General features: G+C 39.1%; 4 protein-coding genes, 1 long non-coding RNA gene and 1 pseudogene across 8 annotated transcripts; 3 read left to right on the plus strand and 3 right to left on the minus strand.

Annotated features, from left to right (window-relative positions):
* The first annotated feature begins 4,530 nt into the window (after positions 1-4,530).
* Positions 4,531-5,434, plus strand: LOC103719303 (annotated as a pseudogene).
* Positions 5,435-6,421: 987 nt separating this feature from the next.
* On the minus strand, positions 6,422-7,256 carry LOC120104074. Its single transcript, XR_005506533.1, has 2 exons — positions 6,976-7,256; positions 6,422-6,657 (listed from the first exon to the last, which is right to left on the minus strand). It is a non-coding gene; the product is annotated as an uncharacterized LOC120104074 (long non-coding RNA).
* A 10,570-nt stretch (positions 7,257-17,826) lies between these two features.
* Positions 17,827-27,558, minus strand: LOC103719290 (switch-associated protein 70-like). The gene is made up of 10 exons (XM_008808468.4): positions 27,377-27,558; positions 27,153-27,257; positions 26,447-26,508; positions 26,268-26,351; positions 26,158-26,189; positions 25,931-26,012; positions 24,978-25,206; positions 22,710-22,937; positions 21,241-21,533; positions 17,827-18,492 (listed from the first exon to the last, which is right to left on the minus strand). Exons 1-10 carry the CDS (start codon positions 27,398-27,400, stop codon positions 18,192-18,194), a joined length of 1,440 nt encoding a protein of 479 aa, XP_008806690.1. The 5' UTR covers positions 27,401-27,558; the 3' UTR covers positions 17,827-18,191.
* Positions 27,559-31,730: 4,172 nt separating this feature from the next.
* LOC103719291 (trihelix transcription factor ASR3-like) lies at positions 31,731-33,896 on the plus strand. Its single transcript, XM_039114640.1, has 2 exons — positions 31,731-32,618; positions 33,300-33,896. Exons 1-2 carry the CDS (start codon positions 31,970-31,972, stop codon positions 33,620-33,622), a joined length of 972 nt encoding a protein of 323 aa, XP_038970568.1. The 5' UTR covers positions 31,731-31,969; the 3' UTR covers positions 33,623-33,896.
* Positions 33,897-39,536: 5,640 nt separating this feature from the next.
* On the plus strand, positions 39,537-48,638 carry LOC103719292 (ras-related protein Rab5A-like). 2 transcript variants are annotated; one of them, XR_003387931.2, is made up of 8 exons: positions 39,537-39,667; positions 40,406-40,483; positions 40,577-40,744; positions 43,257-43,305; positions 43,814-43,887; positions 47,686-47,779; positions 47,884-47,980; positions 48,348-48,638. XR_003387931.2 is itself a non-coding variant. In XM_008808470.4 (7 exons), the coding sequence occupies exons 1-7, from the start codon at positions 39,629-39,631 to the stop codon at positions 48,449-48,451; spliced, it is 606 nt and encodes a 201-aa protein (XP_008806692.2). In that variant the 5' UTR covers positions 39,537-39,628; the 3' UTR covers positions 48,452-48,638. The 2 variants fall into 2 exon arrangements, 1 of the variants encoding a protein (XP_008806692.2); XM_008808470.4 differs by lacking the exon at positions 47,884-47,980.
* A 5,793-nt stretch (positions 48,639-54,431) lies between these two features.
* Positions 54,432-65,681, minus strand: LOC103719293 (TLC domain-containing protein 4). Of its 3 annotated transcripts, none has more exons than XM_026809332.2 (10): positions 65,341-65,681; positions 63,669-63,811; positions 58,629-58,760; positions 57,273-57,361; positions 57,065-57,200; positions 56,883-56,957; positions 56,555-56,676; positions 56,390-56,465; positions 55,078-55,137; positions 54,432-54,986 (listed from the first exon to the last, which is right to left on the minus strand). In XM_026809332.2, exons 3-10 carry the CDS (start codon positions 58,740-58,742, stop codon positions 54,858-54,860), a joined length of 801 nt encoding a protein of 266 aa, XP_026665133.2. In that variant the 5' UTR covers positions 58,743-58,760; positions 63,669-63,811; positions 65,341-65,681; the 3' UTR covers positions 54,432-54,857. The 3 variants fall into 3 exon arrangements, with proteins under 3 accessions (XP_026665133.2, XP_008806696.2, XP_008806695.2); XM_008808474.4 differs by lacking the exon at positions 63,669-63,811 and adding an exon at positions 64,347-64,433; XM_008808473.3 differs by lacking the exon at positions 63,669-63,811 and having other exon boundaries at positions 65,341-65,680.
* Between the last annotated feature and the right edge of the window lie 6,143 nt (positions 65,682-71,824).

Genomic DNA, 71,824 nt, shown 5'->3' on the forward strand with positions numbered 1-71,824 from the left:
GAGGTGGGGGCAGCAAGCTCTAGTAAGGAAGCCAAAGGAAGAAGACAGAATGGGGGACCTGGAGAGGGGCTGTGTAGGGGAACGACGGCGGGAACGGGATCTGTGGCTGGGTCTGCAGCAGGTGGTGGCACGGCACACCAAGTAGCACACATAGTTGGGGAAGGAGAACACCACCATATTGTGTCCCAACTGATGGCTGTTGTGAAGCAGGTGAATCCGGTGGGTTTGGTTAGTGGAGGGACCTCTGAGGAGCTGGTTTTCCATGACTGCAACCCTGGGGTAGGGGGTTGTGACAAGCCCGTTGGTGATTTATGAAGATCTTGGTATGGAATTGTCGAGGTGCGGGGAAGCCTTCTTTCGCCCCGGCCTTTCGTAGGATTGTGCAGCAGCACAATCCGGATATGTGTGTTGTCTTGGAAACCCGGTTGGCGGGACAGAGCCTACAGAAGGCTAGGAGAGCGGTACCGAGGTCATGGGGATTCTACTCCGTGGAGTCTCAAGGGCTATCTGGTGGTATTATAGTTACATGGGCGCAGGGGCCATGTAAAGTGGACGTCTTCCATGTCTGTTCCCAAGAGGTGATTTTGGTTATCTCAGAGGGCAGTAGGAGGCCTTGGGTATTTGCTGCGGTGTATGCCAGTACTGACTTCAGGATGCGGCGGATATTGTGGGAGGAGTTGTCTCAGCTGATTAGTGTGGGTTATCCTATGTTGGTAGCAGGAGATTTTAACTGTATTACAGATCCCTCTGAAAAGATGGGGGGTAGACCGTTTACTTATGAGAGGAAGATTTTGGAGTTTCAGGACTTTCTGACATCGACTGGATTGATTGACCTGGGGTTTGTGGGCCCCAGGTACACTTGGTGCAATAATCAGCAGGGTCGGGCTAGAGTGTGGGAGCGTCTTGACAGAGCATATGGGACCGTTGGATGGGTTCAGCACTATCCGGATCATCGGGTGAGCCATCTACCTAGGATAGCGTCTGATCATTGTCCTCTATTGGTTAGCACAGATGTACACATTCTAGTTCGACCCCCATTCAGATTTGAGAAGATGTGGCTCTGCTATCCGCGGTCGTGGGGGATGGTGAGGGAGGCTTGGAGAACACCAGTCAGGGGTGACGCTATGTACCGGGTGTCCCGGAGATTGGAGCTGACGAGGAGACGGTTGAGGAGGTGGAATCGTGAGGAGGTTGGAGATATTTTCAGGAGGATCGAGGAGGCAGAGGAGGCTATTACCAGGTTACAGATGCAGGAGGCTTCGGGTGGGGGTCTTACGGAGGGGGAGATGGTAGAGTTGAGATCACTTTTGTCACTGCATGACTGCCTCCTTAGACAGCAGGAGATTTTCTGGAGACAGAAATCGAGAGCCCAGTAGATTGTGGAGGGGGATAGAAATACCAGGTTCTTCCACCAGGCGACAGTTATCAGGAGGCAGCAGAATAGGATCAGAGCCATCAGGGGCGAGGATGGGCAGTTGTCAGAGGATCCGGATATGATTCAGAGGATCTTGGGTAGTTTTTTCAGGGCCAGGTGGACCGAGCAGACTACAGGGGAGAGCACTGTGGGTATCCCACTGCCTTCGATAGGGGTATCTGAGGATGAGACTGATGCACTGATTAGTCCGGTCTCGGAGAGGGAGATCAGAGAGACGATGTGGTCTCTAGAGGGGGATAAGGCCCCGGGGCCGGATGGGTTTCCTCCGGTGTTTTTTCAGAGATACTGGATGATTGTAGGACGAGATGTGACGGAGGCCATACAGCAGTTCTTCGAGACGGCAGTGATGGCGGCAGACTGGCAGAGGACCTTTATTACCTTGGTTCCGAAGCGGCAGGATGCTTCGGAGCCGAGTCATTATCGCCCGATTAGCCTTTGTACGACCTTGTACAAAGCTACGGCGAAGATCATTGCTGCTAGATTGAGAGTTGTCCTCCCTAGACTCATTGGTCCAGAGCAGGGGGCCTTCCTGGAGGGGCGGAGCATTTCTGACAATGTGCTTATTGCCCAGGAGTTTATGTATGACCTTGGCAGGGCCCCGGTTAGGGGGAGCTTGATGGGGATCAAGCTTGATATGGAGCAGGCCTATGACAGGATGAGTTGGGATTTCGTGCAGCAGTCCTTGCAGGGGTTTGGCTTTCATGAGACGTGGATTAGATGGGTGATGGGTTGCATTCGGTCCCCCTCCTTTGCCATTCTGGTGAATGGGACGCCATCACGGTTCTTTGTGTCATCTGGTGGGCTGCGACAGGGATGCCCCCTATCCCCGCTACTGTTTATTATATGTGTTGACGCCTTGTCTAGATCCCTACGCCAGGCAGTGGATACTCAGGAGTTGGAGGCTTACAGACCGGCGATTGGGGCCCCTGCGATATCTCATTTGCTATTCGCCGATGATTGTTTGCTCCTTGCCAGGGCGACGCGACAGGCGGCCCGGGTTATAGGTCAGATTCTTCAGGTCTACTGTGCAGTATCAGGTCAGAGGGTCAACTTGTCCAAGTCAGCCATCATTTTCAGCCCAAAGACTAGAGTGGCGATGAAGCATTTGATATTGGAGACTCTGGGGGTGGGTGAGCAGGTGGGCACGATGATATACTTGGGCATCCCATTATCTGGGCGGCGGTTGCGGAGTGGGGATTGCTTGCCTAGTGAGCTTTGTATTAGACGCAGATTAGCGGGTTGGCGGATGCACACACTATCTATGGCTGGGAGGATCACCTTGGTGCGTTCGGTCCTTGCTTCGGTTCCTATCTATCTGCTTTCCAATGCCATTGTTCCGGTGAGATTCCTTCGTTCCCTGGAGCGGTTGTTTAGGGACTTTATATGGGGGAGGAGTAGTGGCCGAGGTGGTGTTCATTTGTTGGCATGGGAGGTGGTGTGCCAGCCTACTAGCTGTGGTGGGCTAGGGGTTCTAGACTTGGCAGTGAGGCGGGAGGTGTTAGTAGCCAGACATGTGGCCAGATTTATGCTTGAGCCGGAGTGTCTATGGTCCTCCCTGTTGAGGGCTAAGTACGGTGCTATGGTATCGGGTGTGCATATGGGACGTCGTCACTCCCCGGTGTGGAGGGAGATGTGTGCTAGAGCTCCGGTGGTGCTTCCGGAGATTGGATGGGCTATTGGTGACGGTCAGTCTATTGATGTGATGGAGGATAGATGGGTGACCGAGGTACCGCTTAGTCGTATGCCGACCATGGTGGACTCGACGAGAGTAGTTGGGTGGAGGGTCAGTGACCTATTGGATGCTGAGGGAGGACGATGGAGGGAGGAGCTGGTGCGGGAGGTGTTTGGGGAGCAGTTGGCAGAGCTGGTCCTAGCCCGAGCGACCCCGAGGGGGGGGGAGGCGGATAGGTTAGTATGGATACCGTCAGGGCGTTCACGGGTGCGAGCTAGGGACCTTCATACAGTGATCAGCAGGGAGCCAGTACGGCAGATTGAGGGGCGGTGGATATGGAGGATGCGGGTCCACCCACGAGTGGCACTTTTCATATGGAAGGTGGCGTGGGGCTGCCTTCCGACCAGGAGTATGTTAGCTCGACGTGGCATGAGGATCTCTCAGTGTTGTGAGGTATGTGCAGATATTGAGGAGACTGTGGAGCACGTCCTGCTGCAGTGCCCTAGGGCTCGCGATATATGGAGTCGCTCTCCGATATCGTTATCGGCTTCGGTGGTGTCAGCGCAGGATCTGATCCAGTGGCTGAGAGGTTCTATGCGACGCCCTAGATCTGTTGAGGTGGGGATTTATGTGGCCTACCTGTCCTACCATATATGGTTGGACAGGAACACTGGCATTTTTGAGGGGAGGAGGGCGACTCCGAGGATGGTGGTGGATCGGGCGGCGAGGCTTGCGAGGGAGGTTATCGGGGCGACTTCGGTAGTCACCTCTGGGCTGGTCAGGGATATCTGGGGTGCTCATCACGCTGTCTCAGCGCCACGGTTTGCCTATGTCTCTTGGGCACCCCCACCCCCTGGCTATCTCAAGGTGAACTTTGATGGCAGCAGGTCGGCAGATGGTTTGTTTGGAGGGGTCGGATTTGTGATCAGGGACCATCTTGGCAGGATGATAGCAGCAGGAGGACGGAGCACGTCTGGATCTACAGTGGTTGGAGCAGAGCTGCAGGCAGCCTGGGAGGGTATATCCTATGTGAAGCAGGTATACGGGGCTGTGCGGGTGTACCTCGAGGGTGATTCTTCGGTGGTGATTGATTGGATTCGGGGTGTGGATCGGTTTGGGGATGGCCATCCCCACATCCGAGAGTCCCGTAGGATGGCTCAGTTGATGGCTGACTTTCGGGCAGCGCACGTGTTTAGGGAGGCGAACCGGGCAGCAGATTGGGTTGCCTCCTTTGTCGCTCAGCACTCAGGTGGTTTTTTGTGGACGTCTCGTGCAGATGTCCCCCCACAGTTGTACTTTTTACTTTCTTGTGACTTGGAGGGCTGTACTCAAATTCGAACTATATGAAATGAGTAGCCGTTTTCACCAAAAAAAAAAAAAAAAAGAAAAAAAAAAAAAAAAAAAAAAAAAAAAAAAAAAGATGTCTCCCATTTTTTACAAAATAATATTGCAAGGCGCTTTCGTTCTGCGCGCTTGCGCCGTTTGGAAGCACCGAACTTCCCAATGGCCGCCGCCCAAGACCCGCCCGTCCTCCCCCCCGACGGCCGCGTGGCCATCGTCACAGGCGCCTCCCGCGGCATCGGCCGCGCCATTGCCATCTACCTCGCCTCCCTCGGCGCCCGCCTAGTCCTCAACTACGCCTCCTCCTCCTCCTCCTCCTCCTCCTCCCATGCACGGAGCTTAATTCTTCCTCCTCGTCCGCTCCTCGAACCGTCACCGTCCGCGCCGACGTCTCCGACCCCGCCAACGTCAAGTCCCTCTTCAACCGGGCCGAGTCCTTCTTCGGCACCGCGCCCCACACCCTCATCGCGTGCGCCGGCGTGTTCGACTCCAAGTACCCCTCCCTCGCCGACACCGCCGTCGAGGACTGGGACGCCATCTTCTCCGTCAACGCCCGCGGCGCCTTCCTCTGCTGCCGCGAGGCAGCCAACCGATTCCAGCGGGGTGGCGGCGGGCGGATCATCACGGTGTCGTCGTCGCTGGTGGGGGCGCTGAGGCCGGAGTGCGCGGCGTACACGGCGTCGAAGGCGGCGGTGGAGGCGATGACGAGGATCTTGGCGAAGGAGCTGAAGGGAATGGAGATCACGGCCAATTGCGTGGCGCTAGGGCCGGTGGCGACGGATCTCTTCTTCGCCGGGAAGAGCGAGGAGGCGGTGAGGAAGGTGGTGGAGGAGTGCCCGCTGGGGCGGCTGGGGGAGACCAAGGACATCGCACGGGTCGTGGGATTCCTCGCTACGGACGCCGCCGAGTGGGTTAACGGCCATGTCATCCGCATAGTTTGGAGATTCCTCCGCTTAATTTCTTCTATGCGGAAACGCTCCTCTTAATTTCTTCTATGCGGAAACGCTCCGCATAGCGTTCGATGCGGAAAGTGTCCGCATAATTTCCTCTATGCGGATAGGTCCACAGGAAGTCCGCATAGTTCTTCTATGCGGCAAAATTCTGCATAGTTCCTTCGATGCGGAAGCGCTCCGCATAGTTTTCTCTATGCGTAAACCGTCCGCATATTCGGTTCTATGCGGATTCTGTCCGCATAATTTCCTCTATGCGTAACAATCCGCATATTTTCCTCTATGCGGAACATTCCGCATAGTTTCCTCTATGCGGAACATGTCCGCATAATGTATTTGTATGCAAAATATGTCAGCAGATCATATCCGCATAGTTTCCTCTATGCGGGACATGCCCGCGTAGGTTCCTCTATGCGGGACATGCCCGCGTAGGTTCCTCTATGCGGGACATGCCCGCAGAACATGTCCGGATAGTTCCCCTATGCGGAACGTGTCCGCATAATCCGTTCTATGCGGACAGTCCTTCTATGCGGAACCAGTCGACTATGCGGACGCTTTTGGCATTATCCGTTCTATGCGGTAGCTGGCTATAACCCATAGAAAAAACCAGAAGGAAAAGCATACAACTCGAGGAAGGAAGCATTCTTAAAAGCTATCATTTGTTATAATTTATTATCTATAATTCTTTACTTAAAAGCTGAAAATCTGGCATCTTTTTAAGTCCATTTTGCATCAGAGCTTTTACATAATAATTTAAGACTTCATATAATTGAGATTTGCTCAAGAAAGAATGACATCACTCTGCTACCGAGAAGAAAACCACCTCGTCTCCCTCATCTCACAACCAATTTGAGCAATTGGGTGTTGGAGAAGGAAACAAACAACTTCAGATCTTGCCACGAGAAAACCCAAGAAAAGGTACCGTTAAGGTAAATCGAATGATTTGATGTGGGAGTGGTGCTGATTTTCCTCATATTTGGCTACCAATGTTGCATTATATTCCCACATACAGAATGAAAATTAGAAAGGAAAGCTTGTTTTTTCCCAGCAAAAAAAATGAAAAGCTTGCTTGCCTTTTCTTGGCAAATTTTCCCTTAATCTAAATCAAGCCCGTAAAATACAAGAAAATTTAAAAGGGAAAACAAAGGAAAACAAACAAGCAGCAAGAACGACGATTGATTCATGGTAATATAATGGTGACCGTGACTGCATCAAGATCATCTCTTTCTCCACCATCTACTCGGATAACGCCACCAATCCTGCATAATTTCCCTTTCTGATTGTTTTCTTCATATTAAAACCCGTTGAATCAAGATGATAAGATCAAGAAATAAAATAAAAGAATAAAGAATCAGGATCCTGGAAGCTAGAACCCTCCAAGACTCCAAGAAAACCCTAGCCTGAGCAACCAACCTATAATTTCCACCGTACGAAATCAATACAACAAGTGAAACAAGAACCAAAACCCTAGGAGGACCAAGACTCAAAACCCTAGGACGACCAAGAAACGCATAGAAAAAGAAGGAAAAGAAAGAACGGAGGGAGGGAGGGAGGGAGGGAGAGGGAGGAGGAGAGACCGAGAAAAAGGTAGTTCTAGTCGGCGAACCAGTCGTAGAGCACTGCGATCTTGACTCAAGGGCGGCTATACCTCTCATCCACCGCTCCGTTAGGGCCACCTTCCTTCCTTCCTTCATCTCCCATCGCTCCCCCTTCCTCGCTCTCCCACTGAGTAATAACTTTAAAGCTGTTGTTTAAATGGTGAATAGAAAACTCTGCGTAGCCGAATCTTCATTTTAGCTATATATAATATATTTGAGCATGCCTCGGGATACTCAAATCCACATGTTACGAAATTGAATGCAGGATATACCACCATGCATTGCAAAACTAAATAAGACTCCATGAGTTTTTATACCTTGTTGCCGACCACGCCGGAAACCATCTCAGGATGAAAGAGGCGGAGTTGCTCGGTACTCTTCATTATATTTTGTTTTTTAATTTTTTAAATTATATCTGTACATGTTATGTATGATATTTTTATTTTTTAGCTAAAAAAAAGAAGACAAAAACAAAGTTTACACGGGACATACTTGAAGGATGTTCAGGTTGCTTTGCATTGGTGATATGGATGGAGCGCCATCCTCCCTTTGAGTTATGGAGACCTAATCTTCGAGAAACTCCAGGGTTCTTATTAGAACTCCGAATAAGAACTCAAAAGATCTGCAGTCTGTTTTGGGAAGCTCTTCCCATAATTTGTTTGTCATCATGAAGCTTTTTTCACTTTCATGCTGTCAGGCCGTCGGCAGCATAACCTTTAATTGTTAATCACCAAACTCAAATTAAATTGATTTGAAGATTGAGTATTCTTCTCTAAAAACAATTGGTATTAGGAGTCTAACAAGGTGCTAAGCAGCAAAGGATCAGTAAATTCACTCTTCCGATTCATGACAAAATGTGTGCAATTGACTCACGAAGATGAAGCTCCCTCTAACAACCGTCACACCTCTCATCATAGGCCCCCTTCTCCTTAAATTCTCTCCACAGGCCAAACGTAGGCATTCAGGATTTTGACTCCATATCCATTTAAAAAAATCAGAGAATTTACAAATCAAAACCCGATTCACAAGAGAAGACAAATGCTCCAACTCTTCTCACAATTTTTCTTGTACTATTGCTGTCAACCTTCAACAAGATACATAGTCAGAGAAACTTTTAATAGGATAACTACACCAAAAAGATCATGTTACATTATTCGTTACTGCAATATATTTTAATATTCGTGTTCAACTGCAGAATATATACCACAAGATAAACAAGCCTCCTCAAAATCAAAGGGAAGAAAAACAGGAAGGCAACGGCAAGCATAACCTATCATCCACCCTCACCTTCTGTCCGAAACTCTCGTTTCAACTGAGAAGGACAAGGTAACTTTTGGCGCTCCTTTATAACCATGAGACTGGAACTGCAGGAGAACAATTACTAGGGTGGCCATCTCCATGAAAACCACATATAACTTTTGGCGCTCCTTCATATATTATCCCCCCTCATGACTAATAGTATTCTCGTCCTGTAATTAAAAGGAAAATAAAATTTTACTCACTTCTGAAGGAGGCCTTCCCACTCCACCTGATGGAGTGCCTGGCATCGGTTGAAGTCGGACTTGGAAAGCTTCAGATACAGATCGCTGCTCACACGTGGCAACCTGCAACCACCAATCACACGTGTGAGCCATCAGGTTTCAAGCAGTAGTAATTGTAGCTAAGTCTATACGTCTCTTTTTTCTGCACCTCCGTAATGCTCGATGTGCGATCAGTCTTCCATTTCTGGAGGCTATATTCCGTTAGTCTTCTGTTTCCGAGAACAGTTGGATTGAAGAGGAAAAAGAGGTCTGTGAAAACTCAACCTCCATCCATTAGAGACGGAGCGTTTTAGGAGTCTTTGCTCCTCCATTAGAGGTAGAGACGAAGGACAATCAGAGTTATAAAGGATTTCTTTTCATAGGATGGAGGGAGGGGGAGAGAGAGAGAGTAGTAAGGATGACAAGGAGAAAGTGGCGAGGGAGGGAGTGGATGGGACGGCCTTTTATATGAGGCCTAAATGATCGAGAAGGGATAGCTGAGAAGGCGAGGATTAGAAGGAAGAAGAACCTCATGCAGGAAGAAGAAAAAGCTCATGAGGCCCGAGGAAGAGAGTGGTGGGCGGAGAAAGAAGACGAACAGGTCTCTTTTATAGTGGAGGGCAACTTTAATCTATGGGCATTGCAGTGGTTTCCAATCGGTGTTGATAGTTTGAAACATGCAGCGATTCCTGTGGTCGCTTGAATGCTCGAGAATTATAATTCCGGAAAACGTACATTACAAAATTTAATTGAAGTGACTAACACAACGAATTTTTTTCTCATCATTTGTAATAACAAAAAAAAAAATGGAGGTAGGGGCCAACCCGAAATGGCTAGGCCCAGCCCGATCTAATGCGCCCAACCCAACTTGTGGGCAGGCTCAAAGAGATTAGGCCTGATTGGGAGTCTATTTCCTTCCATGACTCGACGAGCTCCGAGAGTCCTAGAATAATCCAAAGACCGGCCAAAAATCCTAAAAACTTTCTCTCTTTGACGCTCCTTCCTCCTCCTCCTAGCTCCATCGACGAAGATCCGAGAATGTTGCCAATTCCAAGTCTTCCTCTTAGACTCTCCTCCTTGATTCCTCATCGGAAACCTTGTCGGATCTTCATCGAACTGAGGTGAGAGCTCTTCGCCTCCTTCTCCTTTTTTTTCTACTTTTAGAGTTGCTGCCATGTTGAATTCAGCCAACAAGTCACCGGCATCCATTTGAAGTAAGGGTATTCTATTTGAGCGACTCTTTCTTCCAAGTTTCGCCTCCATCGGCCGCCAGATTTAACAAGGTTTTGCCACCGTCTAGGACCCCTAAGTGCGTATGACTATCGGTTAGAGAGTTATCTATGGTTCATGCTGAGTTTGAAGAGTCCTTTGATGATCTTCTTTCCCTTTTCTTTCTTTCTTTGTGTCGATCGACCACCGTCGCCGATGGTGCCATGTGATTTAATGAATTGCAGTTTACATTGAATATGAGATTAGGATGTTAAGATGAATGTGAATACATTAGTAACCAATAACCAAACAAAAACATGGAGATAATGATCTCCACATTCATGCATGTAAATCTTAAAATAGATATAGCACATGCTTGCTTTAGTCGCAATATCTAAAAGGATTACATAATTGATATGTTGAGTTTGTTAAATGGCTTATTTTGTCAACAAAATCTCAAAATGATCAACACAAAAATATTCCTTATAATCCTTGAACTTGGCAAATATAGAGAAATTGAGTACTATAAAGAGATTGGAAGAGTTTCATCTAAATAAATTGTAATTATATTCGTTTAGAACAAATATGGATACTAATTTTAGTGTTCATTTAATATCTGTATTTGCATTCATATTCATTGAAAAAAATTGGATGTAAATATGGATAAACTAGTATTTGATCTATATTTAATCCAATTTCAGGTTAGGCCAGATTAGCCCATCATTTAGAAGAACTACTATATATGAAGATGCAACATATAAACATGGTGTGTGATTCAAGGAATCATAGGTAAGGGTGGCAATCGAGTCGGATCGGGTTAGATATGGGTCGAGTTGGATACGGGTTAGGTCAAAAATTCATTAACCCAAATTTGACCTGTTTATTAAACTAGTCAAAATTTCAAATTTAAATCCGACTGTTTATTAAATAGGTAACCTGATCCAAACCACACAACCTATTTATTAAACAGGTTAGACGAATTTTTAATAGGTTAAATGGATTTAAACAGATTAAGCAGATTGGTTTAAATAGGTCAAAAACATGTTAAGCAGATTTCAAACAGATTTTAAATAGGTTAAATAGATTGCGTCATAATCTGACCCAATTATTAAATGGGTTAAATGGGTCAAAGATTTAAATTCGAATCTAACCTATTTAATAAATAGGTTTAGACGGGTTGACCCATTTATGACCCAAGCCTATTTATGTCAAATCCAAACCTGCTTAAAGCAGGTCGTTCGAGGGTCAGGTTGATGGCTCGGTTCATAAATTGCCACCCCTAATCATAGGTTTCATTGAATATGATTTTAGGATATCACAAAGTATGTGAATGCATGAGTAACTAATATCTAGACAAAAGCATGAATCTATGATATCTCCATACTCATGCAAGTGTATCTTAAAAAAGATATAGCACACGCTTGCTTTATGGATAATATCTAAAAAGATTATAGAATTGATATGTTAAGTTTATTGCATGGCTGGTTTTGGTAACAAAATTACAAAGTAATCAACACAAAAATATTACCAAAAATCCTTGAACTTGCCAAATATAGTGAAAATGAGTACTATAAAGAGATCGGAAGAGTTTCATCCGAATAGATAGTTTCCATATTTATTTAGAACAAATATGGATACTAATTTTAATATTTATTTATTATCTATATTTGTATTCATATTCATTGAAAATATGGATATAGATATGAATATATTAGTATCTGATCTATATCTAATCGAATTTTCGCCTTTGGTAGATTAGGTCATCATTCCAGAAGAATTACTGCATATGGAGATACAATTATAAACATGGTTTGTGTGATTCAATGAATTGTAGGTTTCATTAAATATGACGTTAGGACGCCACAAAGTATCAAGTATGTGAATGCATCAGTAGCCAAACCTAGACAAAAGCATAAAGACATGATATCTCCACGTTCGTGTATGTATATCTTAGCAAAGATATAACACATCTTACTTTATTGACAATATCTAAAAAGATTATAGAATTGATATGTTGATTTTGTTAACTAGCTTGTTTTGGTAACAAAATCTCAAAGCGATCAACAACAAAAAGATTACAGAATCCTTGAAGTTTCCATATATACTGAAAATGAGTATTATAAAGAGATTCGAAGAGTTTCATCTAAATAGACATATGCAGGAAGGAAGCATGGGATAAGCAAATCCATAATGAGGTAAGATGATGATTGGTCTGTATGACAACAACAAGCATGGAGATCATCCAGCAGCAGAAAGTAGTGCCTCAAATATGTGGGTGCAGTGGCAAATGGTGCAGCAATAAGGTCCAGAGTTTGATCCCATCTTCTCGGTATGTGTCTCTTCCTTTTTGATCAACAAAAGTAATTGATCTAGTTGTATACCCTGCACTTTGGAAGACTTTGCAACAAAATCTTCCATCTTACATTTTAAATATTTGAGGTTTCCGAAATTTTATAGACAATATTTTGACGAAACTAAAGATGTGTGTCAAGGCTCGCCGTCTCATACCGGACCCCATACCGGTGCTATAGTAGCACAGTATCGGTATAGTATACGCCATCCGTACTGAATACAAGTAACGAACTAGTATGGTACGCCCCGTACGGTCCGGTTTGGGCGATATGTTATACCATGATGTGTGTGCTTAGAAGAGTTTGTAAAATAGGTGGGTGGGATGAAGAAACACAGTAAAATGTGGGGAAATATCATTAAATTTTGGTTTTCATGTTTTTAGTAAAATAAGTTAAATTCTTGGGTTTGTTGTAGATATTCACACATGTTTAGTTCTTTACTCCTAACCCTTTTTCAGGTGTCATGTTAGAACAATGAGCACGCTTGTGCTCTGATTTCCAACAATAAATATGATATTTAGTGAAGCATAGCATCCATCAACCTAATTTGCTATAGTAGTCCACATTTAACATATTTGGAGCCACTGCTCTTAGGAAGGCCTACATCAAATCCATAAATATGGTTTATACATATATGCAAGCTATATTTGAAACTAGGAATGGCAATTTATGATCCGACCTATTAATTCGACCCATAAACAACCGGCTTTAAGCAAGTTTAGGTTTGACATAAACGGATTTAGGTTGTAAATTGGTCAACCTATCTAAACATGTTTATTAAATGTGTTAAGTTTAAGTTTAAACTTTTGACCTGTTTAACCTGTTTGGACCCATTTAATAATTGGGCCGTATTATGACCCGACTCTTTTAACCTATTTAAAATCTATTTAACCTGTTTACCGACTCGTTTAACCCAACCCACTTAACCTGTTTCAATCCATTTAATCCATTTAACCTATTAAAAACCTATCTAACATGTTTAACCTGATTTGACTTATTTAATAAATGAGTTATGTGAGTTGGGTCATATAACTTGTTTAATAAATAGGTCGGATTCAGAATTAAAATTTTGATTTGTTTAATAAATCGATGGAGTTTGGATTGATGAATTGTTGACCCGACCTGCATCCAATTCGGTCTGCATCTGATCCAACCCGACCGGATTGCCACCCCAACTTGGAACTAAGTTGATGGAGGACCATGACTAATGAAATGTAATTTAAAAAATAAAAATAATAAAAAATATAGTTTTCAGAGGTGAAAGGAAGGAGAAGGAAAGAACTATCAGGGGAAATTCACTTTACAATAATTCCTTTTACTATCATTTTTTATATCCTAGGTGAATTTATCTTACTTCATTTTTTGTCCCTTGGGTGGTATTGGTTGTGCAAGCATGGAAAGTGGTTGTAGGAATAACCTCTGCTTGATTGTATGGGATCTTTTATTGATCTTAATATCAAATTCTTCCATATTTCATTGGATTTCCAAGATTATTTCCCAATCAACCGCAGTTGATTTACATTCAAACCTTATGTCGAACCCATTTCTCCATCGGTTAGTTTTTGACACAAATTAATTTACAGGTCCATGTTATGTGCATCATATGCAAAATCTCACAAGTTGCTATTTGGGAGCTCTTTGCTCCATTCCTTATTTTTGACCTTGAATCCATTCCTCTAGGGCTCGTTTGGTTCACAAGAAAAGAAGGGGGGAAAGTGTGGTCAACGGGAAAGTAATGAGATGCCTCTTGTTTGGTTGGAGTTTTCAAAGGAGAGAGAAGGGAAAGTTGTATCCCCATGGGAATGTAATTCCCACATTTTATGGGAAAGTCTTTCCGATGAGAAACATGGGAAAGTTACTTTCCCATGAGGCGGGAATCACTCCATTTTTACTTTTTCCCAAAAAGTCCCTTCAGCATTAAAGAAGCATTAAAGAGGCATTAAAAACCTAATTTTTATTAAGGGCATAATAGGAATTATATATAACTTTCCTAAGAAAGTGGATGGCCAACCAAACATAAGCACCTTGGAAATTTGTCACTTTCCCATGGTCAACCAAACATGCCAAAAGTACTTTCCTAGGCATCCTCTTCCTAGGAATTTGTTTTCCAGGAATCATATTCCTAGGAAGAAAAATGCTTCCCGCGAACCAAACGAGCCCCTAGATTAATTTGTGTTCTTTCTTATAGTTTGTTTCATCCCTTCATTCGAAAAAGGGAAAAAAAGAGTTCCCTACTTACCTTTCGACTAACTTGGTGGGATATATATATCAACAGCATCCTATAGACTCCAAAATCATGGCCAGAGATGGATATTTGAGGAGAGACTGCTCTCGGGACAGATTGACGGAGCTGCCTGACTCACTTCAGCTGTAAATCCTCAGCCTACAGCCTTAGAAGGATGCAGATAGAAGACTTATGCCCAGAAGGAAGAAGCCATTGCTAAATGACATTATTCAAAGGCAACTCTCTCGTTGTATCAAACTTGAAATACTGTAGAATATATAGATGGTTTGGATTTACGCACTTAGGTTCTCTCGACGTGCTACACCTTCATGGGGTTAAGATCGCTAATTTTCAATAGAGCAATGAGCACCAATTGCTCATTACTGGAAAAGTGGGCAATGGAGCAAAGTTTCAGGCCCACATCTGCAACTTAAAGAGCCAGTTAGTAGTTCCCTGTGGGCAAGTCAATGCAGTGGAGATATGAAGCTCCAAATCCTCAATGGTTCAATCTAGTTAGCAGGTTCCCAAGAATATTTCTGTTATTTGATGTCTCCTCCTTGAAGAAGGCTTACATGCATTCCTTGAATATTTCTGAACATGTCGAGGTACTTACTCTATGTAGCAGAGGAATTCTGGTATATATGATCCTGCCCACATTCTTTAATTTCCATGAAGAAGCTGATTGTAAGTTTGATAGCATGTACAATATATAGCACCTTTTTGGATATCATGTACCATACGTTTTCATCTTGTTCTTGCCATGTCTGCTTCAGTAAGTATATGTTCCTTCAAGGCCTACAATTGCTTCCCTACCATATAACAAGAGCTATATAGGCAGATTATTGGAGATATAATGTCAAACATTTACAAAATTTTGATGGAGCAGGGTTTCCTTCACTTGGAGTATGTCGTACCTCCGAATCAAGAGTGTAACCGATCGATGCTGCATACCTACAAGGTAGACCTTACAAGCATACAAGGCTACCTAATTAACCAACTTAATCAAATCTCGGTAAATTCAATATAAAAACAAGACTCACTCAATCCTCCAGAAACAAAGTAATGAAAATCTAAGTAACAATTTATCCTCCACAACAATTATCCCAAGATGTAGCCAAAATAGTCCAATACATTATTGGCAACCGAACTAAAATATAAAGCTAATAGACAGGAAATCCAACTAAACACAAATAACTAAAAACAATTAGATCTACTAGGAACTCCAAGCAAATCTATGCATGCACTCCCTAAGCTCCATGCAATTCACAATGTAGAATCTGATAATAAGGCAAATCTGAGTACATCAATATCCTCCCGGTACTCTCAATTTTGAGAAGAAGAAACTCATCACGGCCTTAGCATGCTTATCGGGAACCATCTTGGGTGATCATGATCAGAAGCAGGCAACTGCAGCAGCAGATGACGCCATCTCAGGAGTCCCATCCAGTGCTTTAGTTAGAGTTCTGCAGTGCATTGGAGATCTGGTATCATAGCACATTGGCTTAAAACATCAATACTCGATCTCTACGATCCGATACTGATCCGGGGATTGGCTTATATTGGCCTATGGTGAAGTTTGCAAATTTGGGACTTTGGAATCACACACTGAACTAAAGACATTGATACATTAATCAATAACTCCATTGCCAGAAATTTAAACTAAAGTCAGTCACAGTATAAGATATTCAGGCCTTCTCATGAGAGAAGCACAAAATTCAATGCTAAAATCTGACACAGGAAGCAGATCTGTTTGCAATTAAATAGGGTAGAGGCTTACATGAAACTGGTCACAAATTCTTCCTCTAGCAACTGGCACAGTCAGGATCCTAATTCTGTAAATCAGAAACCAATTTTGAAATTAACAATAAAACAGAGTGAGGAGACAAGGAAAGAAAACTTTGCAGCATTCATGAAGTCACTCAAAACTATGCTGGGAACCAAAGAGTAGCATCAATTTCTCAACATGAGACAATTAAAATATGAGGCCCTAAAAGCCAGGGTCCATAGCATAGAGAATCCAGCATTGAAGATGAGAAGTCTGTCAAAAATGGTCTGACAAGGAACCAAATAATTTGATCAGACAAGGAAATATACCTGGTGTACTAAAATTTGCAGCTTAAGGAGAAACAAACAGCTTGTGGTGGTCAATGGTTGAAGGTCTGGAGAGAGCAGGGAAAAAGAAAGCGAGCAACCAATAAAGAAAGCGAGCGACCAATGGAGGTGAAAGAACTAGGCTAGGAGAAAGATCTCAGGGGATGAGAATGCTTATACTTAATGCAGATGAGTATACATTGTACATGGAAAGCAAGAAAAGGACACAAGAATATGCCATCTTAGGAACTCAATCAGATACTGGTACAATAACTGTAAATACTGCACTTCAAGGCAAAATCACAGACAAATTAGGATTCTGTTCTAAATCATCCAATATTTGTCAACTATTTCGGTATCTAAATAGAGACTGGCATGTCAAGTACACCTCAGAGTTAGTCTGAATGAATGTGATATGCCAGTCTGATTGACTGACTGAATGGACTCTGACTATTGCAGGTGTATTCTCATAGTTTCCTAAACTGAGTGCTGTATATTTTTAACTGAAATGGGAGTAGCAATATTGAGATTGATGATGTAGAGCCTCATGCACAAATTATTTCTCATGTAAAATATCAGAGTTTTAGATTTTAATGTTTCCTTTCCCTTTAATTCCTGTCCGAGTCTGCCATCTCCTCCAATTTGTCTATAAGCTAGTTTTCTTGCAGAAGATCAGACTTCCCTTTTGTGAGGTTGACCGAGTTCTGCCTAGGTCAAGTACGAGGGGCAGCCCTGAGATTGCAGATCCTAGTTGTCCACACAGCACATGCAGTTGGAGAGGGGGATGGGGAGCACCAAGCAGACCTAACAAAATGATGGAAACCTGGCACCTGCGACCAAAAATTTACAAATCCAACAAGAGGTGAGTAGAAAGTGTTACGCCCCCACCTCTGCGGGGCACGTGCGGCACCCAATGCCCACGTAGGGGCCACATGAGGGAAGAACACGGAGCTCTCCTGCCAGATATTGTCCGGTTCCGAAGCCTGCACATGCGCCGCTCAGACCCCCGAGGTGCCCCCTCATGTGGCCCCCCACATCGGCACTAGGTGCCTCACGTGCCCCGTGAAGGCAGGGGCATGACAAAAAGCTTGTTCGCATCGAGCTGGATAGGAGCATGGTCAGAGCGACAACTGGCCATGGCTCTAAGAATGGACATGAGGAGGATGGAATCAACAGAGAGATGACTTCTCATTTATCTCATTCAAAGGGCTTAACATACAGACTATCAGTTGGTGATCCATAACAAGAATCAAAAAATAATCACCATATTTAGCTTTCTTTGTATTTGTATAGGATATGGCATTGATTGGATCTCCATGATCTACAATCAGAATTATGTGAAAATCAGATCTGTGTCATATCACCGAAAGCTGATGAACTCTATGTTAGCCATGAATAGCATAGCATTACAACCATATGGACAAAAAATGCCCAATCATAACAAACCAAAGACTGAAAACCTTTATTCGCCTGTATAATTTGATACAATGACCATTGATCCGAAATCAGAACATATCCTTGCAAACATACTGATCTAGCAGCTCTTTTCTTTCTTTTTTTTTGCCAAATCCTTCTAGCAGATATTTGAATCCTAGTATCTAGCAGTTTCTCGCAAAGCATCTCCACAATCAAATAAAGTTTTGGAAGAGTTCCCACAGCATGTCATATTACAAGAGCTCTATTTAGCAGTATGAAATTATATGATGCCCCGTGGTTGGCACCATCACAAAAATTCAACGAATAGCTCACATCATGGCTGGGAAGGGATCTCTCTATGCTGGTGGTTGTCAACCGGAGGGCTCACAACGGAATGTCGAAGCTTCTTTGCTCTGCTTCAGGGGCGACCTCCCTTACATCAGCTATCCTCGCATCTGTCGACTGGATATCACTCCACTCGGGATCACCAATAGAACGGATTTCAACTCCATCAACTGCCAATTGGACTATATTATTCCCAGGAACTGATCCTGAATCAAATAAGCAAGCTTTATCTACATCATCCTCTGACAAGTCTACATGTTTTGTCATTGAAAGAGTGTCATCAGCACCAGAGCATGACTCGGATCTCTCTTCAAGGACCTGCTTAGTGTTGCCTTGTTGTCTGACAAGAAAAGGAAATGTACTATTCTCAAATTTCTAACATTTGATCAAAAGATTATAAAATAAGCTCAAAATCATTGAACAACTAAAGATTAGGATTGAGTGTCAATAATTAAGCAAAAGCCTGATCGATAACCAGTGATCAAAAACTGTATTTCTAATCTCATAAAATGCCAGCTGAACTTTGGCTTGCATATTCCAATGCGCAGACAAGACAAGTTGCAATTTGATGTCTCACACAAATGTCTAGTTTGTACATGACAAAAACCATCAGTAGCTAATGATGACATGGCTAATATCCCATGATGCCATGAAGCATTGGAGCCTTTGGATATAAATCGATCCCCAAGATGGCTGTATCTCAATCAGCATCAAGTATTTTTTCAGTTAATTTTATGATACCATGCAGTGACTATTCTTTGCCAGAACGTTCTGCTCAGCTTGCAGACATGGTACTTTTAACTTTACCCACCAACCATCATTCACTCTTCTATGTGGAGATTGAGCTATAAATTGCGCATAATTTCTAGTCACAGCAGCATCTCCTTGGAACTACACAGAACATCATGACGGTAAATATGGAGTCTGTAAAGGGAAACATTTATATTTTCCTGAAGCGATCGGGCTCTATGATATTGTGTTTTTCAGCACATACAAAAGTTTATGTTTTTTTCATTATTTCTATATTTTCATTCCAACTTTCCTAAAATTTCTGAAAAACTCCACAGCTTTCCAGACGAAATAGCAGTACCAATTCCAATACAATACTTTTAAAACAAACTCATTAAACATGCAAATGCTCATCTGAATTCTCACATTTTTCTTGATTTGATTGTTGTAGAAGTTAAACAACATAGCAAATAACATTTGTGAAGGAGGTGTCTGAAATTGCACTTGACAGTAGATGTTGATCTTGATGGAAACAAATGGCAAAAACAATCTGAAGCTACACCTAGATCCGCAAGATAAAGCTAGTCAGCAATAATAAAGGTTTTAAAACTTGGTTTCAGTTTTAGTTTCAGTCCCTTAGGTAGCCCTTTGGTATCCACGGTTTTGGTAGCTTTGCTCCGACTTTTAGAGTTTCGGCTACACAAGCCAAAAAATAAAAGCATAAAATAAATCAAGTTATTTTATGCCATTTTATTGTATTTTAAGTCATATAGAGTCATAAATTACATAGTTTGGGCAGTCTTGCGATGAAATTAAATTTTATCAAAGTATAGTGCATTAATCATATCATATGAACGTGCTAATCCACTGAGCAAACTACCAAATATCACAATCATATGTAAACAAACAAAACAAGTAAACAAGAGCATAAAATTAATTACATCTCTCTCTCTCTCTCTCCAAAATAATGAAAGCTCCTAGATATGCACATACATCTTTACTTCTATATACTACATTGTTGTTTATAACTTAAAAAAAACACACAAGTCGAGCCAAAAAAGAGGGAGAACACAACAAGATTGCATTTTACCAATTATAATAACAAAGGCTAGACAAAAATAACATTGATTAGATGATTAGAGCCTTAGATAAGTGTGTTGTTGAATTATATTAATGAATTTTAGAAAGCGTTCTAATATTTACACGTGAAAAAAATATATAAAATTAAAAAGAACAGTTTCCGTCAGTTTTGGCCAAAACTGACCAAAACCGAAAATTGCGGTCAGTTTTGGATCAGTCCGGTCTAACCAATCCATTTCGACCAAAACCGATCTATTTTGGCTGAAATTTTAAACCTTGGTTCTAATGTTCTAGTACTTGATCTCTCAAGTTAATCGAGCTTGGAATATGTAATGTGAAATCTTAGCATTGGTACAAAAAGATCCAGGAGAAAAGACACTGCAACCGAAAATAAGTAAGCTCACTCCCTCTCAACCCCTCGCTAAAAGTCTTCCGCTCGTACCCTATCGGTGGAGCTCAATAGAAGGGGTAAGGTCAAGTGTTCTTAAAAGAAAACTCTCAGTGAACTTCGGAGTTTTCTTTTTATTTTTCTTCCATAGTTACTTTAGATTTTTGAGGTCTGAAAATAGTTAATTTTTTTTTGTGAAGAGACAGTGCACCAAAAACTGGCAATTATGGCAAGCACTAAAAATGAACAGAAGAACGTTACAAAATCCACTGCATTACACACAACTGTTTAGCTCATATGAGTAACATGCATGCAATGCATATGAAACAATGCAAAATCCAAAACCATCATTTAACTATAAGCATTCCATGCAGCTATACTTTCACATGTATGTATCTGAAAGTTACATGTTCAATGCACCTTGTACTATAGCTTGAATGAGCTACAAATGTTACATGTTTGACAGGCTGTCAGCATATGCTCTTTTATTCTTCCAATAAATTTGCAGATGGCAACTGATTGAAGTTCATATTTCGATTTTGTATATGAATCCCTTAGCAAGGTGCTGTACTTATAGGTGTGAATTCTCAATAATTGTGCATGTTCAGCTTTATGCTTTCATAGAACTTGTTTTGGACCCAACCCTTACCCTTAATTCTCAGTTTCTCACTAGATATCAAATTACAGATTTTAAAAAACTTATGCAAACATAAAAACCCAAACACTGGCTATATGATTCGTTTTATGAAACCTTACTTAGCCAATTTTGCCAATCCAAAAACATACTATTTAAAAAATGAAAGTATTAAAGGCCTGAATATAACTACATGAATAAAAAATGCAAACTGAACTACAAAGAATGCAGCAGAGGGAAAAGGTCAGAAACCCAACCTCTGGACCTGTGTTTTCAAGATATTCACAAGTGCTAGGAGGTCTTCTTTTTCTTTCACTGTGGCTGCTGCTTTTTCTGCAGCATCCTTTATTCGAGCCTCAGCATCTGCCTCTGCAACCCTGGCCCTTTCTTCAGCTCTAAGAACAGCTGCTTCTAATATCACGGCACGTTCTCGAGCTTTTGCAAGCTCAGAACGCCATAGTTGTGCCTCCTGAAGAGCAGAGTCCCTCTGCTTCAACAATATCTCTCGCTCTCTGCTTAGGGTCATCACCTTTTCTTCAGATTCCCTCAACTGTTAACAGACACATATTAGCATGAAGGTAAAGCCTCTTGTACAGATGTCTCATCAGACTGAATATCTGGAGCTGTAAAAACAAATTGTAAAAAACTAAGGATGGAAACTTGACAAGGATCGGAAGTTACGAAGTCAGGAATCATCTATGCTACTGTTTATCTTGAACTCCCTTACAACACCCAACTGTATAACCATCAGGGTGTCATGCCTTTTTTTCTTTTTTCTAATCCAAGCTATCCTTTTAACAAAGATTGTACTAAAGTTACTCCTATTTTATTAAATGAAATCTCATTGCTTTTTTTATTTTTGTTTCTCTCTTTAACAGTCTTGCAGAGGTTGTTCAAGGTAAAGACAAACTCAGAAGAAAAGAATTGAAAATACAAAAAAAAAGGTGTTGGAAATGTTTGTTCAGCAATTTTAGGCTGTTCAAGAAAAAACTTATGCAAGACAACTTTGGAAGACAATAAAAAGTCCCTTAATAGTTTATAAATCCTTGTCGCTTAATCCTGTTCATTGATATTTTCTTTATTTAGCACCTCAAGGGGCATGTAGTTCTTACTTGTGATTTATCAAAAAAAGCTTCTGAATTCTTGCTTTGAAGGTTTGACTTGAGTAGCTCCAATTTAAAAAATCAGTGGTTTGATAAGCAGGCAAGATCAAAAACATTTTTCAAGATGTTGGAGAGGAAATTTCTGAAAATTGGACATCAAAACAATCACATGTAGCTATCATGTTTTAGTTCGATCTAAATTCTGTTCTCACTTTTTGAAGATAGTATCATTAAACATCATTCATGCCATAGAGAAAAGGCAAGAACACTATTCTGCATGGATAAAGACATGGGAGGGAAATTCATGTGGCTACCAAATAGAAGGATTTGGCAAGCACAAGAAGAAAAAAAGATTTGGATCATCTGCAATAAAAGCAATTGAATTTATTCAAAAATATAATATACACAAAGAGATATTGTGTTTGTATAGAAAAGAGATGATTTTACCAAAGGTAGTTGAAAATATATTGCTGTGCTTTACAGGTTATTGGATTCATTCTTCAATTAATTATTGCCACATTATTGATATGCACATCTACACAGGACAGCACACATCATTGTTTTAAGCTAATGAGAACTTTCCATTAAAACCCCACCCACGATAGCTGAAAAGTATTTGTCACCTTAAGCATGGACGACTCTAGTTGCTTCTCTGCTTCCTTGTTTAGGCGCTCTATTTCTGCACATACAAGTCTTCTCTCTTCATCCATTGCATGTGCTGCCGAAGCAGCAGCTTCCGCAGCCTCAGCTGTCTCAGTTAATTTATTTGTTATTTCTTTTATTGTGGAATCTCTAGCACGAAGGTCCTTAGCTAACTGCTGTAGTTCCTCGTCTTTCACTCGAAGAGTTTCCTGTAGAATACAAATAGAATACAGCAACGTAAATATCAACTATATTTACTCACAATCTTGAAGTATCCTTAAATTTAGTCCAATTGTTACCATGGCACTAAATTGTGTCTATAGCAAAATGAACAGAACAAGATAAACAAGGAGAAAAATTCCACATAGTATATCATGAGATCTTAGTGATTATTGAGATGCAAAAAGATTTTAAAATGTAAATAAACCAGTAAATGAGTTTCTAGTTAACAACTTCCCCTTTTGAAACAGCAGCCAGAAACTGTTATAAAATTTCAGCAGAAGCCGACTTAACAGAAAGAACAACTATGACTTGACAAACAATTTTTTTAATTGGGTCAGAAACATCTCCCAGGAAGCATATTAACCTCAGATAGCTCTCTTGGCAGCAGCACAAAAAGTCCCAAGTATGTATTGGTGAAGTGCCAAGCTGTAAATTAGTAATGACAATGTTTTTAACAAATTGTGTAACTCAGCATATTAGATTCCTCTCAGGGAGAAGATCCTAACTCCATCAGACAGAATCAACTGCACCATTCAGATGATCAACCGATAATGCCACTTCAGGTGGGAATATATATAGGAAGCCGATTTATATAGAACCAGGGCTTTCATTGATTATCAAGAAACTAATAATTGTGAAGAACTGTGGATTGGGAAACAGACTAAAGAATTTGTCTTCAGTTTGTCCAAAAAGGGGGCAAGGAAAACAAAAACAAACTTCCAGGTCAACATGATAGAGTTTGAACAACTCAAGAGGGGCCACTTGTTGGTGGCAAAGGCAGAATCCCATATACCCTTATCAACTCCTCAAAGCTGACCTGAAAACAATCGCAGTTATAACTGACAAATCACATCCAAAAGATTTATAGATACTTTTTTCAATCTTTCTTGGGCAGTAATTTATCTTAAGGACTATGTCCACCATTAGAAAGCTTTTTTACCTTTTCATAGCATCCATCTGTGTTATCTTAAATATCTCCTTCCTCTTTCTAGCCCGCTTATCACAAAATCCTAGCCTTTTTGGTTGAAGGACATCTCAGATCTTCAGTAACATGTTGATACCATCCTGAATAATTTAACTATTTATCTAAAGATGGAGCAATTCATATGCTTCTGATAAAGTCTCATTTCAGGCGACTATTGCATAGAGTAATATAATTTATCGAGCTCAGCATTCTCTATGTCATTCATCATCAACATAGACCCTCTTGAATATACAATATGATCTGATCCATAAGCAATCTTGGTCCAATTACTTTTTGAAAATTTCCTTTTATCCCAAAAGCATGGAGCAATAACCCAATACCCTGATTGCACCGCTTAATCTGCTCTAGCACATCATTCTGTCGGTATTCCTTCACTTATTTACATTATATGATAAATTAAATAAATTAGAAGGCCACAGAAGGGTATCTATTGGTCATATTTATTCTTTGGAGATTCAGTTTCCTTCCTATATTCAGTAAAATTGCAGTCACTAATCTTAGTAATTCAACTCAATATTAGTCCCTTCTCTTCTGAAATCTGCCTCCATGACAACAAACCATTGAAATATACCAGCAGTCATGACATCGTATAAGTCTCTCACTTCTACAATCAGTAGTCAGTCTCATGTCAACTCGCATCTTTTCCATTTGCAAACTACAGAGGCTAACTGGACTGCAGGCACAACTGCTTATACTACCAGCTTGGCCATCGACTCATATAGTGATCACATTTATTAAATCTATCACTACGCTGTGATCCCATATGATCATTGAAAAGTCAATATGATAAAATAATAACTAGAAAAAAGTGAAAGAAAACTCTCTTGTTGGTGACGTAGGAACACCGGAAGAAGCTAGGTTGTTATGGATTATGGTCACAAGCTGATATTGCAAATTAAGGCATTCAAATTCCAGCATGCACATCAGGAATGCTGTTCATTGTTTTGATTCTTAACCAAATAAAAGAAGATTAGTGATAAACATTTATGACATCTGGTTTATAACCACCATAAAGAAAAAGATGAATCATAACATGGTGTACCTTCATAATTGTCAGATCATCCAGGTGATCTTCATTTGTTTTATTTGTCCTCAAGCCCAGAGCGGCTCTCATAGATATCTTCATTGCTGCTTCTATTTCTTTGGAGGCTTCCATTGCAGTTGAGTTGGCAGCTGCAACTACAGTGGCCACCGTACCTAATTTTGCAGAGCCATTCCCACTCAATGAATTCACTGCCTCTTTATGTGCCCGTAGAACCAACTGAGTTGCACTGATCATTTGGAGGGTGGAAGGGAGGGGGAAAAAAGAAAAAAATCACATTTTGAGAGATTACGAACAAACATAACAATTAAATGCTCAAGAAATATTTGACTAATAAAAGCTCTTAAACAATTAAATTATGTGAAAAGGTAGCTTCTTGAGCAAATAATATACCCAACCTGAGAATAACATGTTAATATTTAAATATGCACAAAAGGAGAAAAAAAAGTTATGAATAGAAGCGAGGTTTCAAATCCCACGAGATAGGGTCATCCCAGTTTTTCTGTGAAACGGGACACGTCGTCTCACACTATTGCAACACTTGGGATTGTGGATGTTCCAGGATGTGTTGATCGGGATACTAGGATGATGAGGAGGCAATCCTTTCCCGACACTTGGGAAGGTAACTTGTCCCAACATCCCACAAGACGTCCCACCAGGATTTGAAATCATGAACTGGAGAACTATGAGGTTATTGAATTATGGATGAGATACAACCAAAAAAGACCATGCACAACAGGCAATTCATAAGTGCTACTTCCACACCGCTAACTTGGCCTTTTGCATACAGATTCCTAAATCTTAAATAATGAGCACCATGTAGTGACACTAAGATAAAATGCAGTTTAGTAAACTATGAGGTATAAGGCTTTGCAAATATAAATGGTCTAAGATTTGAGCAGAGGAAATAGAGATGACTAGCATAGTGCAAAGTTGTAGCTCCACAAGCTTACTGTAAAGTGGATACCCAAGCTCTTGCAGCACCAGGGGTTTCAGCACAAAGGAAGTACTCCTTCTTCTGTGGAGTTACAATATCTAGAGGGTTAATTAAGAAACACAAAATATGTGCAAATACCTGGCATCAGTAATTGCCAGACAGTTATTGGTTAGACGCTTAAGGAACACTAGAAGCAGATAATATTTTTCTATATATTCCATCAAGATCGGACCAAATGGATACAAAAACAGCAGCCATCATATTTTGGGAGCCCACTGCAACAAGAAAAACAAGAATCATTAAGAGCTTTCACATAAATGCTTATCAAATGATGAGTTCATATATAGTCTTACTGGAAGTTTACAGGGGACACGGTAATTGTACTGTTTGAATCAAATATGATTGTTCCCTTGACAACGGTCTCATTTCTCCGAATCCTATGCCAATAGAATGATAAATTAGGGAGATATTGTGCAGACATAAATAGGGTTTTAAAATAGAAGATGTTCTGAAACATGCCAATATAACATACTTGTATTCCATTTTTCCAGTTGTTGGGTCCAGGATCACCCACCTCTCATTCCATTTCCTTAGCTGCATATATGAGAAGAAATACCGTCACCGCTTGCAACGATTCTACTTAAGACAAACCACATACAATGGAGGTCATCCATAGTGCACTTCCAAGACCACCAAAGTGATTCCTATCACAAGAATGCACTAAAGGAACAAGGAAACCCCTGTAGAATGTGTCATAAATGATATACAACAGCTTGCCTTAAGAACATAACTTCTCCATGATATACCTAAGTACTACATAGTTCCAAGTCAATTTAGTTTCAGAATCGACTCATGCTTGCACTCCTTAACATACCCTCTTGTATAGCATGTTGTAATTGTTGATGATGCACATAAAAGCCTCTTCTTATATTTTATAAGAAACAATTATCAAAACCCAACGATACCAGACAATTATCACTCCATAGATCAATTCCATGATTCTAGTTCTTGCATCACTGCCTCTTGTACTTCCTATGTGCTTGAACTGAACTGTCTAAGATTGAAACCTAGATGCATGGATGAACGCAATGCAACTATTTATTGGAATGCTATTCAAATCCCCTTAAAAGCCACAAATCAAGTAATAATTCCAGGAAAAATACAACTTTTAGCGCAAAAAAGAGCAAAACGCAGGAATTATTACTCTAAATCAAATAACAAGGGATCGGAAGCCGAACCGTTTCAGATCGCTTAAGAAGCGGCCCCTGAAGCAGATACCTCCCAGAGCCCGACGTCAGCTGCCGCTTGATCTTCTCCAAGCTGCGCTCTGTGTCTCCCACCCTCTAGAATAACCCGAAAACACCCAACAAAAATACATTTTCTCTTATCCAAACTGGATCGGACGAGCCACAAAGAAACCCTAATTGCCGATAGAAAACCATATGATCGAGAGAAAGCCTACCGCGGGGTTAACATTGGAGGCCATCGGCGCGAAGAAACAAGAAATCGTAGGGGGCGAGCGAAGAGAATTAGGGTTTTGCGTGGAATTTTCTTTCCCCCGAATGGATGGGGCGACAGTTTTGGCGCTGGAGCTGTTAGGTCGGCAGCAGGAGGAATGGCAGGTGCCGTTAATGTCAGAGAAAAATTTTAATCCGGTCCTATTGAATTATTTAATAATTGATGGCGTTTTCTAAACCCAGATGCGCAGCAATATGTATATTACGAGGATCACCTTCCAATCTACACATCACAGTTTCAGATCTATATCTGATTTATTTATTAAATAAATAATTTATTTATTAAATAGATTAAGTTAAATTAAGTAGATTAAATAAAATTTTAATGAATTAAATAGATTTAAATAAGCTAAATAGATTAAGTAGATTCGGATCAGAAACAGATTTCAAACCAATTAAATAAAATATAAAATTTAAATACGAGTCAGATTATAATTCAATTTAGTTATTAAATAAATCAAAATAGATTAATTATATACCTAATTTATTTAATAAATAGGTCTGGATTGGTAGTTGAGTTCATCCCTTTATGATCCATCTATTTATGCCAAATTCAAGTCTCCTCGAAAATAGATTGTTTGCAGATAGAATTAATGGATCAGATCGTAAATTACGAGATATGTATTCTATGGTGTTTTTTTTAAGATCTTTTTTCAAAAAAAATATAGATTTATTATAGGAAATTCTTCTTGTACCATCCTTTTACTCCTCCCATCCATAATCCCCCACCCTCTCTAACGTAATTCAGTGGAATGAAATAGGTTTAACATCAGTTTGGTGGGGTTTTTTTTTTGATGATGATAAAGGAGGCTAAGAAAAATACATGAAACCTGAGCTCCTTCCATGAATATAGTAATGTGGTGCTCAGAGTTCAGCTTACAGACCCTGTTTTCTCAGCTTACACGCTCTGTTACTGAAACAGAACAACCTGAAACGGGAGCAGAACAGGACGGCGTGACAGAAGAAAATGTGAGTGGAATTGAACAATATTCAAGTCTAATTATTGCAACGAAGTGCAAATAAGGTGTGTTTTTTTTTTCTATTTTTTTTTTAACCAAGACGGATGGATCATACCAGACGAGTATGGATTCACCTAATAAAATCAAAAAACAAAATACCTCAGAATGCTAAGAGCAACTCTCCATCTCCAGCCCATAGGGTACTACTCGAGTGATTGGATACATAAGCAGCTACCTAGTCTGCGGCTCCATTAGCTTCACGGAAGACATATTTGACCTGAAAAGCCCCTCCATCCCTCACCATTGCCCAGATATCTCGGAGCAAAGGGTGGATGCAACCGTTGCCCCCAAGACCCTCTCGAATCCAGCTGATGACCGTGGCCGAGTCCCCCTCTAAAATGATAGAACTGGTCCGGAAAACACACCGGGCGTGATGAAGGCCCGCCCAAGCAGCCCTCAGCTCTGCACCCGAAACCGATATGTTGAAGAGTTGACTATCCCCTGCAGCCACGACTCTGGCAGACGAGTCCCGAATAATAAAATCTGCACCGCCCCTCGTACCTCCGTCCAAAACAAACTCATCGAAGTTGACCTTGAGGAAACTCGAGAGTGGGAGCTCTCAGATGAAAAACACCGTACGAGATGCTGCCGAAATAGAATGGGAACCTCAGATGTTCCGAGTTGTTAAGGGCCCTTCGACAGGTATGATGTGACAGATTTCCGCCGCCTGCACACGGGCACTCTCCATTATAAGTCTCGGCGACATACTGAGTTCGCCAAAGGTTCGAGCATATCTAGCCAGCCAAATCTAGTAGGACGTGCAAATCACTCGAGCTGCCTCCTGGCGGAGCAGTGAGAACTCCGAACATCAACGCATGGCCTATAAAAACTGGTCCCTCCTGCCCCGAACCTCCAGCGGGATCCCTGCCAGTCACCAGGTTGCCCTGGCCCATGTGCACTGGAACAAAGCATGGTCCACCGTCTCGTCCACACCACAATCCTCACATGCCGAGGGAATCCTCAGTCCTTGTCCACTAAGTACCGGTCTCGTCGGAAGACGGCCTCAAACCACCTTTTAGAGAAACAGTGCAACCCTCGGATGGAGTCCCAAGCGCCAGACCCAAGCGCAGTCTAGCCCAGGCTCGTACTGCCATCGGAGAATGTGGAAGAGGTCACCCACCCTGATGCTGGTCCTGGTAGAGATGCTCCAAACCCGCACGTCTGGACCTGCACACCCAGATAACGGAAGGGATCGGACCCTCTCCGCTAGATGCCCCCCAAAAAGCTAGACCAGCCTAATCTCGTCCCATGCAGCCCCCAGGGAGAAGGAGATCACAGACACGCATGCCCTCCGCAACCTCAACACTAACCATAGTCATCCAATGCCGCAAGAGGAGGGCATCAACCCACGGGTCCTCAGCCACATCAATATTGCGCCCATCGTCTATCAGCCATCTAGTATGGACCAACGCAGTAGGCAGGTACCTCGCAATCTCTCACCACAGATAAAAACATCTCCGCCCTCGGGCCCGTGCCTCAGGGCCCACCTGCCCACAGCGGGCTACCATGGTCCGGCTCCAAAAGAAATCAGATTGCATGCCAGGCAATGAATACCTCCCGTCTCTCCAAGAGAGATGAACCCCAAGGCCGCCCTCACTAAATGGGAGGCAGATGCTCTTCCACGCCACCAAGTGCACCCCCGACCGCCTCCATGCAAGCTCTATAGGAAGATCCGCAGTAGCCGCTCAATCTTCAGTAGCACTGTCCTTCGCACCACAGTGTTTGCTATGAGATAGATGGGTATGGAGCCAAGTACAGATTTGATCAGCGTCAACCTACCCATCATAGATAGAGACGCTGCCCGCCATCCCTCCAGCCTACTCTGAACCCGTTGCACCAGCTCTGTGCACTCAGATACCCATAGTCTCCTACCTGAGATTGGGACACCCAGGTAGCTCCAGGTCCCGTCCTGCTTTGGCATCTCCAGAATCCTCCGGATCCCCCGTCGAACCTCGGCGACGTGCTAGGGCTGGAGGAGATGGTGGATTTCTAGATATTCATTCTCTGACCCGACGCAACGCAGTAATCAGCCAACATCCTCCTGAGGGCCCGTGCATTCGCTACCCATGCCCCATCAAGAGGAGACAGTCGTCGACAAAGAGTAAGTGAGATATCGGCGGGTTCCCTGGAGTTAAGACTTAAGCCTCCAGCTCTCCGACGGCACACACAGCCCGTAGTGCCCGACACAAGACATCAGAGCAAATGATGAACAAGTATAGGGATAAAGGACATCCCTGCCGAAGCTCCATGGTGGATTTGAAAAAGGGGGACGATGTGCCGTTGACCAGAATAGAAAACCTAGGTCCCCGAGCACACCACAACACCCAATCAATTCAGGTCTTGTGGAAACCAAGACTCTCCAAGGCACGCTTAAGGAAGCTCCATCTAATTCTGTCATAAGCTCGTTCTATGTCCAGCTTGACAGCTATCAGGCTCTTCCACTTTAGGGCATGCTGAAGATTCCACATCATCTTTTGGGCCAACATGATATTGTCAGAGATGCTCCTACCTCCCACAAAACCATCTTGCTTCTGGCAGATAATTTTATGGAGCAAAGGTTTTATCCACTTCACCAATATTTTTACCATAATTTTATATAAGATTGTGCACCGGTTGATACTCCCAAAATGCATAAGGTGGTGAAAGTATAATAATTAGATGCATATGCCAAAAGTAATATTGTACAATAAAAATTAACCAAGTGATGCGATAAAAAATAACATAATAAAAAAAGCTACTCTCTCTTTTATGGAGATCTACTCTGTTTGCAGTAGCTGACAGGTGCAGTAGATTTGCCTGGCCTTTTCTTATGATGGCTGGCTTTTTTTTTTATACCCGATGTTGGCTACCCACTGTTTTGTGCGTGCGTGCGTGTGTGTGTGTGTGTGTGTGTGAGCCTGTGTTCATCACAATCACACAAGGAGTCCATTTCCTGGCACTGGAGGGGTATGGCACCAAAAAGTAAGCTGGGGACTTTAAAAAAGGGAGCTTGAAGTCTGAAAGTCTCAAGCGAGACGCAAATCATATCAAAAGTTCATAAAAAAGGCTGAGAAGGTTAAAAAAGGGAAAAGCTAAAGGGTGTACTCCTTGTACCAGATTGAAAAAAATATATAGAAAAATTATTAGATGGATAGGATCGAGTGGACCCGTCCAATAGTCACTCGCCACATTACCGTACCTATTTAAGATCAAAGTAAGGGTATGGTAACATGGCGAGTGACTTTAGGCTGCTCTCCTGATCTGATCCATTTAATAATTTCTCTACGAAGAGTGGATTTTTATTATTTTTTTCTCATCCCCACATGCTTTGTTCGTATGTCCTGTGTTGATTTTTTTATGTGCATGCAATCATAGCCCCCCATCAATGGCATGAAAACTCCCCGTGCTCCATTTTTTGATTCCAGTTTGGAGGTTTGTAGTTTGGACAGCAACAATAATAATTAACATCAAATCAAGCGTCCAAGGAGGAGGAGATGGAAAGAATAGAGAGCCATGTACAATGAGTAGTGCAAGTGGAAAATGACTGATAACGGAAGTATGTTGGTGGTGGTGGGAGGAGAAGAGAGAAGAAGGGAGTATAGAAAAGGGAACTGGACTCTCATTGAGACTATGGTTTTGATTGAAGCAAAGAAGATTGGCAATGAAAGGAGGATGCAAAGGTCAAAAGAGACTGAAGAAAGGATGGGTGGAAGTAGCAGTAGCAGCAGACCATCGGAGACGAGGTGGAAATGGGTGGAAGACTATTGTTGGAGGCATGGTTGCTATAGGAGCCAAAACCAGTGCAATGACAGATGGGATAACCTCATGAGGGACTTCAAGAAGGTGAGAACATATGAGATGAGTTTCGGAGTGGAAGGGAGTGATAGGTTGTCTTATTGGAAGCTTGAGAGGCATCAAAGGAAGGAGAGGAACCTACCTTCCAATCTCTTGCCTGAGATATATGAGGCTTTGATTGACGTGGTGGAGAGAGGACGTACTGTTGAGGGAGCGAGTGGTAGTACTTCTAACGTAGCAGGATTAGTGGGAGAAGAAAGGCATATGGGAAGCATCTCAGCTTCAATGCCTCCAATGATGCAACATAACAGGCCAGGCTCTACACCACAAGCACCAAGTCCACCATTGCTGCCTCCTCATGCGCTCCCAGGAGCTCAAGCAGCAGGAATCATAGGTAAATCTCTCTCTCTCTCTCTCTCTCTCTCTCTAGTTATATAGTTATTTCATATTATGATTGATGCGGCCATTTCTTATAGTTGTTTATGTTAGTGTTGCTCGATGAATTCTTGCAGATTTGTTCTTCTAGACAAATTATTTGAATTCTCATTCTCTCGCATTTATTGCTTGAATATTTCTGAATACAACTTTTAGATTATTTTTGAATTTCTATATGAACTGCTCAGATTTTTCATTAATGATTTCTTCATGCATTGATGGCTCTCTCATTGTTTAATAAATGGAATTTCGTTTCTTTTCTGTCTTCCACCGTAAGGGTTTATTTCATTTTATTCTAATGAAGCTGACTGATCATAGAAATGACTATTTCTCTTTACTCGTTTTTACAAATATCCCATTTAGATTAGAGTTTAGTTTGGCTAGGCCAATCTTGAAGCTCTTGCTTTTATTCACTTACCTTTCTCCTTCCATTTATACTGTTTTTTGAGAAGTCTTTTCTGTTTCTTCTGTTATTCATTACTTTGTTTCCATTTGACTGAAACCTAAAATAGAGTTAAGAGGCCCTAAACTTAATCCTAAGGGTCTTGCTTTCGTTCACTTATTCTTCTTTACATCTGCTTTCTATAATCACTCATTTGTTTGATTCCATTCCTTTTGTTGGAGATGCGTCATAGCTCAGATTCTGATGATGATGAGCATTCAAACGCATCTGTAAGGAAGAGGAGAAGAGAAGGAAGCAGCAGCAAGAACAAGTCCCATAAGCTAAGTTCAGCAATCTCCAAATGTGCTTCTATTTTAGCAGAACCATTCCAAGCTAGTGAGGAGAAGGAGATGAGAAGGCATAAGGATCTCATGAGGATGAAGGAGAGAAAGACCAAGATGGAGCAGTCAAAGGCAGAGATCAGTGTCCAGTCCATGGATAGCCTGGCTACTGCCATCAACCAGCTAGCCTGCTCAATCCTTGGTTCAGTTGCTGACAAGGGTCCACCAGCTCCTAAGTAAATATATAAAAATGACCATAAATATGTAACCAAGACCTCTTTCATGGCATGTTGATGGACACCCATTTATGTTATCTTATTTCACCTTGGGTGAAACCTCTTTCTTTCTTCAGCCATTGCCACTTCCAATGATTAATCTTGCTGAGCTTACAGGAATCTCTGCTGCAACTTTCAGGGCATGATTGCCTTAGAAAAGCTTGACAAAGAAAGATTCCCTCTGCAGGTGGCACATGACAAGATAATGAAATTTTCTAGATTATGTTTCACTAGATTTAGATTTATGTCTTAAATTAAGCTGCTTGGTGGAACAGTGAAGTATCAACTTTTTTGCTTTTCTCCAATATATTTCTGAATGTGGAGAGACTTGTAAAGATGTCATTCATGCTTGTGTCAGAGATGCTTTTTGCTGTTGTGTGTACTAACAAGTACCTGAAAGGCACAGAGAGCATGGTCAAAGGAAAGCTTTGGGAGAATTACAGTCATGCCAATGAGAACAGCTCTCTGTGGCTTTACTGAGAATGGTGATTGCTGATGGACAGCTGTTGGATAAAGTTTCCTTTGAATGGTGATTTGTCCTTTTCAAACCGTATGGTGATGGCACCGTAATTTGCCTGCGGTCCTTCTGAAACCGCACACAGAATTCATTGTCCTCATGTCTATCTTTATATTATAGAAACTAGTAAATGTACACTTACTATTTACCAACTTACAGTTGCCATTGGCTAATCCATGTAATCTCACAAGACATACATCTCTCTCTCCTCCACCCAAGTGTTTCCTTCACATAGCTACAACTTTTTTTTTTTTTTTGGCTTAACGAGACAGATGAGTTTCCCATGATTCTATATCATGTGACGTAGAAAAGAATAAAAAAATATTTTTATAAAAAATAAAAAAATATATCAGTAGGCTGATACCATTTTAAAATTCTATCCTTAGACATTTAGATGAATAGATCTAAAAGTATAAGGACCAAAACAATTTTTAGCTTATATGATATAGGACTATTATTCCTCAACACATGCAGATAAGCATTTCTAAACTATAAAATTTCATCAATACAGTTTGAAGAATAACTAAATTCCTTCGGACCGATAAAATTTAATCCCTTGAATGTTATCATCTAATATCATCTGCTTGCTTAAAAGCTAGTTAAAAAATCCACTATTTCCCTCCAGCCATATGTTGGCATGGGCCAAAGATCCAAGATGCTTGAGAATCGGCTACCAAGATTAAGGTGAGCATGCGGAAGCAAAGGATTTTCCTATTCTAGGTTGTGGAAGCATTATGGGCTCGTTTGGATTGTGGAAAAAAAAGAGGAAAAATGTGGTCAACGAAAAAATAAAAAAAAATACCTCTTGTTTGGTTAGAATTTTCTAAAAAGAGAGATAGAAAAGTTATATTTCCGTAGGAATATGATTCCCACGTTTTATAAAAAAGTATTTCCCATTAGAAACATGAAAAAGTTATTTTTCCATAGCCGAAAATCGAAATATTTTTATTTTTTTTCAAAAAAGCTCTTCAGCATTAAAGAGGCATTAAAGGCCTAATTTTTATTAAGTGTATAATAAGAATTACACATAATTTTCTCAGGAAAGTGGATGATCAACCAAACATAATGTAACAACCCAGAATCTCATCCAAAATAGCTAGCCGGAAGTTATTATTTGGGTTCCTTGATCCTGTATAAGTACCCAAGATTTACCCAGCAAATAACCGATGTGGGACTAAACACACGCCCGCACGGGTCCTCACATACTCCCCCCGTTCAAGCCCTGACGTCCTCGTCAGGCTAAGGGTTCAAGTCTATTCAAATCTAATCACAAACACTACGATTGGCCCGTGGTCAACCCTAATGGATCCGTGCTGCAGTGTCTCCTAGTCCACATAGGTTATGGGCCGGATCCGCTCTGATACCATTTGTAACAACCCAGGATCTTATCCAAAATGGCTAGTCGAAAGTTATTATTTGGGTTCCTTGATTCTGTATAAGTATTCAAGATCTACTCAGCGAATAATCGATGTGGGACTAAACACACGCCTGCACGGGTCCTCACACATAAGCATTATGAAAATCTGTCATTTTTCCATGGTCAACCAAACATGCCAAAAGTACTTTCTCAAGCATCCTCTTTCCAGAAATCTACTTTTTAAGAATCATATTTTTATGAGAAAAAATATTTTCCGTGAACCAAACAAACCCTATGTGTTACAATTACCTATAAGTAAGAGATAATTCATGATGCATACTATTAAGTCAAGAACTAATAGGACCCAACAAGGCCTCTCGACCTAGAAGAGAATTAAGGTTTTATAATATTTTATATTATAAAATTTTAATCTAGATTTATATTTTAGATTTTATAATTTTTTAAATGTAAGAAGATAAATAGGAAATAAAACAAATGCTTTTAAACAAATCTTGCTGTGAATCAAAGATGGGATTACTACTTAGTGAATTGCACAAATTTCTCCAAACTATTTTTTTTTTCGGATAAACAATCAAAATTACTCCTTAGCGCGCAGGTCTCATTATAGGATATAAAAAGCTTTAGGCTATGTTTAGCCCAAAAAAAGAAATAAGTCAACAGTGTTCTATTGGTGAATTTATTTCATAACATGGCAAGAAATTGTAATGTAAATTTATTTATCTTTTCTTATGCATTAACCTATTTTTTTAATTCGTATGCTAGACTTTGGATGACTCACAAAATCAGAAATCATGCCCACTTGATCAGAAATTCATTAGGATTAATTATTGCAGCTTACCTTGAACACCTTAGAGTGCAATTGTTTAGCCTTATTGTGGAAGATGGGTTAAACATGGGAACAAAAATAAAGCAGCTCCATTGCAAAGAAGTTAATTAGAAAAAAGAGAGGAAAAAATAAAGTGTTTTTTTTCCTTTGCAGAACAATTCCACAAATAATTGTTTCCATGGTCATCCAAAATTCTGTTAGTCTTTCACTGAATGAGCCTTAACAATTTCTATAGCTATGGCTTTTAATATTATTATTATTATTATTAGCCAACAACCTTTAAAGTCTCTGTGGACAAACATCATATCTGTAGCATACCTTAGAAAAAGTTACAGGCTTTTATTAGTGCTTTAATAACTCTCCTATTACAATTAGTTGCTTGGCCCTTTCTTTCTTTTTTTTATACATCGGCGGCTCATACCTGACGAGTGTGATGCTTAGCACTTTGCTGGGTATGATTGAAGAACAGGGTTGCATACGAGCACCCGACACTCTTTATAATAAATTTTGTAAGGAGCTTCCTGTGAGACCAAACCGACCTCATTCAATCAGACCGAGCCAACCAACTTGACCTATTGAAATTGCATGCTCTATGATGCAGATTTTGCTCTAAAATTGTATGGGTTATGATATAAGTTATACTTTAATGAGATAAGCATAATACGTGTAATTGATTAGATAGTTGTATTCGGCTAATCTAGTGACTAGAAAAAAAAGGAATTATTGGACTAGCCAAGTTAATGCATGCAGCCCGATCTTGCTAAGTTGATAATATTAGGTTGTTTATTTGAAATCATAGTTCAAAGAAATTATTATCGTGATGGTATTTGAATTGGGTCTGATGAATAGTTGTTGCAAAAATTTAAATATTGATTAGTTTGAAATGTGCATATCTTGGTACTTGTGCTCTTCTTTAATGTTAGTCTAAATAGTTGGATTTATTATTATCTGCCAACGTAAAAGGGGAGGAGAAAGAGAGAGAGTTGTAGAGAGAGAAGAACGAGATATGTAGGGAGGAAAGGATGTATTTTTTCTATGTATGTACAAACAGTGCCATAGTCCACCCTTTATAGTTGAACGTGGTTATGTACAGCTCATATACAACTCATGTGTATAGCTCACAAGAGAGTTCAATCTCTGTTTTATGATTGAGCCCTCCTTGTTATTCATCTCCTTTCCTATATTGAGGTTTAGTTTTTTTTTCCTCTCTTTTTTCAGCAAAGCCTTTATTCCCGACATCCCTAGCGACCTAGCACTAGAGCCAAATCATTAGACATGTGAGCCATCCAATGCTGATACCCCAACTCTTTCCTCTCCTTCTCTTCGCCACACCACCTGGTCATACTCGCTCCGCATGGTTACCGAGCCTCAAATTTTTCCTTATGGCCGCATAGTTAGACTCTCTTGAGATCCCTTTCCTCTTTGATATATCATCTCTCTCTTTTTTTATTCTATGTATCTCTCTCTTTCCTTCTCTCTCTTCATCTATCCAAGGAGCCTCTCTTTCTCTTACCTTCCCTCTCACACCACCTGTTCCAATTGATTCCCCATGATGGCCCTTTTATTGGCCGATCTTCATCGGGCCTCGATAGATTTTGCCATAAATGGCTCATTCTGTATTCTCCTTGCTCAGATCGGACCCTTACCCCTCAATCTAGCCAGTTTGTACTCAGATCAAAAAAAAATTTAGATCACCAGGCACTGCCACTTGACCAACCTTGTTCCATTTTCTTTCTCTCAGATTTTATTTTCTCACTGATGCCCTTCATTCTCTCTGATTTTTCTCATTAATATACTGGCCTTGACTTGTATAAGATGCAATCGTCCGAACAAGAAGTGGTCTAGCGTAGGGTTCTATCCTCAAACCCTTGAATTGTGAAAAACCCTAATCTCCTCATTTAATTAATTTTAGGAATATTAATTTGGACCAGGTTAAGAATAGTCTATGGATTAGGGTTAGTTTTGTTGCATTCGATGAGGGGGACTAATTTCTCTAATTATTTTTAAGTAATCTGATTTGTTAGTTTCCACTTGAATTGGTTGCCACCTTGTTAGACTTTATTATGGATATAGATAAAAATCCCCTTGCATATTCATGGATAAAGTGGTAAAAATTTGGAAATGCTTGGATGCATCATGCATAGATTATCTTTGAAATTGCATGTACTAAGATGAGGATTTTGCTCTGATTTTGTATAGGTTATGATATAACTTATACTTCAACATAACAAGCATAATGTATAGTTGATTAAATAAATCAAATCTGGCATAATTTAGTGGTTAAAAAAAAAGTAATTAGTCTAGCTATGTTAATGTGAATAGCCTCGTCATATATAGCATCAGTCACAAGCTGTAATATATATAGCATCAGTCATATATAGCATCAGTCACAAGCTGTAATATAATATTACGAATAGTCTCGCCATGGGTAGAAATATGGTGTTATGGATATCCTTGCTATGGTATAAATATGATACTATTGATTGCCGATCAAAGGCTAGCACTTAGCTATGGTTAATTTAAAGCCGAAAAGATAATTAAAAGTTCTTATTATGCAAACTTAGGGATGTGCTGACCCTGGCCTTGCTAATCTGATAATAATAAACTGTTTATTTGAAATTGTAGTTGAAAGGAATTTTTATCACGATGGTGTTTGATTGATGTATCACAAAGTCCAATGAGCAGTAGATGCAAAATTCAGAAGTATTTGATTACGATACTTCCAGAATGATAAGGGAGCCTTTTATGTTTCTTATAATTAGTTCCATACGATATGTCACAAATCGTTTTCCCGGAACGTATCGGTAACGGCCACCGTCGCGTTTATCCAAGCCGTCCATGGGCGGAGGCGGCGGCCTCGCGGCGGCGAGGCGTCATTTCCTTCATGTTTCCGCCCCCCGAAAGAAGACCGGGAAAAAAAAAAAAAAAGAAGACCTGGAAAAACAGAAAAGGTCGTAACCCACCGCGTACTTTGACCGCCACGTGTCACCGTGAGAAGTCTCCATTGTTCCAACGGCCAGAATTAACGGATTGCTCCTGGTCCTTTGAGTGGATGGTTGATGATGGGAATTAATGTTTTTGTCTTTATTTTGGGCATCTTTAAGAAAAGAGTTCCGAGGGAGTAGCGGAACATAATTCCATTAATATAAAACCCTCTTAAGACTTTCCTTTTGGGGCTCTTCAAGTCTTCCCCCCTTCTAAATATCAGTTCCGTTTAATTTCTTCTCTCTGGGTTGGAAGCTTGGAATCAATGGCGACTGCTGGAAATCAGATTAAAAACGCCAAATTGGTAAATTTTTCTTAAATTCTAAGGCTCAGATTGATATCTTAATTTGATGTTCTGGTTTTGCATCGAATTTATCGTTCCTTCCATCTCTAGCTTGTTTCTCTTTGATTAAAATATTTCCTTTTTAGGTTTCTTTTTGAGCGATTTTGCAATTGTTTATTTTTTTCGAATTAGATTTCATGTTCTCCAGCAAATTAATTCAAATGAGCTCTTCATGTTCTTCTGCAAATTAATTAAACCGAGATCGCTCCTTGGAAGCCTAATCCATCTGTTTAGGTTTGAATTCTTTCGTATTCTTATTGATTTTGTTTGTTTTTAAATTTCTGCAAATGGATTTTTTGTCCGGTATTTTAGTTTATGAATTGCAATTGTTGGGTATGGCCAATCGATATGTGGATTTAGGTCTTGAATTGTATTTCCTTCTTGCAATTTTTGTATTTTTTGTTGGGTTTTAAGATTCTATGTCATGTGGTTAGTTTTTAGTTGAAATTTATAATTGGATATTGGTTTTGTTGGTCCTGTAAGATTGATATTTATTCTGCTACAGTTGCTATTTATTATCTTCTCCATGTATCATTTTGTTTACCTGGGATTTCTACATGTATATTGATGCAAAAAAAAAATTTGTTTTCTTTCCTTCTGGAATCAACTTTTGCCTGTTCTGGTGCCCTTTTTTTTTATAACTTGTTGATTTTCCAGAATTGGATTTGTGATAATAATGATATTGATATGGTAAATCAGGTGCTTCTTGGAGATGCGGGAACTGGGAAGTCTAGTTTAGTTTTGCGTTTCGTGAAAGAGCAGTTTGTTGAATTCCAGGTTGGTTATATGTTGAAGTTGGAATCTTTGACAGGAATTTTAGTATTTTGGTATGGTAATTTTGGTCCTTATATTGGCGTTTTGATTCTGTAGGAATCAACAATAGGTGCAGCCTTCTTTTCAAAGACATTGGCAGTGAATGATGAAACAGTCAAGTTTGAGATTTGGGATACTGCAGGGCAGGAGAGGTATCATAGTTTGGCTCCTATGTATTACAGAGGAGCTGCAGCTGCTGTAATTGTATACGATATAACGAATTCGGTTAGTAAAATTTGATAAGATTCAAGCAGAGTTTTTTTTTATGATAAAACTTATCTGTTTTATCTTCTTTATAATAATTGTCATGAGCGGTGCTTTTTTCCTTGTAAACCTTGGATTAATTTTCATTGGTTTTTTTTTTTATCATAAAAAAATATGTGAAAACAAAACCTAAACAAAGGGATTTACAAGCAAAATGCCCATTCAAAAATTAATATATGCGAATGTATTTAAACAACCTGGATAAAGAAGGTTTACATAATTCCTTGGAATAATTCCTTAAAATTACTTGGAGTTTTTAAGTGATATTTCACTTGAGCTAAAAACACTTGATGACTTTGTGTTTGGGTTGTCAACCTCCTAAGATTCACAAATATACAGTCAGCTCTCCATTCCTTGAATATTCCATATTAAGGTGGCAAAAGAGTGGTGCAAGGTAACAAGAAAAGAAATACATGCCACAAGATACTTATGAATCTAATATTAAAACATGGATTGATTCATCATCAGAAAAAACTATACAGAAAACAGTTCACGGATACCTCAAAGTCAACTATTTAGGGCAAGGTATTTTTTCTGAATGAGGATCAGACCAATTGGAACTCAACATGGATGAAAATTCTGTTTCTGATGTTAGTTTATGTGCAAAGTCTTAGGACATGAAATGTGCAAATGCTCCTAAGATTTTCCTGGTTTTGTGCTTATTTTTTAAGTAGATACACTACGAGATCTGTACACATGGACACGTGACATGGGGCTTAAGCAAGGCAAGAATATGAAAATAATTAATGGAGATCATGCTTAAAATAGGAAATGTGCACATGTTTTTGAGCCCCTTGTTTTAAAGTGATGACATTGCAAGAAAATAGACCATGAAATCTATGCACATGGATATATGACATGAGGATTAAGAAAGGCAAGAACTGAGGAAATAAGTAATGGGATCCAATATTCATTTCAAGGAGGAATTAACCCTGACTTAAGATAATAACGGTGAAATGAGATATTTGCTTGGAAGTGGTTCTGTCCTCTATGGTGGATGAACTTATTGATCTCCCATCCTTGCATTATGAGTTCGCATGTATTAAATGGTGGAAATTTTTTGGTGTACAGCATAACATTGAAGTAGTTTCTAAAATCTCTTCAGTAATTTAGAATTGTAATGGCTTTTTATATTTAAGCAGACTTTAAAACAATCAAGCAATTAAAAATAATTATTTGTAATTTAAGTCTTAGTCCAAGTATATAGTACAATAAATAACAATGTCAATATATTAAACATAGTGATGATTAATCAAAATCTCATTATGAGTTGTTAATTATTAGCCTTTCTAGGAGTAAAAGGAGAGGAGACAGATATAGGAACATAAGTCGTTGACATTAAACTGATAAAAAATACATAAAAACAGAACATATAATGATTCTTTCAAACAACTAATGGGAGGAAGGGGGCCTTGCCTTGCTGACGAGTCTCATCAAATGGGTTGCCTACTCTGACTGTTATTAAGTCTAGAGACCCACTGTTTTCTCTTCTTAGCATATTTAGATATACAACAACTTTAAAGTCTTGAAAAGTCTTAAAGGAAGAACATTAAATAAAAAGACAATATAACTTTTACATCATGTTAGCTATAATATTTGATATTCTTTTTAGCAATTGGATTGACTAAGTTTCAGTTTGTTAGAGCCTGATTTAAATGCTAAAATGGATTAAACTGCCCCTTAAATGTTTAAATAGACACTTAAATGGCTGGGCAGACAAATTCCTCCTTTGTGAGATTTTCTCTTCAAAAATTGAACATGTGTAGTGGAACTCACATTTTGTGGGTTGTCATATGCTTTTTGAGATTAATCTTTTGTCTGTGGGGAAGACTTGAGGAAGAAGAGTATTTTGTCATCTTTTGCTTATGTTGGGGTAGTATGCATGCAGACTCTTTTTTTAAAATCTAATAGCACAAATGTGTGAACGCTTTATCTGTGCTTATATTGCATATTTCTTAGAATAATGCTTATAATACATTTGAAACCATTATGGGTATTGTTTTAAGTTGCTCACTGTAGATAAAATAACAGATCCAAATGCGCAGGGGCTATGTATTAGTTCACTATTTTTAGATTCCCCTGCATCAATGCAGTGTTAAGATTATTGTACTCTTTGCTGGAGGAATGTCTTTCTGAAGGAATTTTCTTGTTAGTAGCCATGAGACAATGCAAATATTGTTAGTGCCACTTAATTGGCTATAAGATTAAGATATAGATTGCAAAACTTGGTCAAGTGGTCATGTTTTTGGCACTGTAGAACTGAATAGAGGCGGACTAGGCGGCTTTGAAGGTAGTTTTACAACAATGTGCCTATCAAGATCAGTACTGTTTCCCATGAAGTTTCAATTTATGAACCATTTACTTTCATATATTTTTCTAGGACAATCTATGGACCCACCGTATGATCAAGGATTGTTAAATCAAAAGTTATTTTGGGTGCTCTTTTACAGATTTCCACTCTTTTTTGTTGCAGGCCACATTCATGCGAGCAAAGAAATGGGTTCAAGAACTTCAAGCACAGGGTAGGACCTGAATTTTTTTATTGACATAACTAATTCTTCTTGAATTCTGACAATATTGTCTGCCATAGCAATGAGATTTGTTTAGTATCCTCTAGTGCTGTTCATTTGTATCTAGGAGTAGCTGCTCTATAAGGATCCTGAAATGAACCCAACCTTTTCTGTCTCTACATATGTCCCATTTTCTGTTAGAATGTGCATATTTTTTTTTCCTGGAGGGGTGAGCTTTGCTGGGTTGGATATTGATTTTGTTCCTTGAAGTATCTTTCCGATGCTCTCCTTGAAACAGCAAACTGTCTTCCTTGTGTTCCTGTTCAAAACAGAGGAGTGCTTGTTAGGTTGCTGAAAAACTAAAGAAGTAACTATTTCTAATGTGACTATTACTGTGATATCTGGGACCTTTAGAAAGAAGTGTGTGTACAATGAGACTGACTTTGTTTGATTTTTGCTTCTGAAGATGCACGTCGTATGTTGACTCCAAAATTGTTGATGACTAGTTGCATTGTTTCAGGAAATCCAAGCACAATAATGGCTCTTGCTGGAAACAAAGCTGATTTATTAGAAGCTAGACAGGTGTCTGCAGAGGCAAGTACTTTCTTCCAAATTTGGAATATTCACTACCACATCTTTGCTTAGACAAATCATTGACACATGTCATGTGCTTTTGTTATTATATGAGAAGTTTATTTCATACACTTCACTGAATCTGTTGATGACTACGAATGAAGAATTTATAATTGGACAAGCCAATTTATTGGGTTCTTCTCAAGTGACAATAATAGCATGTATAAGTTAGGTAGACCTAATGGATTTCAAGAGGATTTATAAGCACTCTGTGCTGTGATATTAGGGGGTGCTAGCAATCCTAGTTCTGCTGAGTTTGTCTGGATGGGTTTGGTCCTATCTTGGGTATTTCTTGCCTTAGTATGGACATATGGGAAGAAGATTGCCTCTTCTGGTATTCTCTCTCCTCAGTTCGGTTTGTCTCATTTGTTATTTCTCTGCTCAACATGTGCTAGCTGTTGGATTACCTTGTTTTTATCTCTCCTTTTCTTCCCCACCCCGCACGCGCATTATCCATATATATCTTGTTGTACTGCTTGAAACTGGGCCTTGGGGGAATTCCTTGATTCCCTGTTCACCGACTTGCTTTAGAAGGTCTAGAAAAACAGGAATGAATTTATCCTAGGATGGTGATGCTGATGCCCGCTGCAAGTCACTTTTCAGATCTCCAGCAGCTTGGCTATCAAATACTACAGAAATTTGAAGACTGGTATCATTATTTCTCATAGCAACCTGTTTAAGGCCTTGTTGGAGGGGGATTAGAGGCTTTGTGGCCCATGATCCTCTACCTCATTTAATGGGTTCTCCCAAGGATCCTTGTGTCTAGTCAAACTTTGATGCTACAAATACCCTGGTATCTCACGTGGGAATGCTGACTTCGTTGTCTGTGAAGCTAGAGGGTGAATTTTCAAGACTGATAATGTTATGTTACTTCTCTATAATGTTTGCAATCAATCTGAAATCCTTGTGTCGTGGGAAGGAATTTGAGTTGTATCCTTGCATCTTTAGCTTCTACACTCTAAAGTTATCATCAATTGGTTGTAGCAATTCTGGAGGACAACAGCAGGCCTTACCCTATCATAAATGATGCTTGTATTGTCCTTCATAGCTTGTCTGACATGCTAGCTTCTGATGGATATAGGGAAGCCAATTGGGTTATGGATTGGCCCTCCAAATAAGCATTTCCTGGAACTCCTTACGGAACCCAGGTTACCTGTCAACCCTTAACAATCTGGTTTTAGTCGACTGCAGCTCAATTCTGTTTTCGCAAGCTGTTAAATTTACTATCTAGGCTCAAAAACAAAAACAAAAAGAAATAAATTGTAACTTACCCAACTTATCTTGCTTAATTTTAGAACCCCTTTTAGTCGCTTCTTTTGCAACTTGTCCCAAATATTGGTCGGTTTTGAGCCACTTGATTCACATGACGTGTTATCTACATACCATCATTTGTTGTATACAGAGTTGTGCAATTTACATCTGTTTCCTCTGTTGGAATGGAAACAGAAGTTCCTTATGATAGTTTCCTTGATAACATGGGAGTCATTATGCAAACATCTCATGGTTGGATTCCAAAAGCAACCATATCAGAACATATTTTTAAAGAAAGGAAAAATATAGTAGGAGCATGGTACACCATAATATATCGAACCAGACAGTATGGAGTGTACCATACCGTATCGGTTTAGTACTAGTATACGGTACGGAGAGTATACTGACACTCAATATGCCGAACCAGCCCCATACCAAACGTACCGACATAGTGACGATGGCACCGGTATAGTGTCTGACACCAAGTCGGCATACCTTGGGTAGGAGTATCGCCAATATTTGGATTTTATTATTAGATACTGAGCAAAAACATGCCATATAGGTGTTGTCTACAACAAAGAGGTGGCGAGAGAAACAAATGAAGGAAATCGTGTATGGAGAAACTTTTGGAATTTAAAGTAATATCACCTAGTAGATATTTTAACAAACAGCATCTTTCAAGCAATATACCAAAATTTAAAAAATGTTTTCCGAATGAACTGTTCCTTTCATTTTTGTGTGATTAACCTTATTGATTACAATTAATATCGATCTTATAATGTTAATTTCATAACCTATAAATCTTAAATTTGGTGTGGACTGTGATCATGACCATCTATTGACTGCTTTACCATGTCCTACTTCTCTACTGTCAATTGAGGTTGGACTCATCCATTAATTGATGTGACTACAAAGGTAATAGGGCCAGTACTGTTTCTCTTTAGCTTGTCCAAGTGCCACTTTTGAGTCTCTAATATCCTGTCTAGTATCCCCACATCAATATTGTTACTTCCAAAGACTAGATGCTGAACTTTGTGTGTAAACTCTGCTACTTTTGCAGCCTTAGGCTAAGGCTCTGACACATATGATGCAAGATTGGTATTTACCAAGTCTTCTTGTAACTCAACTTAAAAGCCCATGTTCTATTGTTATCATGATCAGTTCTTGTAAGGTTATGCAAGTCAAAAATATGTTGGCTCTTAATCACATTTCCAAATTATCTGATTGCCATATGATAGGGGCAATCTTTTTCATTTTCAGGGCTTCAGTCTCTTGTATGGTTTCAAAAATCACCGAAATAGGATGGTACTACTGCTACCATACCATTCCGGCACGAAACCGGCACTAGTACAGATGTCGGGATGCTGAAACAGATGCACTGGTATATTCTTTACTAGTCTTTACCGATCTGTACTAGCGAGCACTATACCGGCCATACCAATTGGTGGTACTGATGGTTTTTCAGTTTTTTAGAATCTGTCAGTTTCAATACATACCATCAATGTTGGTACCATGCTGATAGTGTAGCATTCCGATGGAAAAATGGTGTGGCGTTGAATACCAGTATTTAAAACCATGGTCTCTTCCCTTGGCTGGAAGTAGTTTACCCTCATATAAGGTTTAGTGTCATTCATGTGGTCATGCTTCTGTCATATGAAACCTTACCATCTCAACATTTTTGTAATTATCTTTGCTTCCCTCATCGGAATACAATGATCAGTTTTGCCGTGGGCACGATGACCCTATGGTTGCTGAGTTGACACCTACCCAGCCTGCTGAACATCAACTCTTTCGAGCCACAGTATGGTGGCCAAACTTAGATGTAAAATGAGTGCAGCATCAATAAATGATAACTCCTGCTGATTACTATAGTTCTGTGAATTCTATTCAATGTTTTAATTTTGGTGGTCTAGGATGCAGGACAGTTGAGGGCATACTGCCATATTGAGATGTAAGATGAGTGAAGCAATAATATAATAGTATATGTTCTTCAATCTATGAAAGGGACTTTATGCATATAACCCCAACAAAAATTTAGATGGTTTATTGTGCAGGACCTCAGGGATGATGAAAGTAAACTCTGCAATGCAAATAATTATAGTTCATCCAACTCTAGTTGCATTGCCTTCATTGGCTGGCCATATAATACTGGATTATAAAGGATCTAATGGAGAGACTGGCACCAAGGCCCTCCTCTTTTTTGAACAACCTGGTGTCTGCCTGAACTTTGAGTGTCATAACTGAGCTGTGATTCAGAAGGATCCACTTCTCTTGTGTCATCCAAAAATATGCCACATCATCACCCAAGCCATTTAGTCTCTTTTGGCCTTCCAATGATAACTATGAGATTGTGTATTTTAGCCAAGCAAATGGATTCACAGATCTAAACATGCTTTCAAAATAGAAAATAGACTTCATCTCATTATTAACTTGAACTCTTGCTTTATGTCTATTTTTAGAACATGATTTAGCATGATTGTAACTTTGCTGTTTTCCTTGTTATTTTAGGAAGCCCAAACATATGCTCAGGAGAATGGCCTTTTCTTCATGGAAACTTCTGCTAAAACAGCAATCAATGTCAATGACATATTCTACGAAATTGGTAAGTCTTTTTCCCCCTTTTCTTTTCAGTCGTGATTGAACATAAAAAGTTTCTAACTATTAGCATGTTATTCTGTGTGTGCACATGTATGCATGCACATACAGGCATGCTGTAGACATTGGTTAGTCAAGATTCATGGTAGCTCCTACAACATCAAGGACTTTGTGTGACTTTCTTGCTGTTAGGTAGTTGCCTGTGATGGTATGGGCTGTTAACTAAGCCATTTTAATTATCCAATATCTGTGGCATGATCTTTCAACTATCTGTTCCACGGTCATAAATAGGATTCATTTTCTGAAGTGGTTTGTTTGTCCATCATGAGCTATTTCTCTTGTTAAAAACTTATAGTACTGTACCCTAAAGGAACGATCTATGAAGCATATACAAAGGTAGGATGTGACTGTTGATAGACAGTTATTTCTTCAGCACTGATTGCCACTAACCTCCGTTCTTGATTATCCAATTAATAATCTGGCTCTGACATATTGCTGGACCTTAATAATTTTCTTTGTTTTCAAACCAAGAAGATAAATATCTGGGCTAAAGCTGTTTATGGTTTTCATTTCAGCAAAGAGATTGCTCCAGTCTCAACCAGTGCAGAACCCTCAAGCAGTGATTCTCACAGATAGATCGGCTGAGAGATTTGTCAATAAAACTTCTTGCTGCTCTTAGTGCTCATCACGAACTCACCAGTCAATTTGTGTGTTGGCACATTTACCAAACAAAATTTGTGTTCTATGAACAGTCACCAGCTCCACGATAACTATTTTCTGCTCCTGCTTCTGATGTCCCATTTTTTCACTGTGAATATTAGAATGTTCTGAAATGAAGGATTTGCTATTTTCTTCTTATTCTTTAAGAACTGCAGTCCAGTCAGAGATTCCAATTGGCCTATTAAGAAACTTTCAAGAATTTCTTCTGTGGGGGGAGTTTATATATCAGTCTCCGGCGAAAGTGTTTGAATGTTTAGGCCTCCAAAACGTTTGAAGTTGTTTAAAGATACTTGAGCTATGGAACCCTCTGAAATCTGAATAATATGGTGCAAAGTATTAAGAGTCACCATACACAGGTGCGACTATTTGAGCAAACCATGCAACATGGTGAACACTCTTTTCTATGGGCTTTGTTATTTCATCTCCAGTTCTCTCACAATTGCCCTCTACAACAGGCCATAGGGGCCATCATCAGACTAGAGATTTCTTGTAGATTTGCTAACAGTAGGAGACGTCTCCATGCCTTGCAGTGACCATGGCTTCGCTCTACTCAATCTTGTTGAGTAGAATATTTTGAGGCATAGCTTCATCTCAATGCATGCTCTCAGAAAGGGCTACTCAATCTTTGTCATTGCTGTCCTTTAATCCTTTTATGAGCTTTAGATCTCTACTCGCCAAATGTCTTTGTGATTTCATCACGAACAGCTAAACAATGTCACGTTTCTATAATAAACATAGCCTAGACAATCTTGTTGATTTCACTGTTAGGTAGGTGAGGACTAGGGAAGGACCGAAGGAGGAGAAACTTTTCCTAGTAGCTTGGAACTCTTGAAGCGTTAGGAGCACAAGAAGAATCTGTAATGATGCTAGCTTAAAAGGCATCACAGGGGGAAAAAAAAGAGAGCAGGTCCGCAAGTTCCATGACACAATGATGAACTAATGTGACATTAAAAACTTACCTTAACCACAAGCCCTGCTTCATCAGTCTCAACAATGGTTAACTAGCTAAAGCAATTTCACATTGTAGCAAATCTAATTAAACACACATTAAAGTTTTGTGATCTAAGAGATACTAAAATTTGTTTCTTCCATGCTAGATTGAATTTTAATAACAATAATAAATGCTATCAGTAACAAATGTTCATGTACTCCGCAATCAATAATTATGATCTATAGATTATCAAATATTCCCAGTTCATCAGAAAATGAACATCAATTACCTTTTCATGGAATAATTGGATGGAATTGACTGACTAGAATGGGAACATATGGTGATTAATGTGTTGATTTGCATATTTAGTCAAATTATAAAATAGTACTAGAAGGCAAGAGAAGAAGAGAGATGGAATTTGTATTCTCATTAAGCGTTGGAGCCTGTCGCACATTCTCAATGCGTGCACTGAAGCCTACAAAGTATGCACCATCCAACAGGAATTTGTGCATTGATTTCTTAGACATAATTATTACACTTTTTTTACTTCAAATATATGCATCCCAAGCTTCAAATCTATGCATGCATTTCCCCAGGTATATAATGTATCTTCTAGAGTATATATTGCATATGATAGATATGTGCATCGGTCGTTGACATGTATGTATTACTTGTCTATGTATGCATTATTTGGCTTAAACCTGCGCATCATATGATGTGTGTATATGGACCATTATAGATGGGTGTATAATATTATATGTCTTCTTTCTTTTTTGATGATAAAATGTCAAGAAGAATATAACAATGAGAATGACATAGTCAAATGAGCTTCACTTCCTTTTTGGACATGAGAAGAGTGGTGCCGATCATAGTTATTACGTTTCCTTTTTTGGATGAATAACGGCTACAATAGTGTGCTGGCAAATATAAAAACTATTATGGAGAGAAGAATGCAATGGACAAAGAGAAGCTATCCTAGTTCTCACATCATTCCCATTTTTTCCAATGAATAGGGGGGATGACAATGATGACAGTAGTGTTGGTAGACAATGAGAGAAGTAGAAGAGTTAGGGTCTTCTCTCTCTCTCTCTCTCTCTCCGATTTTTTTTTTTTTTGGTGAACAATAATGGCAATAATGGTGGTGATGGAGATTGTTGGTGTGAAGATTATTGATGATTGTAAGGGTTGGCGGAGGTTGTAGGCAATGGTGGATGATAATTGTTTGAAGTAATGGATGATGATAGAAATCATCGTTCATTGTGGATGATGGTAGAGCTAGTCAACGGCAGCAATGAAGATTGTCGACAGTGATGGACTATGGAACACAATGGTGAAGATCGAAGGTGGTGGTGACTGACAAGAATGGTAAGATGTGGGGATTATTGATGGTTGATACTATTGTAGATCGTTGGTGATAGTAACTAGTAGTACGAATCGAAGTTGGTACCGTAAGGTGATGGAGATTGATGATGACAATAGCCGATTATAAGCATCACCAATAATGGGCAAGTGGTGATGGGGACCGGCAATGTTGGGTGATAATAGGACGATTGATGGTAGCGGGCGAGAGAGGATCACTCTCCCTTTCTTCCCTGCTTAGTTAACTTTAATCTAATGATAGTAGGGAATAATATATAAAAGCATTTTTTCACTAAAAATCAATTGGTATTAATCTTGCAATTCCAATCAATCCGATCTAAATTTGCAAAATAAGAAATGAAGGAATTTTTTTCCCTGCACAATGGCTATCCTTCGGTCCGAAAAACATAATTATTGTACCATCATGCATACGTTGGTGGGCCTGCATGTATTCCTATTTTATGAGAGTAACTATTTCATGGATCTTAGAGGAGGCTAAAGAAATTTTATTTCATATATAGGTTCTTTTCTTTTATGTGGTTAGCCCAATATATTCATATATTATATAAATCATTGCATCAATTGTTATAATCCTATCAAATGTTACAATTTGACAGGAAACCCAAGTGACAGGTAAAATGCATTCCCAGTGTTAGAATAGTGTATATTTTTTATACATTATGCTACAACTTTTTCAATCTCTTTTTATATGACAAAACTGTCATAGAGATTTTTAATCTGTTATAATATGATGCCCACAAGGGAGGCTATAATGTATAAAAAGATACTTAATCTCATTCAATAATATTACTATAATTTACAGGCTTTGATTACTATTAAGTGCTAGCTTTCATTCTGAATACAAGAGAGGCTAGGCCTCATCATAAACCTCTAGGAGATGAGCAGCTAACACGGTTAGTAGCACATAAAGAGTTCAAATAAGCGCAACTACTAGAGTTGGGCACTGGGCCGGGCCGCCCATGGCCCGGCATGGCCCGGCACGGCCCGCGTGCTACAGTACCGGGCCGTGCCGGGCACGACCCATTAAAGGGGCCGTGCTATGTTGCCATTTTCTGGCTCGCGGGCCGAGCCCGGCAAGGCCCATTAGGGCCTGGGCTGGCACGGCCCGCGGGCCAAGAACGGCACGGCCCGCGGGCCCGCGAGCCAGCCCGGAACGGCCCATAAGGGCCTGAACCGGGCCTGGGCCGGGCCAGGCACGGCCCGTCTCCCTTAAAATAAATGAAAATAATTTTTTTTAATAAACTAATAAATATTGAAAACTAAGGATTTATTAATATAAAGCCACCTTAATGGTGGGGGGTTTGGCATAGACCCCTACCAGTTTATTAATTTAAATCAAAATGGTACATGAAGGGAGGTTTGGACTTTGGACCTTGGTCTGACCTCCAGAATACAATAAGAAAGGAGAAAAAATAGAGATGACTCACTTTAACAATTAAAAAAATAAAAATGTACAATTATAAAAAATTAAGAAATCTTACTAATCATCAGTGATTCAGTATTCACTATTCAAAAAATTAGCCGTTTTTTCCCAAAAAACGGGGTATTTTATAGGACTCCAAATTTTTTTCCCAAAATACCCCTCAAATTAGCCGTTTTTGGACTGTTGGGAGGGGTATTTTGGGAAAAAACCAAAAATAGCCGTTGGAAACGGCTATTTTCTCCCCTCCTTCCAGACGGGCCGTGCCAGGCACGGCCCGTAACGGGTCGAGACGGGCCGTGCCTGGCACGGCCCGTTTGGAGCCGTTGCGAGCCGTGCCTGGCACGGCCCGTTTGCACCCGAGACGGGCCGTGCCTGGCACGGCCCGTCTCGTGCCGTGCCGAGCCCGGCCCGCCAATCCACGGGCCTGGGGCCGGGCCGGGCTTCGGTTTTTCGCTGAGCGGGCCGTGCCCAGCACGGCCCGCTAACGAAGCGGGCCGGGCCAGGCACGGCCCGTTTAGTCCGTGGCCCAGTGGGCCTGGGCCGGGCCGGCCCGGCACGGCCCGATGCCCATCACTAGCAACTACAAACAAAATAAATAAATAAATAAATAGAATAGGTGACAAAATAAATAAACAAATAAAACCGGTGGGGAAATTGTTAATTTTCATTCACATCATTACTTTTTCTTGACAGAAGTCCATGAATTGCACTGATCTAAAAATTGAACTAACAACACTTTTTTTTCCTAATTATTATTAATAATATCCACCTCTTTTTCTCAAAAAAATATCTACTTTTTAGATAGTACAATATAAATATTTCTTAATATGTAACTTGTGCTTTGCATCAGTTTCTTTTTTTTTATAATTAAATATCACATAATATACGAATATGTTTCATTTAGATATATTTTTAATCCTATTAAGTTATTGAATTACATATTGCACCCAAATAAATTCCCAACCAACCCAAAATTAACCTAACAAAATGTTTGAAATCTTTTCTAAATCTCAAATTATCTATACAATTTGACTTGATTAATTGAACTCAACCTAGTTCATTCTAGACCTAGCTTGATCAACATGGACTTAGGTTAAGATAAGCTGGGATGCTCGGGGTTGGATGGGGTTGGATGATAAAGGGGTTTGTCTAAATTAGGGCTAGTCCTCGTTCCAATACAATCTCTCCTAATTCTACTTCTAGCCCTAATTATATTTGCACTCATTATTCTCCCATGTGAATAATTAATATCTGAAGATTTATTTAATGAAGCATAAAGATAAATCTAAAATTATTAATATCAACCTCTTAACAGAATGTGGGTAAAATCCAATTAGATCAAATTTATTATTTACTTATTTAGCTATTTATTTATTTAGAATGGTACATATATAAAAGTCTCTCGATGACTTACCTTTAGGTTTAACTACAAGGTGCACGATCCATAAATTTAAAACACCTTATTTAGTGAATGCATGATTGTATACATTTTGAGTGTCCAACTTTAGATTACGAGCTGCCTCATATTTAGTCCAAGGGGCAAAATCATCCAAGGACTCCTAACTATGTATCATTCTGCAAAATAAAATAAAATAAAATAAAAAAATCCCATATGTTCTTACAAATCACTAAATAAATTTTATATGCCAAACTTGACAAAATAAAATTATTTTTAGTAATATATGTTAGGAAACTTAACTTGCAGGAAAACTTAGGATGTCCCTATTCGTAGCAACCGATACCTAATCTACATTGCAGACACATCATTTAATGTGTTCTACCTCTACTTGAATACATTGACAGCATGCCATCTAATGCATTCAATCTGCAATTATGTGTCGCATGTCACGTTTTGTAATGAACTCATTAATGAGATTATTTTATTACTAGATAAACGTAGCAGCGTCCTACTTGAAATTCCATGGAAATGAATCCTGCACAGTTTGTCAATCCACATGCGCCCTCACATGCCATGTACATGCACAAACAACCATGGACTAATGCAAACAGGAAGCACACAGGCAAAGATATGGGTGCATGCGCATATGTATCCTGACAGCGCATACATTCAAGCAGAATTCTGAAGCCAAAGTCCGCACGCACATCATGATGCAGAACTCCCATAAACGTCTTCCATAATATAACGAAGTTGGCAAAACGAAAATGGCATAGCCAGAACTGAATTGTTATGTATTGGTCAGTGTATATCATATGGAAAACAACAATGCATTTCATTATCAACAAATACAACAGGAAAGATCATGGATGATTTTTAATGGCATGTATCTTTGGATATCCAAGGTCAAAAACCCAGGCATCATCTCCATGCAGGGGCAGAGAGATATGCACCACAAAAGAGATGAAATGCAGGCTAAAAGATATATCAAATAGCAGAACATCAGTAGCTAGAAAGTAACGCATCATATTCATATACAATAATGAAACTGTAAATGAGAATGATATACCCTCTCTAACCCTGAAATTCTGCCGCCGGTAAGCTTCTTTTCTTTTATCCCTCACCTAATTTATCCATGACTTCATACAGGAAAGCTGAAAGGATGCACCAAAATACAGATGATGACGATGATGATGATAATGATGGCAGCTCGAGAAAACTTTGGAGTTCACCATTCACTGTCGCTTGGACAATGTTTTCCTGAGGCCTCTTAGAATCTTTGCAAACCACATCATGTTCATGACAAACAGTGCTGAGGGCACCAAAAAAGTCAGGAGGTAACCAAAGGTATGCATCTGCTTGATCTGTCAACAGATGTGAAGAGTAATGACATAATGGTTCGCATGAATCTACCCAAAAAAAAAAAAGAGGAGTAAAAATGGAGGCAAGACATACCTGATCGTAGTGCAGATAAATGTGGTGAAACAAGTAGATGAACAAGCATATTCTTGCCACCTGCACCAATATACTTTAAATTAACAAAAACAGCTAAATCATACTAGATTGCAATAGCATTTAATGGAATTATAGTTTAGCCTGGAATTAACAATTTGGAAGTTTAAATACTAAGACAGCAGTCTAAAGTTTTTACAAAGTCTCAACAATTGATAACTGGCTGAATTTATGCATAACTACATGATCTAATTCAATTTTTCAATAGCTACCAGTCAGTTAAGGGTTCATACACTTCAAGATGGTGCCAAAGGATTGCCATTCAGGCTTTTGTGTTTATCTCAATGACTGGAGACGTTTTTTCTATTGAATGATCAACAAACTCCTTCAGGAAATAAGAAAAATAGATGGTAAGAATCAGCCTAGCGACTTGACCACAATGTGAACACCCAGCACATAAGTGACATATAATTGGACTAGAGTTATGATTTTAAGGGAAATTTTAGATGATAAATGGTGTTGACTGATCAAGCTATTGATGTACTGCTTCATAAAACAAGTAAAAGCCATGTTTATCAAACTCAATGCTTCTGCTCTTTTGTTTCCTTTTACTTCCATTTATTTTCTATAGTGAACCCATATTTAAGAAAATAAGCTATAAAATCAAATCATATGTTTATCGCATGACACTTTCTTTCATTTGTCTAACTCTTTTCTTTTCCTTTCAATGATGTTTTAATCTAGAATTTTACAGTTATGCACAAATTAATTATGACATATTTAAATGCCTAAGCGCATCCTTTACAAAAAGAGAAAAAAAGGCCTGAGCCCATCTAAATGCTTAGCAAGAGGCTGTGCACTGCCAAGCCTAAATTCTCCCAGTGTATTGACAATTATGTGCTTCAAGAATTGGTGCAACATCTTTGCATCTATTTTTTGTCGATTTATAAGCTGTGACTAGAAGGCGATGCTACAACTTGTAGAAGACTAAGCTGCCAATGAAGGATCGCAGTATTAGTTAGTTAACAAATCTTATCAAAAGACACTGTTTTTGAACTAGTAAGAGACACTGTTTTTGAACTAGTAAGAGATTAGTCAGGCTAACTTCTTTATATATTCCAACTGCCCATCCATACTTTTAATTTTACATAGCAGTGATTGGTTTTTTCCAAAATATTCCCCAAAAGAAATCACATTAAAGCACAAGACTGATAATTTATTCTAGTCTTTTAAATCTGTTTTTTTCAATGAAAAGAGTTTTAGGTATCTTTCATTTTTGTGAAAAAAAATAAAGAAAGCCAACTCTTCTACTCACCAACCATGCAAAGAACATCATAATGCCATTAACAAGATAAGCACTGGACCTTTTCATTCCTGCAGTGTCAAGAAACCTTCACAAAACAGAAGATGCAAAAGGTCAACAGGTGGAAATACATGAAGTTGTGTTGTAGGATTTCTTGAGTAATTTCAACAAAATTACCATCGCACATTAATCCCTGGAGTGGTTGTCTCAGAGATGAGGACCATATATGTGTATAGCTGCCCTTCGCCAGACAACATGGCATAAGCTAATGCACTTACAGAAAGCAAATGATGGAGAACCTGAAACAAAAAGTCCCCATATCAGTCCATAGTAAATATGGAACTTAGTGACGCTCTTGATTGGTACTTGAAATGATAATGAAGGCCCATAAAGCTGTGTTCCTCAAGTAGACATGTCACATGAGAAAGAACAGTTGAAGTGGACAAAAAAACCCAACAGAGAACATGTCCAAGCTTAGATGAAGCTTACAAATATGACTACTTACATATTCCTTTCCACCAAGAGAAGGATATAGCCAAAATATCATCGCAAGGTCAGTGATGAAATACCCAACAGAAACCTGTCAAGTGTAACATCACCAAATAACTTTAAGAAACATATATTCAGATACCAGTAGTATAAACAAAGCATATTGCATGATAGTAAAATAAAAGATAGAGATGTCACCCCCAATGTAACAGTGGAGAGATTTGATCTTCGAAATGTAACTAGGCCCTCAAGGTGATCAGAAAATAGATCTGAGAAGAACACTAAGTACACCGACATTATCGTGATAAAAATGGCATGTGTGCTAGACATACCCCTGCAAAATGGTTCAATTGAATATGAGAAAAAATACAATAAAGAAGGATGCAGAAAGCCTGTGATTTCTCACCGATTGTTCCACTCAATCCGTTGGATCTTTGTAAGAGAAGCATAACCCTTATAGTAAAATGGACTGATTAACCGAGTAAGATCATATGCCTGCTTAAAAAAAAGGCAGACAACAATAGAACAGCTTAGACAACTGAAAAATCTATGTGATATATTCAGATTTGGATGAAAAATCTTTTGGAACTACAGAATCTCTAAAAGAAATATTAGCACACTTGATTAATAATTCAAAGACCTTCAAAACATATGAATATAGATTTACACATATTCAGCGGTGTAGATCATGATCAACAGTGTGAATCTCCAATTTGGATGGCACATGGTTGATTTTTGACTTATTAAAATTTTTACCTAAGATTTAATATTTAGTGCATGGTCCAACTACATATATAAACAACCGTGGCTGGGATAAGACTTTATGTTTATGGTATGCATGTATGTATACTTTTTGTTATAAGCCAAAGATTTCCACCAACTACTTAAATATGGCAAGATAGTATAACCTCCATCACATGGAATAGTCCATGGCCCATGCTATTTCCAACTTTACCATCTTCTTCATACCTCTAGAGCGAGCCTATTTATTCTAAACATGCTGATAACATTTCATTGACACTTATGTTATACAATTAAATTGGTTGACTAGGAATTACATTAATATTGATGTCTATCAACATAGCACTTGTTAATTTAATTATGTCACGTCCTATAAGAAAATTCTTAGTTGAATTACTTCCATCAACTAAGAGATTTTATGAAGTGCCGATTAGCAGGCAGTTTCTACTATATTTCTTAGTTGTTCAGAACTAAATTTAAAGTCAACAAACAAAAGGTACTAAACAATGCAGCCAAAATGAAATAACCCTGTTCAAAAACTAATTCTGATAAACATTAAGACTATAGTTACTATATCATTGACACTCAGAAGTAGATAACAAAAGTGTTCCATACTAAGCAACCTCTTTTACCATATTGTATACACAAAGTGGCTGGTTCAAGGAAAAAATATTTCGAAAAACTTCTTTAGAAAAGATAATTTGATAGTCCATCTATAACAGGTAAATGGATATCAGTGTCACTTTCTCAATGGTTCTTGTTAGCCCTTACAGTCTTGAAACTCAGTTCTTAAGGCTACCGGTTTCCAATAATCCCTTTTTAAAAGAAGTATAGTGGAATGCAACCAGTACGTGCTAATTTTCTTTTAAGAAAAACTATCTTCTTCAAATTCATGATGTACATATTCATCTGTATGGTCAAGTGCCTGCATATATGACCAATATTTTTCATGTGCAGTTGTACACATACACTCAATTACATCAATCCGAAGAACAATTTACGTAAGGCAGACGAGGCATACCATCTTGCACATGAAAATGCCCCCAAGCACAGAGGTGTATGGGACAACTGGATCTGCCAGCACGTATTTTCTAACCAGTTCCTGCGCCTGGTACTTATAAGACTTGGTTGCCATCACTCAAATGTTAGAAACCTGCAAGATAACACATATAAACCAAAAGGTGTAGTTGGAGGAATGCAACAAAAATCTTAAAGCCATTGAGAGCCCAAGAAAACACTAACAGATTTATAATAAGATTATTCACAGGCACAATGTTAGTACAAGAATGAAATAGTCCTTGTTAACATTAGTTAATACCGACCCGAAAACCGAAATGGTTCAGCTCAGTAAGAGGTCGAACCAGGCTGAACCGAGCAGAGAAGCCCAGTTCTGCTCGGTTTGGAGCAGTTCTGGGTGGTCCAAGCCTCTAACCCTTTTTTCTTTCCCTTCCTTCTTCTATCTCTTTTTCCTTTTTCCTCCCTTCCTTTCTTTTTCTTCTCCTTCTTTCCTTCTTTCTTTTCCTTTTTTTTCTTCTTCCTTTCCTTTCTTTCCTTTTCTTTTTCTTTCCTTTCCTTCTTTTCTTTCTTTCCCTTTTCTTCAGTATACAAGAAAAATAATATATATATATATATATATATTAATACACACGCGCGCGCGCGCGCGCGCGTATATATAAAGATGCTCTTTTTCTGAGCGTGGTGATGAGTAGCTTCTAAAGTTCACGAAAAAGCTACCATAATTTATAGAAGAAGCAAAAAAACTGCAAAGAGCATAGAGAGGAGCTACATGCAAGGAATTACCTAAAACCTTAAATCTATAAAAATACATCAAGTCCACAATAATTTTTCTCTATTTTTTGAAAATCATCAATCGATGCACAAGATATTTTGCAAAGAAGAAACCGAATGTTAAATCAGGATAAACACCAAATCAGTCTCAAACTAAAATATTAAGTATGAGAAATATAGCATTAAGATCACCTTTCAAGATTACATAAATTAAATTCAAAAAAAAATGACAACATTCTAAAAGACATCAAAATTGTTGTTACCGAAATCTTATAATCAAAGATTTTACTAGAGAGACATCATATGTAAAATTGGTAATGGATCAAGGATTTGAGTGATGGGAATCAGGCCTTCAAGACCTTCAAAAGTTGCTAATAAAGGATTGGTAGTCTCTAGATGGAAGATGAATAGTTTTGAGATGATGTTTAGTCATTTTTGCAGTGAATTGAATAGTTTTTTATTGTTCTTTTTAGCTAAGCACTTTTATGATTATGAGGAAGGATATGGAAAACTTTGGATTAACATCAAAGGTCATTGGCCATAGGTAGGAATACTAGGCGTTTGAGGATACAAAAGCTGACCCAAAATAATTGGGAAGGGGCTAGATGATTATGATGATTAGTTGAGCCCCTTTATGGTATGATTTGTGGGGGGCTAGGAACTTTGTTCAAATTCATTAGGAACCTCTATGTAAGGATAATTGTTAGGTGGGGCTTTTAAACAAAATGCCAATTAACTATATTCATAGAGGCTGGCGCCTAGGGTTTTGTTTTCATGATGTTTGCACAGTGAAATAAAGCTCTTCTTCTAATTTACGTGGTGCGAGACCTCTGCCGGAGCGTGCATCCCTTTCTTTTCCCCCCTCTTTCCTCTGTTTCTCTTTCAACCTACTTTTTATTTCTTGTTCTCGACCCCTCTCTCTATGGCAGCTAAAACCCTAGCTCGTGCATTCCAAAGCATTCTTTCTAATACTAACAGCATCTAGATTTGACCCTTTCCTGTTTCCTACACTCATACAAACCAGCCACCTGCTAGGACCTGTCTATAGGCAAGAACAGATCTGCTGTCACAGCTGACCTCTTCTGGTTATGTTGGAAAACCTAACAAACCCAAGTACCAGCAGATCAGAAAGCAGCCATTGAAACCCTTTCCAGACCTTTGACATATGCCAAACTGCTTTTCAGCTCCATAGGAACTGCAGAAACCAATCTGCTGTTACCGCACTTGTTTATTTCTCCTTGAATCTAATCCCAAAAACTATTAATAAAACCCTTTAATCTATTCATAAAAACAGCTGATTGCTCTGCTGAAATTTAGACCCTAAACTTGCTATCCATTTTCATCCTACCAAACTCGTTAGTGCCCCTACAGCTTGAGGGATGCACGACAGTGCCGATCGCTCTAAGTTCTGCATGAAGCTATTAGGCCTGCAGGATTGATGTGCAGAATCAGATTGGAGCCAAAGAAGCATTAAGAGAATCGAATGCTTCCTAGTGTGATAGCCAACTTGAAATCTCATGAAGTCACTGAATGCTGTAACGTCAGCAGTTTAATTTGCAGGTTTGATGATTTGATTTGATCTCAGCTGATTGTCACATTTGTTGCTTTAACTTTGCATCATTCCTAGAATTATGTTAGAAGATTATTAGCATCTACTGCATTCTTATTTTTTGTTTTAGCTAAAATCTCTGCATTTCATGTTAGGTTTATTCAGACACCTATGTTTTAGCATATTTTTACCATATTTTCTTTAGGTTTAGCTTTCAGATTAACCTCATTGCTTGCTTTTTTGCACTGGAACCATATAGGTATCGTTTAGGTCCATCCTACTTTATTAAGACTAGTGTGTACCAGCCTTGAACTGGCTATACACCTATACCATGCTGTACTAGTTGATTGTTGGTACTGCACGGGCCAATAGGCTCTGATTTGGTTTTACTAGGCCTGACCGACTTTGATAGCACCCGATCGAGGCAGTTTGGACCTAAATCAGTGCTGAACCACCTTGTACCCATCAGGATACCTCAAAATGGGCTTTATCGTCCCTTTTCCACCATTAAACTGGTGTCAGCTATGAAGGAAAGTTTAGAGGTGAGAACAATGAGTATCCAAACATTGGTGAGCTTGGATTGTCATATATGAGGCTGAAAACAAGCTTCTAGCCAGTGCTTAAAAGATGGCTGCAGTATATGGGCGGTCGAGACTGCATACCGCAAATGCATCATACGAGCCGCATATGTCAGTGCATAGGCAATTAGTATTTTTTAATATTTTAAGTAAATAAGATAAATTAGAACAACAATAACAGCAATATCTTTCATAAATAAAAGCAATAGTCACCCAAAAAGAACCTAACAATTCTACCTCTTACCTAGTGCTTAATGCAACAATTATAGTATAACATACATATTGATATTATCAAAATGCATGTATCTACCTCTCTTGTAACCAATATCTAACCCAACGGACTACTTGAACCTACCCCATTCACATGGCTTTCCTAAGAGTGAACCATATATATTGCTACAAAATGCTAAAGGACTACAAATACGATCACACAATAATAAGTAGACCACAAATGCCGCTGCGCCATGCTAATCTTGCCGCATAAACATCCGCACAGTGCTAAGTGAACCATCTTTTTGGCCTATATATACCCTGACCACATATAATGGCTGCATATATGAAATGGTGTGGCTGAGGGACTGCATATGCATATGCAGCCACATGCACTGCATTCGCGTCCCCCGCCCCCTATTTTTTTTTCAAAAATCTGAAAATAAATGAAGGAGAAATAGAAGAATTAGATAGGAATTATGTTACAGATAGATACAGCACATATGAACTTTGAATACATGTCCCAGAGCTTGAATCTAGGATTACAATCAAGGAAATTAGGGATTTAGGGTTAATCACCAAAACCTTCCCCATTTCCTCTTAAATACAAAAATAGACCCAGCAAATAATGTTTGACAAAGTTGATGTTTGAATATGTTGTCAAGCAGCGGCCAATCTACATTTTTTTCTATGCCATCAATATGCTCAATGTTGCTCAATAATATGGTAAATTTATTATTTCTTTGTTCATTTATTGAGTCAGCAATTGTTTCATCTTAATGCACTAAAGTCTTTGGTATCATTCATCAATTCACTAATTTCCATTGATGTAAGTACATGTCAATTATTAATACCCACACATATTTTTTAATAACCCAGTTTTTATTGCAAGTTAAGCAAAGTTATGATCAAACAAGCAACAAAAAACTTCAAATCACATCTAATAGGATGACAAGCCATTAAATCGATATGTACCACATTTATACGAAATCATGGCATTAAAAATAATAAAATAAGAAAGAAAATACAAAAAGAAAATTTTGGAGGTCAAAATAGGCCATATTGATCATACCAAAGCATATAGGTCAAAACCTTTTGTCCATACAGTGCACAATATGATGTGTTACTACATTGGCTGACCATCAACACATCCCTAGATTATGCAATTTGAATCCTTCGCATGGATAAAGAGTATGACCATATAGAGTTGCTTGTCATTGACGGTGTTAGGTCAAACAGGGTTGACAACAAGCAGCATTGTAAAATAATCATCTAAGGTTAATCTAAACTTTATGGAAATTCAGAAAAGAACTTAGTCTAACTTTTTGTGCCGTTACCTGAAAAGGCTCTAAAACAATTTGCAACAGGTTGACACATTGGTTAAATTAGAGGTGCTGTTTATGTGCTCTTAAAGCAAACTCCAATCTCTAATTTGAAGATGCTGTCTTTTTTGTGATAAATACATATAAATATCAAATGCAAAGCGTGTTCTTAAATATCATCAGTTTTTGAGCATCCAATATAACATGTGACCAGTTTAAACATTTTCGCAATCATTGATAACAAAGGCCTGCAAAGATGAGTAAATCTTGGCTTGTTCAACAACTACTAATTAATTAACATCCTGACCAAAAGAAAAAAGAGATGCATTTCATCTCCACTTGATTTACATTCCACCAAATTCATGTTAATGTCCAAATTCATGTTTCATAATTTAAATTCCGCAAAAAGTTAAGCAGTCATAACCCCTAAACCTTATTCTCCACCTGTTTATATCCCATCATTGCATTATAGTATATACATACTGAAAATATATCCAGAGGGTTAAAGTCTTGAGAAACATAGAAACCCCATGCATGTAGACATACATCGACTCCAGAGCTCAACAAAGTACAACTGCTACAATGATGGGAGTAAGAGAAGAAAACAGAACTACCTATATGATGCTCGTATTGCCCCAACCACCAAAACATTGAGGGAAAGGATTGGTTAACCCAGAGAATCTGAAAGGCAATCCATCTAACCTTGAGGTAGATATTCAGTTATTCGTGCATTCAGTCCATCTTCACCAACCCTTACCTAAAACCAAACACATCAAACCTCAACTAAATTGTGATGACATTTTCAAATCATCTTTTACCATACCATGGAATAACTCTACAATTATGTGTCAGGTGACTCAAGCAACCAAAAAGTTATCAGCAATGACTAAATCTTCCAAGAAAGTGCAATGCTGTTCTAATTTTTCCAGCCCACTTATCCGATCTCCACTCTGGTTCGCGAAGTTGTCAGTAACATGCTTATCTCTTCAGGGAGCACGTGCAACAACATGGTGAAGTAGTTAGGGTTGATAATACTTTAGAAGTTAGAACTAAGAGGGTTCCTGATTGAAGCAAATCATTTGAAAACAAGGAGTAATGACACTACTACCAAGTGATACTGATCAAGAGACAAAAGCAAAACACAAAAATGACAGTATAAGGGAATCAATGTGGTTAAAAGTGTCAGAAGTAAGCTCAAAATACCTGCAGCATCAAACTGTTTTACAACTATTCAACCATGAACTCTAATTTTTAACAATTTTATCATGGTGGAAAAAGCAAGCAAGACATACCGTTGCAACAAGTTTCATCTTAGACAAGATAACTTAATTTCCATAACATTCTAGCTGAGAACAGTGACTGCGGGAATGCTACATGAACTGCATGGAAGGATAAAAAGAACATATAGATTCAACTGAACTCATAATTTAAGCACATGTTGCCATTTGATAAAGATGCTTACAGATGGAACACAAAACAACTGCACAACAGAAGATTGAAATTTAGCCCTTTCAAGAATATTCATAACCATGTGTTTTAGAACTATGGCAACATATGTAATCCAATAGATTCCCTGCCCCCACCCACCCCCACCCCACTTCCTCTTCTCCCCTTCTCCTGCCAATAGCAAACAAGAAAAATGCAATGCCGTGTCACAGTCATATGTTATGCCAAGAAACTGCTCTCTGTCCATCACTAACATCCAATCTTCACATAACAATTACCACTACCACGTAGAACCACAATATGGCATCTATAAGAGCACTATCACATCATTCCTCCACCTTCTGATTTTTATATACCAAGCAGATGTATATATTCCCATCCAAAAGAGATTCTATTCCCGAGCCCAACAAAACAATAATCTTCAAGAATACCCTAGCATCAAAAGACAAATAAAACAAACAAACCCACAATATAAATATACCCAAATCTTGAAATAGGATCAAGAAAAAAATAACAATGCAAATTTCTCTCCTTAAACAAGACCCAATCACAATGGAAACCCAAAACAAACATCAAACTTGATGTATGAAATGCCCGTTTCAGCAAAAAAAAAAAAAAAAACAAACAAACATCAAACCGCAGCTTTCACAGAGAATGTCGAGGAGGAAGCAAACCCAAATCACAAATCGAGCAGATAAATCGAATCCCCGGCCACGATTTCTTGTTTCCAGATCGAAATTACACAGCTCTATGCCCCAAGAAACAACGAGCGAAAGAGAAAACGGCGACGACAAAAGGAAGAAGGAGAAGAGAAGGAAGAGAGGGGCGAGGCGTGATTACCTCGAACTACAGGATTAGGCGGGGATTGAGATGGATTGGTGACCAAGCGATCGAAGCGGACGCTACCATTCGTCCCAAAAGGAGAAGACCGAGAAGAATTCCGACAAACACCCAAGAACGCCTTCATTCGCTCTTATCAGCAACTAGAAAAATCCTATTCCTCCCCCAAGGAATCCATTTCTAAGGGGAAAACCACCATTTAAAGAACCCACCTCCGTTTCGTTCTTCCACAACCATGACTTCCCCCAGGGGTCTAAAGTTTGTTTCTATGGGTCGCATTGGATGGATGGGTATGGATTTATGGAGTGCATGGCCATTCCTCTGGTGTCGGGTCTTCTGGAATGGCTTGGATTGAAGGTAAGGGACCCAATTGGGGTTAGTGGATATATTAATTGCTCAATAAAATGCAGGGCCTGATTCATTAATTTATTTATGTTTTTAAAAAAAAAAAGGGTTTGTTTTCATGATCAACCTTCTCAAAAAAAAAAATCTAATTTGCATAAATACCCTCTTCAAACTTATATTTATATCTCTACCTTTATAAAATATTGTTTTTGCACAAATACACCTAATATAACGGTTCTTCTAACACCATTAATAAAAATTATATTTATTTTAATTAAAAATAAAATAAAATTTTAAAATTACTTTTTTGTTTTTCATCGCGATCATCTTATAAATGTTTCTTTTTGCACATTTATCTATATTTTGTCATTTTAATTTGAAACCGTTATTTTTTTAACGGCGTTAGATGGCGTAGGTATATATGCAAAAATAAGAATTAAAAAAAGGTAGAATAGCAAAACAAGTGTTTTACGAGAGTATATATGTAAATATCAATTTTGGAAGAGTATTCATGCAAAATTCGATGTTTAGTAAGATATTCACACGAAAAATCTAAAAAAAATATATTAGGTATTGCAAGTTATTGCCATTTGCTTTATGTCCTATGCGGCAATTTGGGGATTGGTGAAATGCATGAGGATTGGTGAGTTGCACATAGGGGTGGGTTAATGAGAGATTAGTTTCTTATCTTATGTGATAATTATGGATTGTTGCAATGCATGATGGCTAGGGGCAGTTTCATATGAGAGTTGAACCAATTACCGGATGCCTTGTCAAGTGTGGCTGCTCAAGATTTCTTATAGGATACATGATTATGAGACGAATGACATGCATGTCCTTACTATTTGGTTGGTCCATATTTGGGTATATAACATTGTTTAAATTAATACTTGATATTATATGTTGAGCATGTTTATTTTCGGCACAGTTGCCCTAAGATACTAGCTAGAAAATTAGAAATTCTTTTTTTATTATTTTCAGAAGAATTTTCCCTCATTGTCAATGTTATTAAATAATTGGCACTTGCAGCAGAAGCAGCAATAATAATAATAATAATAATAATAATAATAATAATAATAATAATATGAATATCTTAAAATAGAAAATTTAGATGCATGAGATGCAATGAGTTGGTTGCGTAACACAGTTTCTTTCATGTTATAAATGGTTAGCACCGATCGACTGGACAACAAGCTAATTAATAGAAACTGTTTCAACGATTTTTAGTTGTTTTTAAGATATTCTGTGACCTAATATGCATAGAATGAAGACTTACAGAGTTGACCTAGAGGTAGAGTTCTGTACAGCTTTTGATGGCCGCCATTCAAAGATAGATGGCTATCAATAATGATACATTGTGTATGGCATGTAAAGTTGTTTTATTTGATAACTGTCTACCTTTTGATGGATTTATAGGGTTGTAGTTTGGCTTGTAGGCTTAAAAAAACAAAAAGGGATATCATAAATGATTCATAAGCAATGGTATGAGAATATTAATTGATCTTCGGCCCCACGTCATGTTCTTAATGAGATACAACCGGACGGAGTAATTCATCATTAAATATCACAGCTTTAGTCTCATTGCTTTTGTGATGGTCAACAAATGTTGATGTAACAGGCTGAGATTATGTAACGAGCCAAGGCTATTGCAGCAGACGTGGACTTGCTAGAGAAACAGCTCAGCATGCCAGAGAAATTGTTCCTTGGCCTTGCAACTAGAAATTATTACCTGCAATCACCATATGGCCATACACACAACCAATTACAATCGCTATTTCTTATAAGCATCATTCATCAAATGTGCATTTTGGTGCACCACTATAGAAATCAATGGCTATGATTAGCTGCATGCATAGTCATGCTGCTGCACTTAGTGCTGGCAGTAAATTTCTCGTCCCATGATTTGCTCAATTTGATCTATAAAACTAATTATTGATGTTTGATGATGTACAAGCTCCTTTTTTTTGCTAAAATGGGTATTTCATATATTGCGAGTATGGATACAACCAATGGAATCAGTAAACAACAAGCCCCGAAGTGCTCTAAGCAATTCTCTCTCCCCACGGCCCACATGGTGCCTTCTGAGTGGCTTGTTACATAGGCAGCCACCCAGTCCGTCGCCCCATTAGCCTCTTGGTACACATGCTGAGCCCAAAAGGCCACTACATCTCCAACCGTCGCCCATATGTCTCGGAGCAGGGGGTGGTCCCCTTCACCACTGTACGGGCCCCTTTTGACCCATTCGATCACAGTAGCCTAGTCACATTCCAGTATGATCGAGCTAGCCTGAAGCACACGCCGCGCATGGCACAGGCCTGCCCATCCCATCCGCAACTCTGCTTCAGGAAGTGAGGTGTCGAAGATCTGACAGCCACCAGCAGCCACCACCCGAGAATTCGGGCCTCTGATGACAAATCCGGCACCTCTCCACCTACCTGCGTCCAAGACGAAACCATCAAAGTTGACCTTGAGGAAACTCGAAGGTGGGGACTTCCAGGTAAAAACACCATAAAGGGTGTACAAGCTTCTTGTCTACCATTAGGTCTACAGTTCCTGTTGCTAAATAAACTTGTGCTTGGTCTATTCTTCGCTAACACTACTCACAATCATGGTGCCACAAAATGAGGAAAGAAGTTTGTCGTTGTTGTAGTAACACTACACTGTCTTGCATCACATAGCCATGTACTCAGCCAACTACAATAGTTGGTTTTTGTTGCTGTGCACCAAGATGCACACTTGATGAATGAGACCTACAGGTACCAGCAGTTGTGATTGACTATATACATAGCTATAAGGTGCATACAATGTAAACAATAATCTCTCACCATCAAGCTCGGTCGTTGAGGGTTGGTGACAATTAAGTTTGGACGGAGGATCCAGGAATCTCTTATGGATGGTCGAGAGAACATGTCAACGAATTTATAGAAGCATATGTAGAGAGAGATGTTAGTATGAATGTTAACGTTAATACGCTCAACTACCAGGATATGGTTAGCTGAGCGGCGCCATGCATTAATGCTGCATGGAATGGTGGACAGAAGACCAATATATAAAGCATTCAAAAAAAAAGAAAAAAAAAAGACCTTGAAGTAGTTTCCTCTCATTGCATTTGAAAGTTCTACATAGCACTCCAAATTTGAATACTATGGTTCTCAACTCAGATCTTGCCATTTGAAAGAGTGAGCAGTGTTATTATCATATCTTTCTGAAATTTCCCAACATAAACCTTTGTATTTTTTTTTTTTTTTGATATTACGTTTGTAAACTGTTCAAACAAATTTCAGGTCCCACGGGTGTTGAAAGAAATGGATAAGTTCAGCATACTTACATTATGGTTTGTACTTAAAACCAAAGTTTAGCAGTGTTTTTCTCCAAATTAATGAAGATTGTCTTAATTATTATTGATTTTTTCTTGGTTATAATATTTCTCAAATTATTCATATTTTAATAATAAAATATTGTTTATTGTTTTATTCACAATTTGTTCTTTTTCAAAAATCACAACTTATTCAAAAATTCTCACTGGAAACAATATAATAATTCTTATTGGTAACAATCATGGTGGTGTTAGCATATAATGATACATTCATAGTTAATTATCCAAGTCACCAAACTAGTCTGTTGTAAGATTTAGAAATTTCCAATTTCTAATGTTTGCTGCCAAACGATTCGCTTCCGGTATCAAACTTGTGACTAATAAAATTTAGGTGGAACAATTTGGGTTTGATTGTTAGGTTTTTTAAAGGGTTTGAGTTATTGCTGAATTAGACTTAGTCTTAGCAATTAGTACTATCCATAAGAGGTTACGAATTTAAATGATGCATATAAGATCTTTGAATTATTGTAAATTCAGTAGTAATGGCCATAGTTTGGTTGTGCACATGTCTGGAGATAATAGGGCTTTTGGATCAAGATAGATATCAAATATTAGGTTAAGATATATATTTTTAATATTTTTATTTTTCTTGCATTATACATTTGTATTATTATTTCTTGGTCGCAAAAAAAAATATAAAATTGAAAACCAAAGTATATATAAAAAAAATTGTAAGAAAACCAAACATGCCATGCCAATCTTTTTCTCAAGAGGAGGAGAAAAAGGAAGAAGAGGAAATGGTAAATATTTTGACCTGTAAGTTAGTTGCTTACCATATCAGATAGAACTGAAGTACCACAAGGAAGAATGCATCCAGTACATCATAAAACACAAGGTGGAAGATAGTGCAAAGGGGGTGGCAAAATTTGACATGAACCTACCAATCTGCACAAACCTGTCCAAAATAAATGGATTTAGGTGGGGCTATTTGTTATCAGGTCAGTTTAGGGTGAAATCCGAAATCAGATAATTATAAATTAATAGATGGGTCTGGTAGTTTTTTTTGGCTAAAATGGGCATTTCATACATTATGAATACGGATACACAACTCCTTCTCTTCGAGCCACAGGGTGTCCTCGGAGTGGCAGGCCATATAAGCAGCCATGCAGTCCGCAGCCCCGTTGGCCTCTCTGAACACATGCTTGGCCTGTTTTAACTTCCCAATCTGGTGAGTTAACAAGGTGGTCCAGTCTCACCAACCAACACCTATTATATTTTATAGGTCACTAATTTGATTATGTCTCAACTCATTGTTCTCACAATTTTTTTTTTGTTTTTTTTTTATGAAAAGGGAGGCATTGCCACCCATAGTAGATTATTCGGAAATTATGTGATTATATTACATATTTGGTCTGTAGTCTGAGTCGACTCAGCTTTGAGAGGAAACGAATTCGTCCTTCTGAGACCTAAGCAGGAGGTTTAGAAAGAAGATACTGAAAGGGAAGCCATGCAGAATTCTAAACTTCTAGACAATAGATCATCTGTCTATCTTTTTCAGATCTTCTGGTGTTGCCTTCATGTATTCTTCTCATCATTTCGACATCTGTCTTGAGTTTTGCTGTGTAACATGAGGTCCAGTTTTCCAAAAGAAAGTTTCAATGACCCGGCATGGCGCATTGGCTGCGAAGTTGAAGAGTTGTCCATTCGGTCGTTTCCATAATCACCAGAATATCACAGCAAGAAGGCAATCTAAAGAAGATTTGGAAATATCTGTTGTAATTTTCCTTCTCCATTCGATCCACATGTTCTCAACTAAGCTTGGAGGAAGGATGATGCTCAGGGCCCGAGTGTAATTGCACCAGATTGTCTGAGCAAAGCTGCATGACAGGAAGATGTGATGGCGCTTGGAACTCCCTTTTTCTTAGGTTATCTGTTGTTTGTAGTTTGTAGTTAGATAGAAACTAGAGGAGCTTTCCAGATTATTTCTGCCATTGGAGATGCCATCCCTCCATGAATGGAGAAAACTATAACAGGCCTTGATTGAGAGTTGGTTCAAAGACTCTTCACCTGTGGAATTTAGCGAGCTCGAAGGAGTCTTGTCTTCTGTAATCTTCCTCATTCAGAACTTCTTCAGTGGAGATGTCTGGGTTTGAGGTTAGCAAAAACAATTCAAAGCGGCAAAAAGGCTTTTTTAGCGGCTTTTTCTGTGCATTTTATCGATCTTGTCGACGATTTCTGCAGGTAAAAGGAGTGTGCTCATCCAATTAATACAATGGGATGGCACTTGATACTGCATTGACAAGGATCAGCCTACCACCGAGTGATAGCAGCTTTCCTTTCCATGCTGCCAACTTCTTCACGACCTTCTCGATGAGAAAATTCCAATCATGTGTTAGGCCTTGTTAGATGTAGTGGGAATCCTAGATATTTGGTTGGCAGCTTTTCAGTTTTGCATCCCATAAGCTTGGTGAAACTTCTACAGTCTGCTTCAGATACTCCCATATCGATTAGAGATCTTTTGTCATAGTTGTTTATTAATTTTAAGGCATGCAAGCAGCTCATAGGAGCGAGTATAAACAGAAATTTAGGGTTTGAGACATGTTTTTGGTCTGCATTGCTTGGTATCAAGGTGCCGCCGGCATACTGTATACAGTGAGATTTTTTTTTTTTTTTAACTACAACAGATAACTCATACATGTCTAGTGTCAATACATCCAAAAAAACTAAAAGACAACAAGTCTCGAAATGCTCTAGGCAACTCTCTCTCCTCCACCCATAGGCCATAGAGCCCTCCAGAATAGTCGGTCACAAACGAGGCCACCC

Source organism: Phoenix dactylifera, chromosome 16, assembly GCF_009389715.1.
Source record: "Phoenix dactylifera cultivar Barhee BC4 chromosome 16, palm_55x_up_171113_PBpolish2nd_filt_p, whole genome shotgun sequence".
NCBI classification, from domain to species: domain Eukaryota; kingdom Viridiplantae; phylum Streptophyta; class Magnoliopsida; order Arecales; family Arecaceae; genus Phoenix; species Phoenix dactylifera.

Bases quoted from the DNA above. Each gene is read 5' to 3' on its own strand.
- LOC103719290 (XM_008808468.4), bottom strand. From the start codon at position 27,400: ATGGCCTCCAATGTTAACCCCGCG. The intron at 26,352-26,446 runs GTATGTTATATT...CTATTGGCATAG, and splicing joins ACTGGAAAAATGGAATACAA to GATTCGGAGAAATGAGACCG. The intron at 26,013-26,157 runs GTATCCATTTGG...TTAACCCTCTAG, and splicing joins ATATGATGGCTGCTGTTTTT to ATATTGTAACTCCACAGAAG.
- LOC103719291 (XM_039114640.1), top strand. From the start codon at position 31,970: ATGACTGATAACGGAAGTATGTTGGTGGTGGTGGGAGGAGAAGAGAGA. The intron at 32,619-33,299 runs GTAAATCTCTCT...GTCATAGCTCAG, and splicing joins TCAAGCAGCAGGAATCATAG to ATTCTGATGATGATGAGCAT.
- LOC103719293 (XM_026809332.2), bottom strand. From the start codon at position 58,742: ATGGCAACCAAGTCTTATAAGTACCAGGCGCAGGAACTGGTTAGAAAA. The intron at 55,138-56,389 runs GTGAGTAGAAGA...ATATTGGTGCAG, and splicing joins TGATGTTCTTTGCATGGTTG to GTGGCAAGAATATGCTTGTT. The intron at 54,987-55,077 runs GTATGTCTTGCC...ATCTGTTGACAG, and splicing joins TTTATCTGCACTACGATCAG to ATCAAGCAGATGCATACCTT.
- LOC103719292 (XM_008808470.4), top strand. From the start codon at position 39,629: ATGGCGACTGCTGGAAATCAGATTAAAAACGCCAAATTG. The intron at 39,668-40,405 runs GTAAATTTTTCT...ATGGTAAATCAG, and splicing joins AGATTAAAAACGCCAAATTG to GTGCTTCTTGGAGATGCGGG. The intron at 40,745-43,256 runs GTTAGTAAAATT...TTTTTGTTGCAG, and splicing joins TATACGATATAACGAATTCG to GCCACATTCATGCGAGCAAA.